This window comes from Cervus elaphus, chromosome 4, assembly GCF_910594005.1.
Source record: "Cervus elaphus chromosome 4, mCerEla1.1, whole genome shotgun sequence".
Taxonomy (NCBI): Eukaryota; Metazoa; Chordata; class Mammalia; order Artiodactyla; family Cervidae; genus Cervus; species Cervus elaphus.
In genome coordinates, this window is record NC_057818.1 from 45,998,995 (window position 1) to 46,063,721 (window position 64,727).

Consider the following 64,727-nt stretch of genomic DNA (forward strand, 5'->3'; position numbering starts at 1 on the left):
TATTACAACCAAAGCATGGCCTTCCCCCATCACCCCGCCAGGCAGCAGCTTTGCTATTAAAGACGGGAACATCTCCCCCTTTCCTGTCCTTTTGTGAGGGGCAGGAGATTGGAGAACGCACCCTTCCTGGATGTGAGAGACCGAGTCCCAGCCCTCATCCTGTTCTCCTTCTGCCCTGCCCAAGGTTGCTGTGATCTTGGAGACCCCAGGGGAGCTCCCTGCCACTGGAAGTGGGGGCGGGGGTGAGTGGGAACTGTCTCTTTAAGAACAGGCACGAGGTGAGAGAACCCCTGAGCTTTAGGGAGTCAGACTAGTTCTCTACCTGCCCAGGTTTGCTTAGGGCGTGGTGGCTGTGGATAAAGGCAGGACTCAGGCTAAGCAGCCCACTCTCCCGGAACCCGATCCTCTGCGCAGCCTGGGAAGCATACAGGTGAGGGGCTGGGGCCCTCTCCCTCTGACTCCTTCTTGGCTCTGCCCCTCTCTCTACTGCTTTCTGTTCAAGACCCCTAGGACCTCCCTACATCAAGGTCCTTCTCTGGGGGAGCAGATTAGAGAACGCCTCCCGTCCCCATCAATCTCTGTACAGGGGGCTGGGTGAGCCAGCTGGGGTGAGGGTAAGGCCCACAGATGGGACAGGGTGTCCGGAAGACTGGTGGGTCTGGGTAGATCTGGAACTGGATTGGGGGATCAGAGGAGATGGGTGGATGATGGTGGACTCAGGGTGTCCTCATGTTGGGAATATGCGGGTCCTGAAGACCTCTAGGGAAAGGGTCTGGAGGCTTCCTGAGGAAGCTCTAAAACTGGGGGTTGGGGAGGAGATTTCAGCGACATGAGGGAGTCATTTTGCTCATGCCTGAAGGGCCTGGCCACCATCATGGAGAAATAGAGGGACAGACAGTAGGGGGTGGGTGGCGGAAACGGTCTTCCCACCACCACTGGGATCTCTGGGATTGGGAGAGAGCAGAGAGGGGTGGGCTCAGCCTCCATTGCAGGCTACCTTCCTCTCTGAGTCTTCACCCTGACCACAGTCGGTTCTGGAGCAGCTGGGGAGACCTCTTTCCACAACAGCCTGAACAGGGCAAGGGAGGGCACATGCCCAGACGCCAGCCCCCAGCGGCCAGCAGTGTGGGACAGTCAGGTGGCAACGTGCAGGGGCTGGGGTGTGGCTGAGACCACCCGTCAGTGCCCCCTGTGCTGGGCATGCTGGGAGATGCCTGGGGATGGGGCCTACGGAGCCCCCGACTGGCCAGGGGGGTTGGAGGCTCCCATGGAAAGAAGTTTAAGCCCTGAGACTATGAGTCCTGCAAGACAGAATATAGCATTAAACTCAGTTCACAGGGTTTCTAGGGTTGTGACAGCAACGTGGGCTAATCATAGTGCCAATTTCATCAAGCTGCGAAGATTATAGGCATGAATAAGGGCAAAGAGCTGAGAAGTGTGCCCGGCGTGGGGTAAACACTCAATCAGACCAGCTCTTATCACCAGCATTAATGTTACCATGGGGGGACAAAGCCTCATGTGTTCACTTTAGACAACAAGTGTCCTTCCACAGACCTGAGCTGGGACCCCCTAAGCTGTCCTGCCCACACACCCAATCCAGCTCTGCCCCTGCCCCCTATTTGGGGGGGGGGGGTCCTAAACCCCTTAATAATGTTTCCCAAAGTGATAGGCCCTTTCTTTGCAAGAAATGGATTTTCAGATTGACATTGTGGGTCTGGTATACAGAATGAAAGAGGAAACTAAGAGGGCTTCCCAGGTGGCTCAGTGGTAAAGAACCCGTCTGCCAATGCCGGACACATGGATTCAATCCCTGGGCAGGGAAGATCCCCTGGAGAAGGAAATGGCAACTCTCTCCAATGTTCTTGCCTGGGAAATCCCATGGACAGAGAGGAGCCTGGTGGGCTATGGTCATGGGGTTGCAGAGTCGGACACAACCGAGCGACTGAGCACAAACACGAAGACGCTAAGAAGGTTCCCAGGATCTGGGGTGGGCACAGAGAGATTAAGGCATCTGTAGAACATTCTGGAAACAGAAAAAGAAACTCAGGGTAGGGGTTCTATGGAGGCTAAAGGAAGTAGTGGGGCCCGGGGTGGGGCTTCCCAGGTGGCTTAGCGGTAAAGAATCTGCCTGCCAAGCAAGAGATGCAGTTTCAATCCCTGGGTTGCAAAGATAACCTGGAGAAGGAAATGGCAACTCACTCCAGTATTCTTGCCTGGAAAATTCCATGGACTTAGGCGCCTGGAGTGGCAGGGTCGGACACGACTGAACACGCAGAGAGAGAGATAAACAGGGCACTATCTCCAGGTGTGCACAGGAGCAGAGCAGGGGATGGCAATGGGCTTCCTGCCAGGCTCAGGGGAGGCGGGGGGTATGCTTTGCCATCTGTGAAATGGGGTCTCCAGGATTCTTGGGAGGTTCCATGAGTGAAGACCCAGCAAGGTCATTTGGCGGAGCCCAGCAGCGGGTGGATCTAAGTGTTAGCTCTTGCTATCAAGATTGGGACAAGCTATGCTGTGCTATGGCAGTGGGGCAGGGGTGGGGGAGGGGACGGGGGACGCACAGGGGACTGAACGTGATGAGGAAGGGGGCAGTGGAGTGTTCTTCGTCCTGGGCAGACCTACCTGGGGAAAGAGGAAGCATGTGCTGCCCCAGGAGCTTGGTGGGAACACAGGCAGGGACAGGGGTTGGGGCTGGGACTGGGGTAGAGACAGGACCCAAGGACCAGGGTGGGATGGGCATGGGTGGGGCAGAAGCAGGATGGTGGGGTGCTGGCAGTGTGGGACAGAAGATAAGGCTGGGGCTGCAGCCAGGCGATTCTTTTCCAGGCCTGCCCCCCGCCCCTCCCTGAGTTCTCTCCACCCCAACATCCTGCCCTGAGCAGCTCAGGCCCCAGCCCAGGCTCCAGCCCTGGCCCAGCAAAGTCTGGGCAGGGCAGGCAGGCTCCAAACTGTCTATGGGAGACACTCCTGGGGACCGGGCCTCCCACCATCTGGCTCCCAATGCTCCATTCCCCGCAACACCCCGAGGCCCTCAGAGAGTCAGCCAGGTCTGGTTTAAATCCCGCCTTCTGGCAAGGTGACCTCTCGAGCACCCACTTTCACCTCTGGAGCCTCAATGTCCCCATCTGTAAGATGGGGATACGGTGGGCAGCACCTTCTTCATTTGGTTTCCAGGGTGATTCGCTTAAAGCCTCCAGTCCACATCCAGTGAGTTATTATTGCTCCTCCCTCTTCCGGTCTGAGTTCTCACCCAGCCCCCACTGCACTTTCCCACTCCTTATCTCTCAGCCCAGTGAATTTCAAGGCCAGGCTTCCTGCCCTGGGGTGAGCTGTGTACCCTGGGTGGGGAGCAGAGTAGCAGGAGATTGGGAACCAGAGGCCTCCGGGGGGCCCTGCTGAAGCTGATCGCTCTCCCCAGACCCCACCAGGCCAGCGATCGACATGCAAGAGGTGGTCCTGAGCCTGCTCAGCCTTCTGGCAGGTGAGTGTCCATTCCTGGACTGCCTCTCCTCACATCCCCTCAGCTGGGTGGTGACCATGTGTGCGTGTTACTCTCATGCTTTCTGCCTCCCCCGTGGGGTGGGGAGCTTCAGGACAGTATCTCCTAGAGGGTAGGGTGTGTCACACTGGTGATTTCAAGGGACACATAAAGGAGGACCTCTTACAGCCAAGGCTTATACAGCTCATCATCGTCTTGATGTCTCCGTGATGACATCTTGGAGAAGGCTCGGCCCTGGGCTACCATATCTTTAACACTCCTAAACACTTTATCACGAGTGGGAAGAGCTTCGTGGTTATGTGGCAATTACCAAAAACCCCTTGGGCCACAGTTTCCCCATCTGGACAATAGCAGCACCTACTCAGAGAGTCACTATGAGGATTAAACTAAAGTTACAATATGCAGAGCACTAAGGGTAGTGCCTGGGACAGAATAAGCACCATGTGTCTATGCTTTAAATATAATTTTAAAAATATGAATATCCCTTTAACAAAGGGTGAATAGAGCTTAGGCCCAAAGCTAAACAGCTGACTGCTTCTAGCCAGAATTCAGTCCTAGTCTTTTGCTTTCATTGTCTTTGTTTTTATCCATTATATCAAGCGAGACTGGTATTCCATTCAGGATAGTGATGTAAAGTTCTTTTTTAAATAAAGTGTATTAAGTTTATTAAGTTTAAGGTGTATGGAGTTTATTAAGCTCCAGTACTCTCGGCCACCTGATGCAAAGAAAATATCCTGAGGCTGGGAAAGATTGAGGGCAGGAGGAGATGGGGTGACAGAGGATGAGATGGTGGGATGGCATCACTGACTCAACGGACACGACTTTGAGCAAATTCAGGGAGATGGTGAAGGACAGGGAAGCCTAGCGTGCTACAGTCCATGGGGTCGCAGAGTCGGACATGACGCAGCAACTGAACAACAAATTAAGTTCATAATTAGTAAGTCACTTTCAGGGAAATGGGGGTTGGGATGTGGATGTGGCAGACCCGGGAGATGAGGGCTGAGAACACCTGGGAGTGGAAGCCATCTGTCATCCCCACGAGACTCTTGCTCGTTTCTACAGTGGTTGTGGGTTAGTCAGGTGTCTGCAACATCAGGCCAAAGGCTGACTAGGTGATCAAAAGCCACCCAGATGAAAACCTACTTCAGGGGTGGGGCTGAGTGGGGGAAACCCTCACTTTCAAGGTGGAATGTGCAGAGATAGCTAGTTTGGGGTTGAAACCCTGTGCCCTCAAGAGTGGGGAACTGTCCATCAGGGGACCCTTTGCTGAGGCCAAGGGTTCCATGGCCTTGCTCCCAGCTTTGCCAAGGCCAGCACCTCCATCTCTCTCCTTCCCCGCTTCTCCCCACCAGCCCTGCCTGCCTTGGACGCCAACGACCCAGAAGGTGAGCCAGACTGACTCCTCCACCAGTCCACCTCCAAAGTCTCCCCGACGAGCCCTGCATCCCAGCTCTTGTCCTGGATTCATGTTCTTTATTTTTTTCCTTGCAGATAAAAACAGTCCTTTCTACTATGGTGAGAGCCCCTGCCCCTCCCTTTGCATCCCCCACCCACCCCTCATACCTATTTTGTGCCAAGGGTCCCACACAGGTCGGGTGAGGGTCTGATGGGGGTGACCTCGGGGGTGAGACTAACGGGATACTGTTCAATGCCCCTGTTGAACAGTAAAAACAATGGATTAAGGGAATAAGATGTGCCAGTCTGGTCCTTGGGACTCCCCACATTTTCTTCCACATAGCTCCACACTCCCTCCCTCCGCTCCTCAGGTCTCTATTCAAATGTGCCCTTTTGGAGGAGTCTTCCCTGGCCACTCTCCCTCAAAGACCTCCCCTCTGACTTTCTGTCTCCTGGACCTGCTTATTTGTCTTCAGACCTCTTCTCTCTACCTGATACCACATTAAATCTCTGTTGCTTGCTGTGTGCAAACTGGAAAGTTAGCCCAGGGGGCTGGGGGAGCCGTCCGTTCTCTCCACTGCTACAGCCCACGTGAGAGGTGCCCAAGGGATATTGTCAAGTAGCTGAGGGCTCGGATGGGGAAGACATGGGCTGGCACCAAGGGCCCCCTCTGGGTTTCTCCTAGACTGGTATGGCCTCCGGGTCGGCGGGCTCATCTTCGCAGGGATTCTGTGTGCCATGGGCATCATTGTCCTCATGAGTGAGTGCAGGGGCTGGCGGGGTGGCGGGCGGGACAGGGCAGGGCTGGTGGTGTCCTCCCCTGACATTCCCCTCCCCCTAACAGGTGGGAAATGCAAATGCAAGTTCCGACAGAAGCCCAGGTAAGATGGGTTCCCGGCAGCGTGCCTGCCTCACGCTGGAGATGCCTTTCTGGGGTAAAGAGCTAAATCTCACAGGAAAAAGCCAGGCCTCCAGGCCCTGCCCCGGAAAATTCCTGCTCCTAAGATTTTTCCAGGTTCATTCTTCAGAGCCATGAATCTTCAAAGGGCCTCAAATCCTGAAATGCTTTTGGTCCCTGGGACGGTATAACCCTGTGAAAAAATAGCTAGGGAGCTACCACAGGACAAGCTGAGACTCCTCTAGCCGTGAGGGAGAGGAGAAACAGGAGGGATCAGAGATCTCACCGCTTTTCTTTCCCTAGCCACCGTTCAGGAGATGCCCCACCTCTCATCACTCCAGGTAAGACAGGGACAGAGTAGGCTGAGAGGGACATGGTGGGGTGGGGGGAGATGGGGTGTATGTGTGTATGACGGCACCCTGGGGAGAAATAACTTGATCCACTCTCAAAAGCTGACCCTGTCACCTCTCCCAGGCTCTGCCCAAAACTGTTGAGAATGGATCAGCAGAAAGAGCTCCAAGGACTACTCTTCCCCCAAGTTCTGGCTCTGCAAGGGAGCCTGAACTCCAGGATGGAATTCTCCACTCCCTCCTCAGACCGCCTGGCCAGGGCTCCATCTCACCTCTCCCTGGAGGGGTCTTGGTTCAGTTTTTACTCTAAAATGATTTTGCCTCATACCCAAGCAGCCTTGAGACTCCCTATATTTGCACTGGGGTTTGTGGTGGGAAGGGCAGAAGGTTGACGTGCATGGGGGCTGGCACGGAAGCTGGCAGCTGAATCTCTTCACTGGGATGAGACCACAGGCTTGCCTCCACATGACCTGATGGATGGCAAGGGGCCCGACCTCTGCCTCTGTGGCCATGGGAACCACACATGCAATTTAAAGTGCTCTACTTGGAGGATATTTTTGAGAGTGAAAGGGAGCTCCAGCCAGATGAAATACTGGACCCTGGGACCATCCCAGGAAAGCTAGGATGTGGAATGATCCCAGTACCCCGGAGTACCCAGACAGCTTATGGTTATAATAGTGAGGCCCTATGACCCTCCCAGAGAAGGAAATAGCAACCCACTCCAGTATTCTTGCCTAGAGAATCCTGTGGACAGTGGAGCCTGGTGGGCTGCTGTCCATAGGGTCGCACAGAGTGGGACATGACTGAAGTGACTTAGCAAGCATGCATGCATGACCCTCCCACTCACCTCAGATCCCATTTCATTATAAAAGATGCTTCCTCACACCCAAATGTTCCTATGAGAACTTTAAATTATCCCCCACAATATCCCTAATAAAATATAATGGCTACATGGTGTGAGAACCTCCAACCAGGCTGGAACTCCCTTACACAGTCTCCAATACCCAATAAGACTTTCAAAAAGTCCCCAAGAGCCACAAAAATGCCTAAAACCCTTCAAAACACCTCCAAATATCTCCTGGGACACACAGACCAACAATAAACCCATGATCTAACCCCCTAACAATGCTTTTATATCCCCTGAACACCCCACAAGGCCCCCCCCATATGAGCCCACACTCCTTAGAGACCTCGTGAAAGCTCACCAAGAGCAGCCAGAATGCACCCTGGGACACCTCCCCTCTCCTTAATATAGCTCCTGGGATACTCCTCTTCCTCCCCTACCCCAACCCCATGCCACAGGAGACACCTTCTCCCAATAACCCCTCAACCACCGGTGGGGCGGGTGCACAGCGCGTTTATTGAGCCCGTGCACTTTCCTTCCGCGATCGTGTCACCGACCCGGGAGAGGCACCCCTGGCTCCGGGCTAAATCTCGCTCTTTCCCACCTATTCCCCGCGCACGCGCAAGAGGAACAACACTCTGAGCTTCCGCCTCGGCAGCAGGCGTGCGCACAAGCAGTAGAGGAAGTTAGCAGGCCCGGCGTGGAAAACTGCCCAGCGACTGATGACGTCATGAAGGCGGGCACTAAAAGCGATTGGCCGGATTGAGTTTAGAAGGAAAAGGAAAGCTATCGCCTTCTCAGTACTTTTACAGGGAACAGAAGGGGCGGGAGTGGGTTGAGGGGGACTTTTCTAGACCTCATGGAGCTCTTCACGTTACCCTCCCACCATGATTTGTCTACCGGCTCCATGCAGCGGTCTCCCAGCCTGAGCCCCCAAGTCATCTTTGATGGGTGTCATCTCCTGGGTGTCATCTCCCAGGCAAGATGTTGCTTAAGACTGAAAGGGCAGCTCTTGCCTCGAACTTGGCTTGTGGTCAGCATCTCACAGGACCAACTGTCACTTCTGAGTCGGGTCAGGAGGCCAGTAAAGGGGACATCCTGAAGCCCAGGAATCCCCATGCCAGCCCCCTGTCGGCCATGTCCAGCATCCCTTCCAGCTTCAGGCACTGAGGTCTAACTCATGATGCTGGTAGATCTGTGTGGGGCCCTTGAAGCAAGCAGCGAAGAGGAAGCGTCTGCCGGCCATGGTGATGTGGGCAAAGGCCCGAGGGGCCACTATCGCCGGGGGCCCCAACTCCTGCAGTGGTTCCAGGAGCCCCTTGTCAGGCTCAAGGCGGAAAACCTGGCTGAAGGCGAAGTCACTGCCCAGGATGGCCAGCTGGTCCTTGGCAATGAGCAGTGGCTGGAAGACGTGGGCACCTCGAGAGGGAAGTTTCTGCAGCAGGCGAAACATGGAGCCATCCCAGCGCATGACCTGTGGGGGTGGGGGGGCCGCTCATTAGGGCTGGGGTCCCCAGGGCCAGGCCTGCCTATCAGTGATCCCCTAGGCCCCAGAGGACTTGGAATAGCTCAGGAACAGAGGCCTGTAAGTCCACAAACTCCCACAGCTTTCTCATCTTTCTAAATGTCACCAACCAGCTGCTCAGCCCACAGACTTGGAGTCACTCTGGACCCTTCTCTCTCCTTCAGCCCCACATAGAATCAGTCAGCCCTGGAGTCAGTTAGTTTCACCTATGATGGTATGCACTTTCCCATCTCCTCTGGCCGAACTCCTGCCCAACCACAGTCACCTGCCTCCTGGACCATCACATAACCTCCTCCCTGGTCTTCTTGGTCTCTTTGTTCCTGCCCCTGTGCCTATAGTCTGCTCCCCACACAGACATCCTGTGCACCTCTGAGTCATATCAGTGCCTTTCAGGCTCAAAGCCCTGCCTGTGGCTATATCTCGCTCCAGAGAGTGCTGGAGGGAGTGGGCCATCAGCCCTGGGGGTTCAGGGTGTGGTGGCTGTGGTTAAATGTAAGTCCTGGGGACTTCCCTGATGGCACAGCGGATAAGAATCCACCTGCCAAGGCAAGGGACATGGGTTCGACCCCTGGTCCGGGAAGATTCCACACACTGTGGAGCAATTAAGCCTGCAAGCCACAACTACTGAGCCCACAAGCCACAAATATTGAGTATGTGTGCCCCACTACTGAAGTCCATGCGCCTAGAGCCTGTGCTCTGCAACAAAAGAAGCCACTGCAATAAGAAGCCTGTGCACTGCAATGAAAACCAGCCCCTGTTCGCCACAACTAGAGAAAGCCTGAGCAAAAAGCAACAAAGACCCAGAACAGCCATAAATAAAAACTTAAAAAAAAACGTAAGTACTGGACTGTGTCAGTTTGGGAGTAGAATCAGAATCTTGGGGCCGGTGTCAGTGTTGGGAGATGGAGAGTGGTTTAGGGTCAAAGGTCCATCTAGTCAAAGCTATGGTTTTTCCAGTAGTCATATATGGATGTGAAAGTAGGATCATAAAGAAGGCTGAGCACCAAATAATTGATGCTTTTGAACTGTGGCACTAGAGAAGACTCTTGAGGGTCCCTTGCACAGCAAAGAGATCAAACCTGTTGATCCTAAAGGAAATCAACCCTAAATACTCATTGGAAGGACTGATGTTGAAGCTGAAGCTCCAAAACCCTGGCCACCTGATGCGAAGAGCTGACTCATTGGAAAAGACCCTGATGCTGGTAAAGATTGAGGGCAGGAGGAGAAGGGGACGACAGAGGATGAGATGGTTGGATGGCATCACTGAATCAATGGACATGAGTTTGAGCAAACTCCAGGAGATAGTGAATGACAGGGAAGCCCGGCGTGCTGCGGTCCATGGGTTTGCAAAGAGTCGGACACGACTGAGTAACCAAACAGCAACAGTCTCGAGGGATCACAGTCTTGGAGTTTGCGTTGGGATAGGGTCAGAGCTCAAAGATCAGCATATTAGGAAGATCAGCTGTCAGGCAGGTCAGCCTTCAGAGGCCAGCATGTGAGGTTGGGTCAGTGCTTGAGAGGCCAGCCTGGAGTGGGAGTGAGCTGCTGCCAGTCAGGTGGGACCTGTGCCCACCCCTCAGGACTGCGCCCAGCCTCACCATGGAGTCCCCGATGTAGCGTGTCAGGCACAGGAACACGTCCCCGCCAGCCTGGAAGTGGCGCGTGGCATAGACGTCCTCGGCCTCTGGGATGTCTGTCCGCCGCTCAAAGCGGCCCCCGAACCAGTGGAAGAGCACGGGCCGCTGCGAGGCAGAGGCCAGCAGCAGATGGGGCCGGCCGTCCAGTTCGAGGGCCTCGACGTCCGTGTCCCGGTGCCAGGCGTGCAGGCTCTGGCGCGGGTAGAAGCCAGGCCCGTCCCGGCACAGCAGTGTGGTGCTGCCTGCCTTGGAGGCATCGGCCACCACAAAGCAGGGCTGCCTGTCCAGCCACAGGAGCTCGGCATCATTGGGCCGCAGCAGCCGCCGTGGGGCCAGGGCCTGCAGCGGGGCCAGGCGCAGGTCGGGGCCGGGCCGGGCCCACAGCTGCGAGCCTCCCCACAGGCGGGCAGCCAGCACGAAGAGGCGGGGGCCCAGCACCAGCGGCTTGCAGGACACCACCGAGGGTGCTGTGGGGAGCAGGGGGGCAGGGGGCCCTGTTAGACCAGCTGGGCAGGCTACCCGGCAGGCGGAAGGATGGGAGGGGGCTTACCAGACAGCTCCTCCTCCTGACGGAAGCGCTGCAGGCTGTAGTCCCAGGCCAGGATCAGGCAGCGGCCGGCAAAGGGCTGTGCCAGGACGATGTAGGGCTCCTCCTGGTAGGAGAAAGCTTCTACACCTAGCGCTGACTCTCCCACCGTCTGGAACCAGGACAGCTCTGGAGGTGGGGGGAGGGAGAGAGTCAGACAGGCCAAGGGGACCCCCAAGGGTCTGCATCACCTAGCCTCAGCTTGCGCATCTTTGCAGTGAGGACCGCCATGGTGCTGACTTCATGGGGATGCACGGTGGAATCTTTTTATCTATGGACGTATTAACTCACAACCACACGGTGATACTCTTATTTTCTAAGCTGCGTGGCATCATCAAATAATTAGAAACAGCACCTCCATCATTCATTTAACTTCACAAGATCCCTGTGGGGTATAGTTTGTTATTATATCCACTTTGCAGAGGAGGAAACTGAGGCCCAGGCAGCCAGCTGTCCAGCCAAATCCATCCTTCCTGTTTTCCATCACACAGGGTTGCATCTGGCCACAAAGCCACCCAATCAGAGGCCGTTAGCCCAGCACTGCCCCCACGCCACCTCCTGACACGTGGCCATGAACCAGAGCAGAGTGATGGTTCTAGTCGCCTTGCTTCTAGGAGGACGGCTTGTCCTAGACTAGGTCCCTTCCCCCACTCCTGTGAACTGGCAGGTGAATGGGATCACGACTCGGTTTCAACCATGGAAAGCAGGATAACACCCAGGGGCTGCCCCACTGGCCTGAACTGCTCACCTCAGACCCTTCTGTTTTCTTTGTTTCATGGTATTTAGAACCTCTCTGTTACAGCAACTTAGCGTTGACGATAATGATGCACCCAGATTGCCCAGTGTGGTGGCGGTGGCCTCCAGCTGACAATACTTCATTCTACATGCCAGGACCTACTTCTAGGGGCCCGGGTTGAATCAACGAACCAAACAGCTAAGGATGCCCATCCAAAGGGGATCTTTTAAAAAATGGCCATCAAACCATGTCACTCTCTGCTCAAAACCCTCCCTCTATGGCTTCCCACAGTCCTCTGGATAAAGTCCACCTTCTTCTCTGTGACTTTCGAAGTTCTGCAGAGTGAGGCCCTTGCAGGTGAGACACCTCATCTGTGTCCTTCCCTTCCTCACTCCTCCAGGCCAGACCTTCCTCCTTCCATCCTCAGTCAGGACAAGCTCTGTGATGCCTTGGGGGATTCACGGCACATGCTGACCTCGTCCTCTGTCCTCCACTTCGCTACAGCCACAGCTGGTGCTACCTCTTTGGAGAAGCCTTCTCCGATGCCCCAGGAAAGGTAGGACCACCCCCTAAACTCCCTCATCATCCTCTGTGTTTATCATAACGGGTACCATACATTTCCTGTGCAATGTTTTATTTGATGTCTGACTCCCCACCTCCAGGACTGTGACCCCGTGAGGCAAAGGCCCCGGGTTATCTTGGTCACCACAGTGTGCCCATGGCCTCCCACAGGGCTGGGCACCAAGTGGACCTCAGTCGGTGTTTGTTGAATAACTGAACCAAGAGTGACTAAGTTAAATTTCCTTGTTCTATGAATTCTGAAGACCAAAAACTTGTCTTACATTTTGAGGAAGATGACGTTAGTGATGATCTTCAGGTCTGAACTCAAAGTTTCACTCCTTCCAGACCCTCCAGCTACGCCTGGCCCCAACTCTGGCTCGGGGCTCCCATATCTCCATGGGATCTCCCCCCCACCAATCCTGGCCCTGACCCTTCTGTGCTACCCCCATCTCAGCTCTGGTCATTCTAGGCCAGCGCTCTCTGCCTGCCTCTGGCCGTGGGCTCTGTGAGGACAAGACCCAGGGCTGGCTTCATCACTCCTGTGCTCTCTGCTTTGCCCAGTACCCATAAAGGTACCAGAATATATTTGCAGAAAAGCAAAGTGATCGGAGGAAATATTTTTTACATGGTCAGTTTCATATTAATAACAACAACGAGAATGAACATTTATGAGGGCCTCCCCTCCCAGACCTCACGCCAAGGGCATCACTGAAGTCTCCTGCAGGAGTCCTGTGTCACCGTGTATTACCCCTATTCACAGGTAAGAAAACTGAGGCTCGGGGAGACGCCTCCTCAGCAGACTCTCAGCCAGGAACTGGCAGGGCAGGGAGGGAGGTGAGCCCCTCAGCCCTGGCCGCCCCTGCTGTCCCTCCCACCCCGCCGGGAAAGCCCCCACCTATGGCTCTGCACTTGAACGTCTTGGGGTCCACGTGGCGGAGCTGCATGTGGGCCAGGGCGGCGGGGCCGGCGCAGGCCCCGGTCCCCACGCTGGCGTTCACGGTGGGGATCCACTGCAGCAGCCAGAGCACGCGGCAGTCACACTGGAACGGGTTCCCGCGGAGGTCCCTGGGGCAAGAGGCCGGGGAGGGGCTGCGACCCGGCTTCCAACCCGCTGGGGGCCATACTCCCCGCCCCTCCCCGGGCAAGGGCTCAGGATAGGGCCCCACCATGGTGTGGAAACTATGTAAAAACCATCGCAGTCATACTCACTTGTGCCAACCAGGAGTGGGCACAGACGCCCCCTTCCCGCACCCACACGTTCCCCAATCCCCCCAACCCTCCCAGTCCCCTTGGGCCTCACACATGAGTCAGGGTCTCCAGGCCCCGGAACAGGAACCTGGGGAGGGTCTCGAGATGGTTATTGGCCAGACTCCTGGTGGAGGGACAGAAGGAGAAGCCATCAGCAGCTCCTAGGATGATGCCAGGGTGAAGGGTGTGGGGTGCCTCCCAAGGTGGGCTGGGGCAGTGGAAGCACGTACAGATGTGTGAGTGAGCGAAGTCCTCTGAGGGCGTTCTTAGAGATGGAACCAATTTCATTGTCCTCAATAAAGCTGTGGAGGGAAGATGGGGTCAGGGGAAGGTCCCCCAGTTCCCTGCTGTAGCCCCACAGTGGTTGGGGAACTCACCCCATGGTAGCCACAGGTCACGGCAACATGTGGAATTCTCTCCCAACAGCTTGCATAATCCCAGGGAAAAACCTCCCAGGAGCCTCTCTCTTCACCAAGGTCCCAGCCTGCAATCCCAGGAGCCAAGAACCTGACCCTATGGTCCTTGCCAGCCTTACCAGGAACCATCACCACCACAGCCACCATGACCAACACCGGTACTAACACCAATATGACCACTCATACCTGCACCATCATCTGTTATGTCTAATGCCTCTACCACCGTCATCACCCCCAGTACCAAAAACTGCCACCATCACCAACACCAACATCATCCACTATTCCCATCATCAATACCAACATCAATAGCTAATCATCCGGCCTCACAGCAGCAACACTGATAAGCATCACCAAGAATACATCCTTCATAGTCAACACCAAAACCACTGCCACCATCACCACCAACCCTGCCACCATTATCACGAGCACCAGCATTGCCAGTCCCAACATCACCATTACCCTCAGCGCTCACATCATCACCTGCCACCAGCACCACTACTGCCCCAATTTCTGCACGTACATCTACCTTTACCATCACCGCCAGACCCAGTACCAACACTGCCATAACACCAACATCCTACTCCAAACCCCTGCCACCACCAGCACCAATATCATAATCACCAATGTCCACAGCACTGATAATTATTACTGACCCCAACCCTTCAGACTTCATCATCAGTGTCCGTCTGATGGTCCAAGAGCACCATCACCATTGGGTCCACCATTTTTATCAAACTCATCCCTACTCCATCATCCTCAATAATGCCACCACTTCCCTGTGAGCACCATCCCCGTTATCATCACCGCCAACATTACTGCTGGTGTTGTCGGGCCATCAACACCACCACCACCACCATCTGTACCACCATCACCAACTAACTCAGAGTCTCTGTCTCTTAATTTGAAACATTTCCTTATCTCTGGCCTCTTTGTACCCTGCCCGGTCTCCTGAAAGTCAGGTAGGACCAGAAACAATCATGGGTTACCCAGGACTTTGTGCATCTTGAAACAGAGCGTGCCATGGAGGCAGGCTGAGATCACACAGCTGAGCAGGAGCCCCAGCCCCATTCAAAAGGCCGGCCGTCTTGCCCCTCCGAAGCGATCCCTTGTCCAGACACTTCCTCCCCAGGGCAACAAGCTCCTCCCTTCCCCCCACTCTAGGAGCCACGGAGGGGCGCCTCCTTCCTCTCCCAGGCCCCCATCCTTGCCCCTTTCTCCTGGCCTCACTCACAGGTACTGCAGGTGGGATAGGCCCGCAAACGCATCATCCTCAATCACGGAGAAGGAGTTGGATGTGAAGAGGCTGGCAAGGAGGTAAGAGAGAAATTTTTCCAGAGTCATTCCTCCCTACCTGACATGTTAACCTTGGCTCCCCCCAACCCCAGCCCATGTGGGCATGATCACACACACAGGCATGCAGTGTGAGGATGTGGATCACACAGATATTTTCACGACATGCACAAACACGTAAGTGTGCACACTCACCCCCCCCCCACATGCACGTGCATGGACAGCCCCCGGCCCAGGAGCTCTTCACTCAGCAGGACCCCACTCACAGCAGGTGCAGTGACGGCACCCTCAGGAAGCTGCCGGCCTTCAGCTGGGTGATTCGGGTCCTAACGAATGAGCTGGGGACGTGGGCAATGGTGGGTGAGGAGAAAACCGCTCCAGTGCGCCACTCCCATCCCAGAGCCGGCTCCTGTCCGAGGGGGGCAGGAGGGAACCTGACCCTGGGTGTGTGTATTTCCCCTGCATTCCAGGGGAGACGGGCAATTGCCCTCCTCGCTTGGCAAGGATCCTGGCGGCACTCTGCGCACCCCATGGTTCTCCCTCCCCCCAGCCCCCCCCCCAGCAAGATGCCCCTGCCCTCTGGAATTCCCATCCCCACTCCTGCTCCCTTTCAAATCCCAGTAGCCCCCTCCCAGGACTCCCGACATCCTTTGCTGCCCCCTCCCAAGATCCTGATGGGCCCTCCAGCTCCCCGGGGTCCCATCCCCAGCCTCAGGCCCCCAGAGGGCTGACACTCACAGCGACAGCAGGGTCGGGGAGAGGATCTCGGGCAGGTCCACGGAGCCCTCACACAGAGCACTGTCTTTGGAGCAGGAGCAACTCAGAGGACACTTTCCCTTTGGGGGTCTCCAGGCCTCCCCCACCCCCAGCCCAGCCAGCAGCAGCAGTAGCAAAATTCCCACCCCTCCCATGCCCCCTGACCCCTGCCGAGGCAGCGGCTTCTCTCTGCCCTCCCAGCTCGGCCCAGGTCTTGGCCACTACATCTCCCATGCCAGGCGACCCTCCATGCCGCCAGCTGGCACGCTCTGCCCCGGCTTCTCTCTCCTCTTTCTCAGTCTCTCTTCAGCCTATCTTTCTCCCTGTATGTCTTCGGTGTCTAAATTTCTGTTAATGCCTTTTTCCCTGTCTTTGTGTCTCTCCTTTTCTGTATTTCTGACTCTGTTAGTCCGTTTCCCACTCTCTACCTCTGTCTCTCTATCTGAGTTGTCTTTCTCTTTCTCTTTTTCTCTGTCTCTGTCTGTCTGTTGGCCTCTCCTTCTGTGTGTGTGTGTGTGTGTGTGTGTCTGTCTGGTGTCTTTATTTCTGCTCCTCTGCGCGCCCCCACTTCCAGCTCCCTGGAAGTTTCTTCCCCTCCTCCCACGCCCCTTCTCCCAGGAGGTTAGGGAAAGGGACTCTGGGCACCGGGCTCGAGGCAAAGCAGGAAAAGGAGGCGGGGGTCAGAGGCCATAGGAAGAGCAGCCCCTGGGGAAGGGGCCGGAGGGCCCCATGGGAGGGGAGGGGCCACTGGGGGCTGAGCTGCCCTGGCTCCTCCCAGCCAGCCCCCTCCCCAGACACCCCACTCCACTCCACTCACGGAGGGTGAGAAGGATGTCACCAGGGTGGGGACCGGATGGCTCTGTCGGCAGGAGGGGGAGTGGAAGGAGAGACCCCTAGGGGCTGGAGCCGTCCAGGCCACTCCCAACCAGCCCCCTCCCCTGGCTCCAGGAGGGTGTGGTGGGCGCTGGCCCTGAGGCTTCAAGGGACCAGCTCAGGTCCAGCTGCCCCCTCTGGTGGCGATGCTCGGCAGGACAGCCACCCTGCTCCAAACCCACAACCTCTTTTGCCCCTCCCGGAGTTAACCCCTTGAGTGCCCACCACCCCCTAGGGGTAGGGAGTCAAACCGAGGAAAAAAAGGATGAGGATACCACCCCTTTCTTTAATATTGACTCTGTACCACGCCCTGTCCTACCAGTTCATCTGTTAGCTCATGCTGCCTCACTACAACCCTCTGAGGCTGAGACGATCATACGGCTATTTTACAGATGGAAATACTGAGGAGAGGGGTCCAGTCATTTGCGATCTAGGTTATCTAAGTGGGGCAAAGCCAGGGAGCAAGCCCAGGCAGCTGGCTCTGTGGCCTCTCTTCCTTTGGAGGTCAGAACTTATGGATACTGGCTGTTTTCATTTTGGACTTTTTAGCAGTCTGGATAGATTCTATCCATTAAATAAAAAAAGGAAATAAATGGCCGCTGTTGCTCAACAAGCAATGTGAAATCGCAGTAATAATGCTCATTGAGAGCTTGCTGTGCATCAGTCTTGACACAAATTTACTCGGCTCTTCCCCCGCCCCGCCCCCCCGCCCCCGCCAACAGCCTGTGAGGTGGGTAGTATTACTAACCCCCCTTTTACAGATGGAAAAACTAAGGCATGAGGAGAACACAGCCTCTGTTGGCACTGCTGCACACACCCAGAACACTTGGAGGACAAGGGGCTTAGCAGCATCTGCTCTGGCGGGGCCACTCAGATCTGGGCCCCTAGTCCTTAGTTTGCCCATCTGTCAAATGGGGCAGTAGTGGCACCTACTTCTCAGATGTGTGAGAATTCAGGGAGAGGACAGAGAGGGTTTATAGCAAAGTGGGCACCCAACAGGTTGGGGTGAATTTTGGACCAAGCACTTATCCAGCACCCGAGGAGCTCTGTGATTTGAGCAAGGCCCTTCAAGTCTCTGGTACTTCAGATGTAAAGCAAGGATGAGAAACTTCTGTACAGGGTCTATGAAAAGCTAAATAAAGAACTTAGGGCCAGGGACACAGAGTAAAGACAGACAGGCTTAAATCCATACTCACTGAGTTTCAGCGCAGCTGGGTTCTTACTCCTGTTTACGATAAGAAGCATCACAAGGATGATGATGGTGAGAGCTTTTTTTTTCTTTTATGGATCACTTACTGTGTGCCAGACTTAACTGTGTTCTAAATGTTTTCCATGGGTCATTTCAGATAATCATCTGGACCTCCCTCCGGATATATAAGAGTCGTATACACTTATTATTTTTATTTTACAGAAGGAGAAACTGAGCCACAGAGAAGTTAAGTCATTGGTCCATCACCAGCTAGAAGGCAGCAGGGCCTCTCCTCTCTGGAGCAGCTGGTTCTGAGAGGAGAGGAAACTGGGCGCTGGCTAGAGCTGGCCAGGTGTCCCCTCCCCACCCCCGTCCCCCTGACTCCTCTACCACCCCTCCCCAAGGCTACGTAAACATCAGGGTTATCATTAACCGGGGCTGCTGGTGACCCTGGGGTACAGGGCCATCAGGGGCAGAGGCCCAGACAGATGGGGGTGAGAGAGCTTTTTGAAGTTGCCAGGGTCCTGTGAGGCCACATACACATGTGCACAGGCATGCGTGTGTGTGTTTGTGTGTGTGTGAGGGCCACTTGTGCCTGAGTGTGAGTACATCTACCTGCTGCTGATCTCTGTCCCGCAGAGTGAGGTACCTGAGCCCAGGTCTCTTTCATGCAGGGGCAATTTCTACCCTTAACCACCAGAGGGACCTTGGGAGAAGGATCTCCACTTTGCTAACCCTTGGTTTGCAGATCTCTAAAATGGGGTTAATAATAAGACAAGGTCGGGTTCAGAGACCTCTGAGCCTGGCCCAGAGTGATACGTGTGGCCTTAGTGACGTCTCCTTTCTGTAGGATGGGAAACCGAGGCATGGAATAGTCTCTTGGACTGCTCAAGCTCTCTCACTCCACAGGGAATGGCAGAGTCCAGAGCTGCTCCCTGATTTCTCGGTCACCAGAGCCTGTGAGCCCAGCCCACCCATGAGGATGCCAGGTGCGATGTCCTCCACGGGATTCTGGGGGTGCCACAGGAGCTCAGGGACAGGGTGGTTTGGGGCTAAACAGATCAACGCAGGTTTGGTGGTGTCTCTGAGTGCGTGAGCACAGTGCGTCAGCCAGTTCACGTGTCACTGTGTGGCCAGTGGTGTGCCTGTTTGCCCATGCATGAGGATGTGAACACAAACATCTGTGTGTGTGTGTGTGTCTGTTTTTATGGTTATGAAACCACAGCATGGCTGCTTGTATGGCTGTGTCCTTGACAGTGTTTCTGCTTCTCTGTGAGCCCACATAAATATGTGTGTGTGTGTGTGTACAAATGGACGCAGTTTGTGTGCCTTCACATGCCTGAGATTGTGTAGGAGTGCTGACCTTAAGCCCAGGCTGGGCCCAGTTCCTAGGGAGCAGCGCAGAGAATCATTGACACCCACCCTCTCACCCTAGCTCAGAAGCTGTAGCACACCTTTGAATGTATTCAAGTGTAGTGTGTGCGCATTGGTGTATTTCTGTACAGACAGTGTGTATCTTTGTGACCATTTCTAAGTGTGCTTAAAGCTGTGTGGCCAGCTGGGTCTTTGATTGTGTCTCTGTATGGGCACCACCTTAGTGAATATGTATGTGTTGTGTGTGTATCCAGATGTGTCTGTCCTGATATTTTGTGACTGGTGTAAGAAGTGCTGGTGTGTGTGTGTGTCTTTGGGCTTCTCCCTGGGTGTGTAATTCTGAGTATGTATTTATGTACATGTATTTGTCTTGTTTTGTGCCTGTTTATCTGGGTCTTTGGGTTTCTCTGTGTGTGTGTGTGTGTGTGTGTGTGTGTGTATCCTTGCGAGACCTCACAGTCAGCAGCAGACAAGTTACTCACACACTGAAATGCCCCCCAGACAGCCCTGTGGTGCTGATGAGGGCCCTGCAGGGCACTGGGGTCAAGGGTCAGTGGACTCCTAAGCTCTTAGGACAGGTGACCTTAAGCCCAGGCTGGGCCCAGTTCCTAGGGAGCAGCACAGAAAATCAGTGACACCCATCGTCTCATCCTAGTTCAGAAGCTCTCTGAGCTGTTTGTGAGGCTGGTGTGTGTGTGTGTGTGTACCGTGTGTGTGTGTGTGTGTGTGTGTGTGTGTGTGCCTGCCTGTAATCCAGCCTGCCTGCCAGCACCTCCTCTCCCCAGTTTTCCCCACCGCTGACTGCCTACTGTTCCTCCCTCCGAGCTGAGAGAGTTAACCTAGCGGGCCAGGGCGGTCTGGGCTGGGGGCCGCCCCCTGGCCCCCCTCCAGCCCGGCTCCAGTTACAGCCTCGGGTTGGGGAGGGTAGGGGTGGGGTGGGGCTGGGAGGGGAGACCGCTGAGGGCAGCGCGGCCAGCTCTGGGCCAGGGGGTCCAAAGTGCTCGGCCCCGGGGCACAGCCGGACGTTTGGGGGCCTTCTTTCAGCAGGGGACAGTCTGACTGGGGTGAGCGTCCCCCGCCCCTCCCCTCCAGGGCCTCACCCCTGGCCTGGCTGGGCCGCCTATTTTGGGAGCAGGAGCCGCTTCCCAGGCAGGCCAGACCCAAGAGGAAGGGAGTGTGGTTGGGACGTTGGGGTTCCCTCAGGGGTGGAAGTGTGGGTGCAGCGCCGCCCTGCCCCTGCTGTGGCGCGTGCACACTGGCTGGGTGTGGGTTTCGCACACTCATGGGTGTAGGTCGGGTTGCGTCACTGATTGAGGGCACCGAAGGCCCAGACGGGGACAAATATGTGCCTGTGTCTCCACCCCACGCCTTGCTCCAACCAGAAGTTTGGGGAGCGGGCGTCGTCCCCATTGCAGCCCCACTGTGCGTCTGTGTGCATGTGCGCATGCGTGCATCGTCCCCGCCCCTGGCATCTGTCTTCTGTCTCAGCCCCACCGGCCTGGGCCTCATGTCACTCGCCTGGTGCTGTCCGCTGGTGAAAGATGTCACCCAGAGGCAGGCCAGGGGATGTTTTCCCTGTTCTCATTGCTTCCAGAAGAGGAGAAGGGGTGGCCTTTCCCACGGGGGCAGCTGGTGGCAGTGTGGCAGCCCGGCCTCACCCGGGCAGGGTTGTGCATGACCCCCGAGTGGGGGGAGGAAGGCTGTTGCCATGGTGGCCTGTGTGAGGCAAATTCCTCCAGGGTGAAGTGGGAGATATTTATACCCAGGGTCAGGCAGAGAGCGGGCCAGCGGCCGAGGGCAGGAGAACTGGGCTATTACAGACACAGCGAGGCCGTGGTGTGCGGGCAGGTGGCCCTTGGGCGTTTCCTGGCTGTCTCGTCCCTGGCAGTGTCTGTCTCTCCACCTGGGTGGGGTGAGGCATCTGCTCTCCCCTGCCAGGGTAGGTGCGGGGAACCTGGGGCCTGCAGTGGGGGAGGCCCTGGCCTGCGGGAGATCCTTGTGGACTGTATGTGCCTCACCCCTGTCCTTGCTGCTGGGTGACCCCCGTTGTGTGGGTTGTTTTGGTGACGCTGTGTCCTGGTGAAGCAGGGGGCGCCTCTGTTTCTCAGGGTGACCAAGCCGGATGATAGATGCTTTTGGAATTAAGTCCCTGGACTGTCTCTGACTTAACCGCTTGGGTTCAGGCCCCAGTAGTGGGAGAATGAGGGCACGCATTTCCTGACCTTTGGTATTCCCCAGGACAATGGCATCTCTCAGCTACATCTTGGTTCTTTGTGTGGGTCTCCTTGCCATGGTCAACGCAGGTGAGTCTGGGGGAGGCAGCCCACTACCACCTCAGCCCCAGGGGTGGCAAGGGTAGGGGAAAATGCTGCCAGAGAACCAAGCTGGAGCCTCCAGTCTGAACTGAGTCTCACTGGGGTCTCACGTGGGGTCCAGTCACAGGCTGATATCTGGGGGAGAGGAGAGGATGCCCCAGGTCGGGCAAAGGAGGAGGGTGGGATGGAGACTGGCTTCCCGTGAATGATGGAATCATAGACAACCTGGAATGAGATGGAGAGCTGAGGCAGTCAGGTGCCTCCTGCCCCACCCTGGACAGTGCAGAGGGGCAGCCAAGACCCAGAGAGGGTGGACAGCCTACTGAGTCCAACAGTCCCCAGACTCCAGCCCCGAGAATGTAAAATCCCCACAGGGTCTCATGATGCCACTCTCTGTCCAGGGTCCTAGGAAGCATCCAACCCTGATTTCTTCTTCTCTTTCCAGAAGCACCACAGGAACATGACCCATTCACTTATGGTGAGGGAGGGGCATCTTTCTCTGGGTGCTGGGCTTGGTTAGCCTGCCCTCTCCTCATTCCTCCCCTCTCCCCACCTCTCTCTGCTTCTGTCTCCATCATTCTCTAGACTCTCGGTGTTTATATCTTTGTCATTCTTAGTCTTTCTCTCTTGATTTGGCTCTCTGACTCTTTCTGTCTCGATCTCCCTTTGTCTCTGTCTCTCTGTGGGTCTCTGTCTCTCTATTTGGTCCCTCTCTGTCTCTCTGATTCTTTCTCCTTTTACCTCTTAGTATCCCACGGCCCATTCTCTGTTGCCACTTGCCTTTCTCCTCCCCCTGCCCCCCTCACCCGCTCCATCATCCTTCCTTACTCGATTGCTTCCTCCCTCCTCCTTGCCCTGTCCACCTCCTCCCTTTTCTCCCTGGTCCCCCTTCTCCCACATCGCTCCCTCCTCCTCTCACTGATGTCCTTTCTCTCCTCTTCCCCATCCTTCCTCTTGGCCCCTTCCTCCCCATTCTGCCCCTTTCCTATCCTTCCTCCTCCTCTCCCTGCATTCACCCTCCTCCCTGCATTCACCCGCCTCCCTGCTGCCCACAGACTACCAATCCCTGCGGATCGGAGGCCTTATAATCGCCGGGATTCTCTTCATCCTGGGCATACTTATCGTCTTGAGTGAGTCCCCCTACTCTGCCTTCAGTCGCTTCCGGTGTCTGCCCCAGCCCCGCCCAACCTCCCACTCCGCCTTCAACCCCGCCCCTATCTGTGTCACTGGCCCCGCCTTTGTTTCTACCCACCCCACTTTCCTCCCTCGGCCTTGCACCTGTTCTGCCCCTGCCCTCAGCCACGTCTGTTTCTGCCCTTCCCCCATTCCCGCCTCCGGCCCCGCCCCATTCTTATCCTGCCTGCCCTCGGGCCCGCCCCGCCTCTACCCCCGCCCGGCCCCGCCCCCATTTCTATCCCCGCCCCGGCCCCGCCCAGTTCTTATCCCCGCCCCGGACACGCCCCCACCTCTATCCCCGCCCCCGGCCCCGCCCCTACCCCTGTCCCTGCCCCACCCTTATCCTCAGCCACTCCAGCCCGGGCGAGCAAGATCTGTGGCTCGCTGTGAGGCTTAGAGCGGAATCTCAGCGCACTCCTCTCCACGGCCCCACCCACAGGCAGAAGATGCCGGTGCAAATTCAACCAGCAACAGAGGTAAGAAGCCTCTCTGGACCCTCATCTCCTCCCGCTCTAAAGGAGAGTTGGGGGTGGGGCCAGAAGTCCACTCAATCCACAGCCAGACCCTTCGGCAAATATGTATTAAGCACCTACTACGTGCCCAGCCCCAAGCCAGGCCTTGGCACCAAGCCACGAGTTAACTGCCCTCTCTGTATGCCTGAGCTTCCAGCCAAGTGGGGGCCGTGGCCATGGGTTCCAACAGACCCACAAATATAAAACCACAAAGCGTGATAAGTGCTGTGAAAGAGTCGCGGCGAAATGAGATCACCTCACTTGGCGGCCCAGTTTAGCTCAGAGTCCTGTTCCTAGCTCTTTGATTCATCGTTAAATAAAATTTTAAAGCCCAAGCAACGTATGAATATCTTCTTCCTATTAAGATTTGTAGATGTTATTATAAATAAAGGTAGTATTTTATTGTGTCCCACGTGCAAGATGCTGTTTCATTATGTGTTATTTACCCCTCACACCATCTCTATAAAGTAGGTGCTGTTATTAACCTCATTTTACAGATGAGGAAACCGAGACATAGGAAGGTGTTCACACGCCCCAGGTCATTCAACTGGAAGATGAGGGCTCTAGGTTTCTAACCTAGGCTGTCTCCAGGCAATCTGCCCTCAAGTCGCTTTGGCTATATACCTCCTCTTCCAAATTCTAGTTCCTTCCTCAGCACTCTGGGAGGTACTCGCTGTTATCGGCTTGGAGCGCCTCCTGCCAAACACTTAAACTGCTCCTGGGGTGCACTGGATTTTCTGGCGGCTCCAACCAGCTCCTTGCTCATCTGTGGGTCTCAGTGGATTGGTCTGTGAAATGGGGCCGGCGTTGGGGTCTTCCGAGTGTAGCTGTCTCTCTCCTTTTCCACCCCCAATTCCTGATGCATCTCCTTTCCCAGGACTGGGGAACCTGATGAAGAGGAGGGAACTTTCCGCAGTTCAATCCGCCGTGAGTTTGGGGAGACATCGGGTGTTTGGGAATGCGAGTTGGTTCCAAGAAGCCGTTTGCTGGCCCTCCCTGGGCGCGGGGCGCGGGGGGGTGGGGTCGGGGGTCGGGGCTTGAACTGCCCTGCCGTGCCCCCACCTTTCAGAGGAGCTGGGGTGCCCCTCTTGACTTCCGGATTCTGTCTTCCCTCTCAGGTCTGTCCACCCGCCGGCGGTAGAGACACCTGGCGCGATGGACACCAGCCAGGTCCCGCAGCTCTAACTAGGCTGGGGGAGGGAGGAGAGAGGAGGAGGGGGCAAAGGGCTGGGGTAGCGGGTCTGGAGGGCTCTCCTGCCCCTCACCCTTTTCACCCCCACAGGATTCCCCTGGCACTTGACGCTTCCCACCCACCTTCCGCACTCCCACCGCCACCCGGACTGCCCTCTTCCCTAGCCCTGCCCCCACAGACTCTGCCGCTCAGATTTCCAATAAAACGTGCTTTTCTCTCTTGACAGTGCTGTGCGAATCTGTCAGTCCCTTCGCGGTGGAAAGCCTGGGCGCCCCCTTGGCCCCGGCAGAGGGCGCCCCCACCCTTGGGGAAGGGGCGGGGACGTCGGCAGTGGGCGGGGGCGGGGGCGGGGGTGGCCTGGACGGGGGCGGGTTCTCCGGGTCCCCATTGGCTACGGCCCCCCGAACACCAGGGCTCCCCACCATCTACCCCTGACAACAGTCGGTCCGGCTTCCAGCTGCTGCAGCCAGCGCTCCTTCACCGCCTCTACATCCAGCCACCCCTTGCTCCGGCCCGGCATGGCGACCCAGGTCCCCACAAAGGGTGAGCGTCGCCTGGGGAGAGGGCGCAGCGGGGCTCCGGGATCTTAGAGCTTGACAGAGGATCTGGGGGAGAGCCCAGTACTGAAAGGGGAGGGGAATGGGGAAGGGGATGTCCCCTCCTCACATGGGCGGAGGCCCCTGCATTGCACCCCTCGGTACCCCATCGGGCACCCTCTCCCGGTGATCTCGGTTCCTGTGCGGGACCCGTGGTTGGAGAGCGGCAGTCCCGGGAGAAACGATGCGCGGACCGGTAGCTATAGCAACCGTGCAGCTGGTCCAGCACAGCGGTGGTAGTGGACTCGGAGAAATGGGCTTCGAGGGTGGGAGCCGCTGGGTTTGCAGCCACAGAGGTTCGCCCAGATTTCCTGGTCCCTGCGGAACGTAAGGGGACGGGGTCCATGTCCCTCTTCCCACCCCCCCTCTCTAGTGCTGGCACCTGTGGTGGGTGTTTCCTGAAATCTCTGACAGGCAGGTTCAGAGGGAAGCGAGGAGAAAGAGGGAAAGACAGGAGCTGTAGGAAGTGAGAGATGGAGAGATGGAGAGAGCAAGAGAGAGGGAGACAGTAAGAAATATAAGAAGAGACTGACTGAGACAGAGCCTGAAAGAGATAGGGACCGAGAGACAGAGGGAGGCGTAAAGACACGAGGGGGAGAGAGAAAGAAGGACCCACAGCATGAGACGGAAATGGGAAAAAGAAGGGGGGGTGGCACAGGGTGGGGCCTGCACCACTGCAGTGAGCCCCCATGGGCTGGGATGGGTGGCAGGACCCTCCTTCCCAGCCCTCTTCAAGGGTGTTGTCCAAAAGGTGCATTTGGGTGTGCACACAGATGCCTTCCCACCTCCCTCCAGCCACACAGAGATGGACATTTCACAACATTAGCCCGATTAGGCACCCCCTGAAATACTCGCTCCCCCCAACAGTCCCCCTTTCTTGAGCTTACTTCTGCAGAGGAACAAGGGGGCAGAATGCTTTCATGGTGGGGGAGAGGTGGGCAAGGAGGGGGTTTCCAGCCCTGAGAGCAGGGTCAGGCAAGAGGCCGTCATTGCTGAGGAGCCTCTGGCACCGAAGGGAACCCCAATTCCACTCTCTCTCCTTCCCTACCCCCTTTCCCGGCAGGCGGGGGCTGCTGCACTGAACCATATCTGCAGAATTTGAAGCAGGGCGGGGAGGGGGGGGCAGTGGGGGGGCGGCTGCAGAGGCTGGAAGCCACCCTAGGGAGAGGGGGCAGGGTTGAGCCAGCAGCCCTGGCGGGAGCCCAGCACTTCTTTTTGCAGAGATGGTGGTTAGCAGGATCGATGGCAGCAGACAGGCAGAAGTGGGAGGAAGATGCCCTGCCTCCTCTCCCCCTCAAACACCCTTTCCCCAGTCACGGCAGGAGAGGGGACCGCAGGTCTGGGGAAACCCGGGGTGGAGAAACTGCATGTTGCCTGTCGTAAACCGCTTAATGAAATTAATTAACAGATCGTTAGGGAGGCGGACGGCTCCCTTGCACCCCTAGCCTCCACCTTCCCCCTGTCAGAGAGCAGGAGGGTGTGTTGGGGGCAAATAGAAAGGAGATGGAAAGGCACAACTGGGGCTGGGTCCCTATCCTTAAGAAGGACCCTCAGCTTGGCCACAAGCCAGTTGTTCAGGGGCGACAATAGGAGGTAACAAGGGAGCAGAGGGAATCAGGGTTGGCCCCAGAGTTAGAAACCCAACCCTCAAGTCCCACACAGGACCCCATCCAGCCTGGGGTACCTGGATCCATCACCTCTCCTCACCTCTCAAGATGCTCCAGTTGCCATAGTAACCACCTCCTTCCTGATTCTCCCTGGCAACTGGCCAGGAGTGGTGCACATTCCTTCTCCTGCCTACTGGCTCCACCCTTAGCTCAGCCTCGCCTTGAGGACCCAGATTGCTGGGACAGCAGGAACTAGAGAAGAACTTCTGCATGGAGCAAGGAGCACCCCAGGAGGGTGGAACCAGAGAGGAACCAGAGAGGATTCTGGGGCAGGCGCTCACCTTCTGGGGCAGGGCTTCTCAGAAAGTTTGGGGAAGCAGGACGTGTGGAAAAAAAGGAGACAAAAGCAGGATAATTCAGCATTCCATCTCTGATGCTGCCTAACAGGGGTTCATTCATTCATTCATCCATTCATTCTAGAAAAGTTTTTTGAACAGCTTTATAAATGCCAGGATTAACAGCAGAGATGAGTCAAATAAATTTGCTCTCCATCTGGTAGGGGAGCTAAGACAGAGCAGAGATGACTCTAAAATAATATTTTCCCATCCTGATGCTTATGAGTACCACCTTCATGATTTTTACTCTGTCCAAATGTTCCCCACACTGACATTTAACATTTTTTCCTTCAAAGGATTAACTTTTAAAAAACGTTGTTAGCTTTATTTTATATCACCTCCACAAATGGAAAATCAGGACTTTTTTTGTCTTACATTGAAAGCAAGTATTAAAATTATCTTAAACAACTGATTTCACTTTTCTGGGCCTCAGTGTTCCTCTTTAGTGGAAAGAGAATGAAGATAGTGCCTATATCAGAGAACTGCTGTGAAGATTAAGTGTAGTAATATCTGTAAAGTGCTTAGAAGAGAGCCTGGCATGGAATCAGTGCTATCAAATGCTACTTAGATAAATAAATAAAGGAGAAAATCAAATAATGTCATAACAGTCTACTTAGATATTTTTATTACCTGCTGAAGACCCTGAGCCCAAGGCCTGTTTTCTCTTGAGAGATTAACAAGGGTTGGAAGGTGTAGAGATATATCAGCTCCTTTTTAAGACTGTCTCATTGAAAACTGGACAGGGAACTGAAGCGGGTGAACTTACGGTGAATCAGTGCTATTCAGGGTCTTGCATCAGTCAGTTTAAGCTACAGTATGCAGTACCAAGGGTTTCCCCGGTGGTTCAGCAATAAAGAATCTGCCTGCAGATGCAGGAGACACAGGTTTGATCCCTGGGTCGGGAAGATCCCCTGGAGAGGGAAATGGCAACCCACTCCAGTATTCTTGCCTGAAGAAATCCCATGGACAGAGGAGCCTGGCGGGCATGGAGTCATAAAAGTGTCAGACCTGACTGAGCTACTAAACAACAGCAAACGGAGTACCAAAATCTCAGTGACTTCTGACAACCAAAGTAAATCTCTCACTTAGACCATGTGTCCAACCATGGGTTGACTAGGGGTCTCTACTTCCCAAAGAAAACTGGGGCAGCCACACTCTTGAGCATTCATGTCACCAAGCCAAAGGCAAAAGAGAGCTCTTGCATGGGCAGTTAATGCTGCAGAACAAATTCACAGTTTATTGGCCAGAATTAGTCACATGTTCTCCTTCCCAACCTCAAGGTAGCCATCCTTCCTGAGCCTGGTTGGGGGAAGGACACTAATGACAACATCTGGCGTCACCCTTGCATTCCCAGTACACCCTCCTCTCCTAGTGGGGCATGTTTTGCAGAATTTCACTCTAAACAAGGCAAGGTGTACTAAAAGCTGTCAGTGTATTAGGGAAGCAGCAGGATGGGTTTCGTGAATGGGAAAGGTGTTCTGAGTTCTCCTGGAGGAGAATACTATTTGAGACAGGGAGGTGGGAGATAGGGAAAAGTAAATACACACACACACACACACACACACACACAAAGACACACACATACATACACATATTAGTGAAAGTGAAAGTGTGAGTTGCTCAGTCTTGTCCAACTCTTTGCGCGCGACCCCATGGACTGCAGTCTGTCAGGCTCTTCTGTCCATGGAATTCTCCAGACAAGAATACTGGAGTGGACTGCCATTCCCTTCTCCAGTGGATCTTCCTGACCCAGGGATCGAACCCAGGTCTCCCGCATTGCAGGTGGACTCCTTACCATCTGAGCCACCAAGGAAGCCGCCATTGACGTTATCCACAAGTTAACATTTAGAAATTAGGGTGAGTCTTCCAGTGGATCAGTATGTTTTTATGTGGTACAGTTACATACATATACATGCATACATGCACACATTGGGAAAGTTACCACAAAATCAACTTTGAATCTTTAATTTGATGGTGTCCAAGAAATAAGTAATATAGGAATAATACAATATAAATTTTTGGACAGTCCCTCTCTGCTGGATTTGGTGGCAGGAACAAGTGGAAGACAGCAGCGGTCACAGTGCCCACTTTTTGGAGCTCTCAGAAGACCGAGAAGTTGTAGGGAGTGTTGAGGGGAAGCTGATACACTGAGCGGTTCTCCAGTGGGATTCATACTCCCAGTATCATATGCAAAAGAGAGTGTATATGTGTTTCTCAAGAAATGAGTCCATGCTTGCCTTAGACTTCCACAGGGGTCTAAGATCAGGACTGCCATGTACAGTTAGGTAGGTTGGGCATTGTATAAGGGAAGGTATAGACAAATGGAGTGAGTTGGGGCTGGAATCCAGCTTATGCTCCAGTCTTTAAGTATTGTGTCCTGCCATGAGGCTACATTGTCCAGAGCAAAGGGTCTCAATGATCTGATTTCTACACAGAAACCACTGGGTCAGTGGCCCCATTAGGATCCTCAAATAATTAAAAAGCCCAGTGTTGAAATGTTTTCCCCTCTCTCTCTCTCTCTCTGCCTTCTTCCCACAGTTCCTCAGGATCCTGACCCATTTTACTATGGTGAGTGGCAGATTCTGTGACGAGGGTACCCAGGGGCTGGATGGAGGGGTGGATGTAGATCCCCACAGGTCACTGCTGAAGTGGCTTCAGCTCTGGCTTACATGTTATGTGCTGGGTCACTGGCCACATGACCATGTGGATATAATTGACATCAGCTTGGCCTATGGAGGGTTGAATCAGACTTGGGGAGGGGGTACCCTCTAGGGACCCTCCTCAGGCTTCACCAGCACTCTGGGCTAGTTTGCTGGGGTCATCAGAGAAGCCAACCACTCTGACACCAGGCTGGCTGAATTTGAATCCTGGCTGATCCACTCACTAGCTGTGTGGTCTTAAGCAAGCAACTCTGTCTCTCTGGGCCCTTCTGTAAATAAACAACACTACGTTTTCACCCATAAAGACTCTGGGAAAGATTTACTCGGATATCATTAAATCTTTCCATAGCACTGAAGCTCAAAAAGTGACTCCAGGTCTAGCATACCTGACTCCAGTTCCCTCTCTATATACCCTCCTGCTCTCTCCCTTTGTTCACTGATACTCTTCTCCATGTTCTAAGCTGTCTCCTGCCTCAGGGCCTTTGCACTTACTGTTCCCTCTGCTGGAATACGCTTCCTCTAGCTCTCCACACAGCTAGCTAAGGCTCCCTTTTCTTCTTCAAGCCTCAGATCAAATAATGACTGTCAGGAACCGTATGTCAGGAGAGGCCTTCTTGAGTCCCCAACAAGAGAAGCCACACATAGATCTAGGCATGGTCCCATGACTGAGTTTTTTGGTTTTATTTTGTTTATCACAATATGAAAGACAACTCCCTGAGGGCAGAGGCCTGGACCACTGCTGGTCCAGAGTGAATATTTCTATAAATATGTACTATGGTACATTAGATAAGAATAATTCTTATGAAGGAAAATAAAAGAAAGACTGAAGTTAAGAAATGTTGAGGAGAGGATGGGAAATTCTAAATAGGACAGCCAGAGAAGGGATCACTAACATTTGAATAAAGTCCAGGAGTTGGTAAGGGAGGGGTATTTGAGAGAGGAGCTTTCAGGAAGAGGGCCCAGCAAGTGCAAAGGCCCTGAGGTAGGACCATGCCTGATAGGCTCCAGGAACTGCAGGGAGACACGTGTGCTTGGACAGGGAATTGAGGAGGAGAATGAAGTGGAATGAGGTCTGAGAAGGGATCAGGACAAGATGGTACAGGGCCTCATGGGCTGTGGGGGGGACTTGGGCTTTTCTTTGCCATGAGGTGGAGGTTAGAGGGGGTGGAGTGGTGTGCCTTGAGCTCAGGAGGACACTGATTGGACTCTAGTGTTAACAAGATCCCTGTGGCTGAGGCACTGAGTTGGGGGATGAGGGAGGGAGAGACCACAGAAAAGGCTGTTTGCTGAAAAAAGTAAATATATGCAGTAGAACAAGGGTCCCCAATGCTTGGGCCAAGGACTGGTACCAGTCAGTGACCTGTTAGGAACCGGGTCACACAGCAGGAGGTGAGTGGTGAGTGAGCAAGAGAGTGAAGCTTCATCTCTATTTACAGCTGCTCCTCATCGCTGGCATAACTGCCTGAGCTCCACCTCCTTAGATTCTAATAGATTCAGGAAACCTATTGTGAACTGTGCACGCGAGGGATCTAAGTTGCCCTCCCCTTATGAGAATAATCCCGAAAGCATCCCTTAACCCCTGTCTGTGGAGAAATAGTCTTCCACAAACTCAGTCCCTGGTGCCCAAAATGCTGGGGACCACTGCAGGAGAAGAAGGTCCTATCTATATCTATGGCCAAAGAATCCAGAGAAGGGTAGTGGGGAGAGGTCTAAGGGGAGCACTTGGTGTCCGAGGGCCATGTCTTTGATCCTCATATGAACCCACGGGAGGAACCTGCAGCCTTGAACTGAGGCCAAGGCTCCGGGGTTGGGAGCTGAGGAGCTGCCCCCACTCTGATGACCTCCAATGTCTTCCCCAGACTATGACACTGTGCAGACGGTGGGCATGACTCTGGCTACCATATTGTTCCTGCTGGGCATCCTCATTATCCTCAGTAAGTGTGACCCTTTCCTGGGCTCCAAAGCCCCTCCAAGAGGGCTGCTTGGGGTCCCCAGGCACCTACAATTCCCCTACTGGCTTTTGTCCAGACCCTTATGTCCTGTCTCCTTGTTCTGTTCTCTGTCTCTCCTAACAGGCAAGAAGGTGAAGTGCAGGAAGGCGGACTCCAGGTCTGAGAGGTCTGGCAGCAGAAGGGAGAGAAGGGGAGGGGTGGGAACAGCCTGGGAGCCCCCAGGGGTGCTGCCATAACCAAAGGGACCCCAGAGCCAGTCAGGTGTTTCCCAGAAAGCCTGCTCAGTTGAGTCTCTTGATGCCTTTCTCTCTCATCTTTGCTTCCACAGCCCAACATGCAAATCCTGTAAGTCGGAGCTTCCCTCCTCAGGTGAGGATGTGAGAGAGTGTGGTTCTGGGAGGGTGAGTGGGAGTGGGGAGGGGAGTCCAAGGGGATTGTTGTGCTGGATGTCCCTAAGAATGGGGCCGCCAACAATGCGGCCAAGATTCCACACATCAAACCTGTTAAAGCGTAAAGTTAGTGGGATGTGACATGGACTCCTATAGAGTCCTTGAAGCTGCCCAGAAACAAGTATCTAATCTTATAAAAGCAAGGATGAACTCATTCCCCAGAGGAGACAGCCACAGCCTGTGAAGAGAGGGGTCCCACGTGGGAAAAGAACGTTGGCAATCAGAATGAAGGCAAAGTTGAGCACTAGAGAAGGTAGGAAGATAGAATGATTTCTTGACTTTCCTGTTCAGTTAGGACGATCAAGGATGAAATGACTGAGAAAAAGGAGGGGAAGAAGGAAGGAAGCAAGGGGAAAAAGGGATGGAGGGAGGGAAGAAGGCAGGCAGGCAGGCAGGAAGGAAGGAAGGGCTTAAGAATAATTGTATCAAAAAAAACAAAGAAGAGACATATAGAATGCAGATTTTAAAAATTGATATTGGAAAAGAAAAGAGAGAATATGGGAGGGAGTAGGGTGGAGGGTGGTGGAGGATGAGGGTGGGGGGTGGAGGGTGCAGGGTGGAAGGGGGGTGGAGGATGGGGAGGTGGAGAGTGGAGGGGGTGGTGGGTGGAGGAGGGGGAAAGTGAGTGCAGGTGCATAAAGGCTATAAGGGAAGGTGGAGAGAGATGTAGGATGTAGGAGCAGGGATAAGCATGTAAATGAAAGATTGTGACTCCTTGGGGGTGTTCATTTTAATTATGTAAAAATATCTCGACCTGTTTTTGGTGGAACTGTGTCCTTTCCAGGGACTTTTAAAAAACCAGAGATGGGAATCTCTTTGGCTCTTGTTTTTAGAGCTAAAAAAAAAAAAAATGGGCCTTGGGGTAATCAACATTTGGAGGATTTGATGTTGAATTTCATGTGTTTCGTTTCATGTTTGTTTCATGAGATTTGAGAACTTTAAGGGATCATTTTGTGAATGATAGAGGGGTTGGCCCAGGCACCTGACCACAGTCTAAGAGTATATATGAGATTTTGACCCATGACAGTTGAATAATGGTCCCAAGTGGGTGGGAGACAGGAGAATTCCTGTTGTATACACAAGTTCCAGAGATGGGGTGTTGGGGTGTAGGAAGAGGTTGGGGGCTTGGCAGAGGGATGGAGACTCTTCTTCTGGCAGGGGGACACCCCAGAAGAGCCCAGGGTGGGCCAGGGGTCCCCAGCTTCATCACAGGTGTCCTGTGGGATAGGACAAATGCCACCAAAGTGTCTCTATATGGACTAGACATTGGGGTGCAGGGAGGCAAGACAACATCCGAGGGCTAGCTCAGGGGTGACAATCTGGAGGCCTGACCTCAATGCTGGGGATGAAGGGCCCACTGCCACCCCTCTTGTCACCGACTGAAGCTCCCCGGCTCTGTCTCTCTCTCTCTCTCTCCCACCCCCCTGGCCTCCCAGCCCCCGGAGGTGGCGGCGTGTAGAACCAGTCGTGGTCACCTCCACTGCAGTCCCTGCCTGAGAGCGGGAGCCTGAGGATCGGGTGGAGGCGGTGGGGACCCCAGCCTGGCCCCCTGGCAGCACTCCCCTGAATGAGCCGCCCCACCCACTCCAAGGCTGGAGCCGCTGCACCTCCCTAGGCCTTGGCAATGACGACCCCCCAAAGAGCCCGTCTGCATCCCAGATCCGGAGACTCAGGCCTCCATCTCCTGGGGTCCTGGAGTCCATGCTCAGCCCCCCATCGTCCCGGGGTGCTGCTCCCCGGGACCACCCTGTCTCCTCTTAGGAGATCCGGTCCCCTGCACCCTCGGTGTCTATGTCTTGAGCTTAATAAATCTGCGTTTGGTTTCTCCCCCTCTTCTGTCTGTGTGTCCTCATCTGTGGGGAGGAAACGGGGGAGGGGGCAAAATCGAACCTGGGGAGCTATCACCCCATCCCCAGACTTGCCCACTTCCTCTCCTTCCCCTCTGCCAGCCCCCTAGTGGCCTCCTCCTCTCTCGGAACCCCTCAAACTTCCCCTCCCTTCCCTCCACGCCACCACCCCCCTAATCCAGCTGCCCATCCCTGAGACCCCAGAGTAGACCCCTCCCCCCCGCTGCCCTCGCCTCCCCAAACCCCACCCCGCCTAGACCTGCCCGCCCCGCGGTTCCCACCCCCAGCCTCCCCTAGGCGGGGTGGGTGGAGGCCTCCGCCCTGCCTCTCACCCCAGGCCCCAGCATCGCCCTCAACGTCTCCCCCTCCTGCTCCCACCCCGGGCTCTGAAGCCAGGAAACCCAAGAGGAAATGACTGAGCCCGTCTCGGTCCCCGCCCGCCAGCGCGCTCCCCTGGCCACACCCTCCGCCTGGACGCAGCCGCCGCCGCTGTCCTCTCCTCACGAGGCTGCAGGCTCGGGACCCCCGGCTCTGACGTGAGTGTCTCCTCCGACCCTCCTCTATCCGCTCCCCTCTGCCCAGGCGCCGGGCTCAGGTGGGTAGAGACCATCCTCTCGGCGCCTCTCCGCCCCCCATTCATGCTCACTCTCCGTCCGGCTCTCTTCACCGCCGCGTGGGCACCACTCGGCTCCTCCTGCCTCAGTCTCCCCAGTTCGCCTCCCTCCCTCTCACCCGCCCAGATCTGCCCAGCATCCCGCTCTATTGTCCCTGCTGGGAGGCCCTCACAGCAACTCACTTTTTCCTCTGAGATCAGAAGCACATTACTCACTCTTCCTCTTTCCCCCTCCTTGCTGGCTCCTCGCTCTGAGGACAGCCCCAGAGGGAGGGCCGAGGCCCTCCTATCTCCTCTCCTGCACCCCAGCGCCTTCTCCTTGCCCGGCAGGGTCAGTCCCAGCCGGCCACGGGAGTGCTTCTCCGCTTCCTGGGGCAGAGGGGACTGCCCCGGGCAGTGGCTGCCTCTTGGAGCCTGGTGTAGACTGATGCTTTTTGTTATTTTGGGGGACCCGCAGAAGGAAAGAGGAATTGACGGCTGGGAACCTTCACTTCTGAGACCCTCCCCTTGGCCCCCTTCCCCACAGCCAACCATCAGCCCCTAGCGGGGGTCTCTGAAGCCAGAGGGGCCTGCTCAGGGTAAGGAAGGGGGCTGCAGGGTCCCAGGGGTTGCCCTGGGCCTGTGTCACTGACATCGTGGCTGACCCCAGCTCTGACTTGCTCTATAGATGTCGCCCTCTGGTCGCCTGTGTCTCTTCATCACCGTTGGCCTGATTCTCCCCACCAGAGGTAAGGCCTAACCATTTCTTTCCACCCTGCTGCAGAGCCCCCAGCCTCACTTCGAGTGCATGTGTTGCTGGGTGGCTGCCTGGTGAATCTGGGTTCTCTCTCCTGTGTCCTCAGTCTTCTACTGAGCTGGCACCAGGAAGTGGGGGCCCCAGTAAGGGGGCCAAGGTTACACCCTGTTTAGATACCTCAGACCTGGGTGGCTGCTTCCAGTGAGTCTGGCCAGGGCCTGTCCTGCTGAGCATCCTCCGTTTGACTTCCAAGAAGAACTCACAGAGTTTGATTTGGCGGGGAGATGGGTGTAGATTTTCTACTTGGCAACGAGGAACCCTCGACTCACAGCACAGGAGCTTCCTGGATCCTCGGGTGATATGTGATTAGGGAAAGGGGGTGAGCTGAGGCCAGTCCAGGAGTTGAAGACGTCTCACCCTTGCCTGCGAAGTGTTTTCTGAAAACAGTATCTATGCGGGATCTTTGCAGGTGCTTTCTACATGGCAGGTGCTTGTTTCAGCTTCTGCTGTAATTGATGATGCTATTATGCCCATTTTACAGATGAGGAAACTGAGGGTCAGTGAAGGAAAGTGCCCTGTGCCAGAGGCTAGTGTGTGGAGGGGCTGGGCTCTAACCCCGGAACCCAGAGCAAACTCTGCACTGAAGTTGCCCCATTTCTCTGGGATAAAATGGTTTTTGTGTGTTCATTCAGTCGTTCAACAAGCGTTCACTGAGCAGATCTTATTCTAGGCACTGGGGAAACAGCAAGGCATAAAACAGGAGCTCACATTCTAATTGGAAAGACAGACACCAAATGCAATCAGTAACTTATATTGGGTTGGCCCATAACATAGTATGGAAAAAACCAAACGAACTTTTGGGCCAACCCAATATTATATGCTAGAAGGTGAAAAATGCTATGGGAAAAAAAAAATAGAGGAGAGAAATGAGGCTTGCTTAAATAGAGTGATCAGGGAAGACCTCACCAAAAAGTGACATCCACCAGAAAGTGACATTCGGGCAGATACAAGGAGAGGAGGGGATGAGCCAAGCAGGTATGTGAGGAATATGAGTTCTATCTGGAGAGTGTGAGTGACAGCAGGCAGGCCGGGCCTGGGTTGGGATGAACAAGGGGTGGGGTGGAAAGAGGAGAGGTCAGAGAGGTGACAGATCGGGTTGGTGGGGGCGGTGGGGACACTTATGGGCCAGGTGAGGGCTTTGGCTCTTAGAGCAAGGTGGAGCCAGAGGAGGCACTCAGCCCGCAGCCTGATCTGACTCAGGTTCACAGGCTCCCTCTGGCTGTGGGGAGCAGGGAGACCAGGGAGGAGGCTGTGTGATGGTCCTGGAGGGAGAGGGTGGAGGCGGGGCCAGGCTGGGGGCAGTGGCGATTGATAGATATGATATCTGATATCCAGCACTGACTGCATGTTAAGCAGTAGGCAAGACTCTTCCCACCTCCATCTCATTTCACCCTCTCTATAGTCCTGAGAAGTAGATTCAAGAATTATCTCCACTTTGCAGAGGAGGCAACCAGGGGCTCAGGGGGAGGGGTTTCACTTGCTCCAGGACACACAGCAAGGAAGTTATTGGGAACAGAATTTGAGATCAGGCCCCTGGCTGACTCTAGCGCCTGGGCTGCCTCTCTCATCCCACAAGGATGGACAGGGAGAGGCAGCTGGAGGTAGGGTGTGCGGTGTTAGCATTTCTTAAAACACTTCCACCAGCAGACCACCAAGGTTGCAGAAGGAAGGGGAGGGTGGGAGTGTTGGTGAGAGAAGGGGGACCAAAGGCTCCCCCCGACTTCTCATTCTTGATTTTCCAGGACAGATATCAAAGGAGGCCATAACTCCAGCAGATCCAGCAACTGAAATCATTGATGTCCTTACTCCAGCCCTAGGTGAGGAACAAGGAATGGGTCTGTCAACATTCTATCACAGCAACAAAAATCTCAAGCTTGAACCAAATGGGAGTTTTTGGTTTTGTGTAACTGAAAAGTCCAGGGATACACCTTCAGGCATGACTCCATCTAGGCTCAGTTCATCCTGCTGCTCACAGCACCACAGTGAAAAATCTGTCCCCTCCTCCTTGAGCACTTACAGCACACATGAAGGGACAGTCATGGTTCTAAATACCTACCTGCATTCACTCACTCAGTCCTCACACAAACCCTCTGAGAAAGAAATGAGCACTTTCCTCATTTTACAGGAGGCTCAGAGTCACTGGCCCAAGGGGTCACCAAAAGTCAGTGACACGCCTGGGATGAGGGCCCAGGAACCTGGCTCTGAAGTTTACCCATGACCCTGTGGGGCGCAGGAACGCAGACTTGCCCTGCCACCAGCAGCACATGAGACAGTCCCCCTTTCTCACCCCCACAGCAACATTTATCCATGGACAGCTTTGATTTTAGCCAGCCTGGTTCAGGGAGAAGGACCCTTGCTGTTTTCTGCAGGTCCCTGATTCACTCCTTTCTCACCCTCCCCGCCTTTCTCTTCTGCCCCGAGTAGAAGCAACACCGAAGCAGACAGAGACTCAGACCCAGCAAACGACAGAAACGGAGGTGCTTCTAACAACAGGTCAGGGGACAGACAAGCGTACCACGCAAGGTAGACCTGGGACTAGAACAGCAACATACTTGAGTTGTGTTTAATTCTCTATCTAGGGCAGCATTTCCCTGAGTATGTTTCTCAGAGCATCCATTTGGGGAATTAATACATTTTTCCAATTTTTTTTTTTTTTTGGTTTGCAGTTAAAGATATTTGGGAAACTCTTGAGTTAAACACGTTTCTATCTGCTGAGACTTCTCGGAGCCATAATAAATCTTATTTGCAGCAGGCATCTCAAGAGGGACTATCTGGTTTGCAGAATTTGAAGTTTGATAGACTCAGAGACCCTCTGTTTTTTTTTTTTTAAGTAACTTGATTAAATTAATTACTTAATTTTATTTTGGTTGCACTGGGTCTTCGTTGCAGTACTTGGGCTTCTCTTTTTGTTATGGAACATGGGCGCTAGAGTGCTTGGGCCCCATAATTGTGGCCCTCGGGCTTAGTTATTCTGAGGCATGTGGGATCTTCCTGGACCAGGGATCAAACCTGTGTTCTCTACATTGGAAGGTGGATTCTTAACCACTGAACAACCAGGGAAGTCCCTCCGAGGCCCTCTTTATTCAGGTCCCTTCATAGGGCTGGTGCGGGAAATGTGCCTGTGGGTTTATCCTTGGTGTAGATCTTTTTAATGTTAGAGCAGGAGCTTTTTAGTTACAAAATTCAGAAAACCCAACTGAGAAAAAAAAATTATTAGCAATATATGCTTTGTTAAGTACAGAGGCACTAATGTCAGGCACAGCTGGGTCAAAGAGCTCAAGCACTGTCATCACGACTTTCTTCCTCTCAGCTCTGCTGTCTTCTTTCTGAAGAGGTCTTTACCCCCTTAGTGGCAAAGGTGGTCCACTAGTTCTAAGTTGCAATTACAAACTCAGCAACTAGAGTGCCTCTCTAGCTGGAAGGCCTAGAGCTGACTCTCATTGGCCCAGGTGGGGTCACGTGCCCATGACTGACCAATGGGAACCTGGGAAATGAACAGCTCCGATTGGTCAGGGCTGAGTCTTGTGCCCCGGTCAACTCTGTCTGAACCACTTAGACCAAGAGTAAGGGGAAAGATGACTCATCACAGGACGAGTGAGTCGCTGTTACCAGAGGTAACATTTGGGGAAGGGAGATGAGCGGAAATAAAGGTAATAGGTGGTTTCTGATGCCTGTGTGATGGTCCGTATTTGAGAAGCAGCCCCCACTGGAAAGTCCTATAGCTTAGGCCACTCACAGGCTGGAATGCATGCATGGTTGCTCAGGTTGGGCACTGCACAAGAGCACTACGTGGAAAGTCCTCCCCCTGTAGATAGTTTTTGTTATTATCGTTGTTACAACTTCCCAGTGATGACAGTAAAGCATCTCTTGCTGACAGAGTCTGTCTATTAAAACAATTTTACAACAGATGGAAATACGGTGTCTTGGGGGAAGGGAGTTTTTTTTTTATTTTGTACAACCATGGGGATGGGATTATAGCAGCTGTTTCCACATTTTCCAATTGAGAAAACATCTTCGTATTTCTGGATTCTCTTACTCTGAGTCCTTGCTGACCTAGGTTACTCTATGTGTTCTTCTATATCCCTGGTTATACATGATGAAAATTCAGCTGGGCCGAGGGGATCAAGGAGCCAAGAGGTAAAAGGCACTGCTGAACCTCAAGCTTGCCCAACCCTCACAGAGCCTCTCTCCCTCCTGCGTCTTTGTTCTCTTGTGCTGGAGCTTGTCTTTCACCTGGCAAGGAAGTGGCTCCATCGCCTGCAGGCTCAGAACTTCTGAGTTTCACCCAGCATCTGCTGAAAATTTTAGCTTGGAATTTGAAAGGTCCCAGCGAAGGATGGGGCTTCCCAGGTGGCTCAGGGGTAAAGAACCCACCTGCCAATGCAGGAGACATAAGAGATGCAAGTTTGATCCCTGGGTCGGAAGATCCCCTGGAGAAGGGCATGGCAACCCACTCCAGTATTCTTGCCTGGAGAATCCCAGGGACAGGGGAGCCTGGCAGCTTATATAGTCCATAGGGTAGCACAGAGTTGGACACGACTGAAGCCACTGAGCGCTACAGGGAAGGATGAGACTGGGTCACGTGCTCCCCCTTGTGGCTGGGTTACCATAGGAGACCAAGATGGTCTGGGGAAGCAGCAACAATTCTCCCTAGAGAAAGGGGGACTCTTCACAGAAGAAGGGGGGAGCTGGAGCCAAGTAGACAATACAACAATGTGCTGAGGGTTTGCTCCATGCACTGTGCTAAGCTTTTACATGATCACTCATTTAGTGCTGATCACTACCCTACATGGTAAGAGCTGTTGGTACCCCATTTTACAGGGAAGGAAACTGAAGCCCAGAGAGGTTACTTGGCAAGCCATAGGCCACACAGTGCAAAATGGCAGAACCAAAATTTAAGCCCAGGCTCCCTCACACTGGGGGAGGGGACGATGAGCCCTACATACTGCTGAGGCTGTCCTTTTACATTTCCTGTGATCCTTCCATCTTTGCCCATGACTTTGCTGCTCCCTTTTCTTGGAAAAAGCTTTCCTGAACATCTCGTAACCTTTGGCTGTTGGTTTTAGGAATGTTTAGGAAGCAAGACGCTGAGGCTGGCCTGGGGAGCCAGTCACAAGGCAGTTTCTCTGCTTGCTGGCTTCACATCTGGGGATCCGTCAGGGGTGACCACCTTAACTGGAGATGCTCTCAGTGCCAGAGGGGCAGGACTTTCCTTGGGGATATTCATGTTTTTACAAAGAGGAACCCTCTGATGTATTTGGTCTGGGAGCAGAGGTGATATTCAACATGTTTTCTAACCAGTATCTCCAAGTTCTGTGACTGGGTCAAGATCCTGGAGGCCCTTGTCTGTGTCTGACAGACGTTACCCTTTATTCCTGATCATGGGGCCATCCAGAAGGTCCTCAGAGAGGGACCAGGGGTTCCTCGGGGGTTAGCAAGCTAGCCTGGGCTGTTGGTCTTAATCAGGGTGAGCACCTGCCATTCCTGGCTGCCTCTGTGGGTTGGGGGGGAAACCTGTGCCAGCTCACTGAATGTAGGTCTGGGAGAGGGGCTACTCCCAGACAAAGATGATCAATGGTGTCTCTTGTTTCTCTCCCTGGTTCACTCCTGCCCTCCACCATTCTCTGGCCACTCTCTCTGCTGATCCCACTCAAGGCTCTACGCCCTCCAAGACGAAATCCCCTGCCAATCCTACTCACGGCTCCACGCCCTCCAAGACACAATCCCCAAGCAGAGACGAGAGGAGGGACTCCATCCTCAGACAGCCTGGTCAGTAACTCCCTTCTCAGACTGGACACAGGCTATTTCTTATTCACTGTGTGTTCTCAGCACCTCAATGCTGCCCAGCACAGAACGCTCAGTAACCAGGTGTTGGGTGAATACCTGACTTCAGGGCTGGTATTCTTGTGAGTGAGTAAAGGGTGGGCACACAGTAAATGTCTGAATAGATGAATGAATGCATGAGTGTTGCATAGAGATGACTCCAAAACACAGTGGCTTAAAATGACAAAGATTTATTTAGTGCTCAGGTCTGCAATTTGGAAGTCTAGTCTGGGCTCGGCTGGGTGCTTCTCTGGTCTCAGCTGGATTTACCTGTGCATTGGAGATCAGTTTGGGGTCAGCAGAGAGCTCTGTGTATAGGGGCACCTTGATTTTTCCCCTCCTGGCCTTATCTTCCACTTACTGTGCAGCCAGCCGCAGTGAACAGATGGAAATGACACAGCCATGGATCACATAGAGAGTTCATTCATTCATTCATTCACACAATATTCACTGAGCACTTATTGTGGGCCAGGCCCTCCTCTAGGTGCCAGGAGTACAGAAGTGAGTGAGACAGATGAAAATCTCTCCCTTCATGGAGCAGATGTTCTCATGGGAGAGAGACAATAAATAAGGATCCTAATAACTATAAATAATAAGTTAATAATAACCATGTATTAAGTTGCTGTCAAGAAAAATGAAGGGGGGAAAAAAAAGAAAGATGCAACAGAGTTAGGGTGAGAGAGTGGTCAGAGAGTATTTTCTGTAAAAGGCCACGGAGACCTCACTGAGAAGAAGCTAAGGGGAACCGCGTGGATGCCCGGGGAAGGGAGCTTCTGGCAGTAGGAGCAGCCAGTGCAAAGGCCCTGGGGTGAGCAGGGTTTCACACAGTTCACCCATGGGGAATGGGGGTGGGAGTAAAGCACAGTGAGTAAGGGGGTAAGCGAGGAGAAGAGTTTAGAGGTAATGGGAACCCGATTGTGCTCCTTGTGAGGACTTCAGGTTTTGCCCTAAGTGCACCAAGGCTGAGATCCAGGTGTCTCCTCTCTGACTCTCTCACACACCGATTCGCTCCATAAACTTTTGCTCCCTTCTGTCCCCTCCAGGTTCAAAGGAGGATGACCCCTTCTTCTATGGTAAGTTACTCTTTGGAGGCTGTGGGGGAAGGAGGCTGAAGGCCCCTCTCATCACACCCCTCCATTTCTCTCTGCAGACGAGGACACTCTCCGGAAACGGGGGCTGATGGTGGCAGCAGTGTTGTTCATCACAGGCATCGTCATCCTCACCAGTGAGAATGGAGGCTGGGTGGGAGAGGCATCAGGACTGGGAGGGAGGAGACCTTGGCTTACACTCTGACCGGACGGGACTTGAAGGCCCCTAACAAGGTCATTTTAAAGGAGACATATCCATGTAAACCAGGCTTCACAGGTGGTTCGGTGGTAAAGAATCCACCTACCAATGCAGGAGCCGCAGGTTCAATCCCTGGATCGGAAAGAGCCCCTGGAGAAGGAAGTGGCAACCCACTCCAGTATTCTTGCCTGGGAAATCCAATGGACAGAAGAGCCTGGCGGGCAACAGTCTGTGGGGTTGCAAAGAGTCAGACGTGACTGAGTGACTGAGAATGCACATCCATGTAAAGCACCCCAGAATTCAGTGGTTTAAGATGATACCCATTTACTGAGCTGTCATTTCTTCACTTTGGAAACATAGTCTGGGCTCAGCTGGGTGGTTCTTCTGGTTGCCGCTGGGTTTATTCATGCCTCTGAGGGCATTTGCGGGTCAGCAGGGATCTGTTTGAATGGGAACCTCAGGTCTTCACCTGGTGGTCTTCTCTAGCAGACTAGCCTGGGCTTGTTCACATGGCAGGGGAATGCAGTGGTGCAACTCCCCAGGAGTAGCAACACCTGGGAGCTGTGATGCTGCAGCCTGAGGCGGTGAGGGGAAGGAGCAGCTGCACCAGGGCCTGGTGAGAGGTGGAGCTGGAGGAGGGGGCCCCAAACAGGAGCTGTGGCTCCAGAGAGAGGTTTCCAACCACTGCTTCCTGGTAAGCTCCCCAGAAGGAGCAGGGCAGGGGTTGAGAGGATCAGACACCTCAACCTCTCTCTCCTTTGTGCCCTTGTCTCTCCCACCAGGCTGTGCTCAGCCTCCCAGGGCCCAGTGTCAGGCAGAAAAGGGGCACAAAGGGAGGATCTCAAGCAGAGAAACTAATTTTTTAATAATGCTACAGATTAAATATAACACAAGGGCCACCAGTTTGCAAGCTCTCAGTTAAACTGTATAACCCACGCCAAGTTTTATGACCTCTCTTGTCCAGCTGCCTCATCAGGAAAAGGGGCACAGCCATATTTTTTTGCCTTAAGGTGGGAGGCAGAACATGGATAGAATTAAAAAGAGATCACTGACACGTGCCTGATCGGTGTTGAATAAGGGGGTCAAGCACTGTTGCCTCAATTTTTCAACTCATGTTTATAGATCCTGACTTTGTGCCAGGCACTGTTCTCTCCCCTGTGGGAAAAGGGAGGCTCAGAGAATTGCAGTTTGCCCAAGGTCACACAGCACATACAAATCAGGGAAGGGCTGGACCTATGTCTGTGTGAAGGCAGAGCCTGAATGTTACCTCTAGGGCTATAAATTGTTCCAGTGACATTTGTGAGCACCTACTCTGTGCCCAGGCTTCCCAGGTGGCACTAGTTGTAAAGAATTTGCCTGCCAATGTAGGAGACACACGAGACACAGGTTCAATCCCTGGGTTGGGAAGATCCCCCTGAGTAGGAAATGGCAGCCCACTCCAGTATTTTTGCCTGGAAAAATCCCATAGACAGAGGAGCTTGGCGGGTTACAGTTCATGGGGTGGCAAAGAGTCAGACATGACTGAACACACACACACACTCTCTGTGCCCTCCTGTGCTGTGATGCTTGGGACCCTGGTCCCCACCATTAGGGAACTCACAGCTGGTGGGAGATCACAATAAATAGGTCACTGCTTTCATGAGCAGTGTGAATACAGAAAAAGAGACTTGCCAAGAGGAAAATAAAGATGAGACTGAGAAAGATGAGAAGAGGCTCTTCCTTTTAAGAGGTCAAAGCAGAATGGATTCTGATGATGAGAAAGATGATTTTAAAAACCAGGCAGAGGGAGCAGCAAGTGGAAAGCCCTGGAGGCAGGAATGAGCTGAGCTTGTTAAAATAACCAAGGGAAGAGGCGGAGTGGCTGGGAAGGTGTGAGAGAAGAGGAGTAGGAGATGAGTCCAGAGGGACCAGGGTGGGGGGTGGGGTAGGTAAGGGTGGCAGCTGGGAGATGGAGAGGGGCTGTTTTCTGAAGTTCCCTTTGTTTTATTTCTTTAAAAAAAAAAATTATTTAGTTGGCTGCTTTGGTGTCTCAGATGGTAAAGAGTCTGCCTGCAATGCAGATCCCTGGGTCAGGAGGATCCCCTGGAGAAGGGAATGGCAACCCACTCCAGTATTCTTGCCTGGAGAATTCCATGGACAGAGGACACTAATGGGCTACAGTCCATGGGGTTGTAAAGAGTCAGACATGACTGAGCGACTAACACACACATTTTGGGTTTTAGTTGGCTGCAGCATGCAGGTTCTTAGTTGAGGCACATAGGATCTAGTTCCCTGACCGGGGATTGAACCTGAGCCCCCTGCATTGGGAGCACAGAGTCTTAATCACTGCACCTCCAGGGAAGTCCCCGTTCTTTGTTTTCTAAGATCCCCCTCATTTCCTTTGGCCCAACCCCCTGGCCTTCCGGCTCTCCTTTAATCCCTCCTGTCTACTCCTCCCTCACTCAGGGCCTTAGAACTGACTGTTCCCTATGCCTGGAACACCCTTCCTCCAGATGTCCACGTGGCTTCCCTCTCATCCCCTTCAGGTCTTTGCTCAAACATCACCTCCCCAGTGAGGCACATCTAGTCATCGCCATGAGGATGCCCCCAACTCCTGGGCCTCCCTGCCTCCATCCTTGTTTTCTTTTTCCTCATAGCACTCATCACTGACTCATCACCATCCATACACTTGACTTAGGTCTTTTCTTGTTGTCCATCTCCCCCACTGGCAAGTCAGTACTCCCAGAGCAGGGAATTTCCTCCATTTGTGCTCCTGGCCATGTTCCCAGTGCCTAGGTCACTGCCCGGCCCAGAGTAGGTGCACAGTAAATATTTGCTGAACATGTGAATGACCCCTGGGGACCCTTGCGCCAGCTCTTCCCCATCAGCTTCTTGTCACTTGCTCAGAGTTGCCTTGGAGCCTTCCGAGGGGTAGGGTGGATGGGCCTCATCCTCCAGCATCCAGATCACACGTAATAATCGGGATTGTCTGACTCACGACGGAACTGTTTCTTTCTCCCACAGGTGGCAAGTGCAGACAGTTGCCCAGATTGTGCTGGAATCGTGACAGATGAGTCCGTAGGAAGCAGGGGCTGACGACCTAATGGGCACCCCGAGACTGAGCCCCCACTGGCTCGCTGTGACCTTGCAGGACCTACAACAAAGCCCAGCCTGAGAGAGAAGAGGTGGATGGAGCCAGAGCCAGGACTGATGGCCTGAGCCCCTGCTCTCCCAGCCTTGCCTGCTGAGGACTGCCTGCCCCCCGCCCCCCATTTATCCCCTGTGTTCAGACAGGAAGTAAAGCCCTGCGTTCTCTGTCCCTTGGTCTCTAATCATTCTTGACCGGGGCGTGGAACAGTGGCGGGGGCTGGGGCAGGGCCCCCAGGAGTAAGATGGGGGGGTCACAGACTCCAGAGCCTAGGTGGGGGATACGGAGAACCAAGCCAGCAGGGGTGAGGTGGGAGGGATGAGAGGTGGGCCTCAGAAGAATTTGACCAATGAGAGGGTCAGTGCTGGATTCCGCCCACAGTAGATGGAGACCCCCGGTGTACAGAGCCAAAGCCAGCTTGGCTCCTGATGTTGGGAGGCTGTGCTGGTAACTGAGCAATGACAAATGGAGGCCCCAGACCCATGGCAACTGGCTTTTTCCCCACTCTGGGTACCTCCCGCACGTGAGTGTGGACACTCCACCCTGCACATCCAAGCTCCAGCCACATTCCTGGTTCCCTCTTGGTTTAGGATGTGTCCACAAGAAGGCCACTAGGGCTCAGAGTAGTTTGGGTGGGGGATTCCAGGGCCCTGGGGACCCAGAGCATGGTTGAGAAGGGGTATAGGCCCCAGTGGGCACTTCCTGAAGACCCTTGGGTTATGTCGCCTGTGGGGAGGGACTCAACCAGGTTAGTCAAAAGTAGACCCTTGGAATCACAGGGCTGGGAGTGGAGACCTCTGTCCAGGGTCAAGGGTCATTATGCCAAAGCAAAGAGACAAGGTCCGGTTCAAAGTGGTTGCATAACAGTGTTTCACAAACTTGTAGTCACAGCCTGTTCACGGGTTACAAAATCAGTTTAGTGGGCTGTGAGTAGCATTTTTAAAAAAAAAAAAAAAAGGAAGGAAAAGGGGTAATAAAATAGAAAAGAAAGTATCAGAAGAGAAAATAATATGACTTGGGGCTTCCCTGGTGGTTCTGTGGTAAAGAGTCTGCCTACCAGTGTAGGAGACAAGAGTTCAATCCCTGATCCAGGAAGATCCCACGTGCTACGGAGCGACTAAGGGCCACAACTATTGAGCCTGTGCTCTGGAGCCCGGGAGCTGCAGCTACTGAGCCCCACTGGGCAGCTACTGAAGCCTGTGCAGACTGCAGCCTGTGCTTTGCAACAAGAGAAGCCGCTGCAATGTGGAGCCTTTGTACTGCAACAAATAGCCCCCGCTCCCCACAACTAGAGAAAAGCCCCTGCACAGCAACAAAGACCAAGCACAGCCAAAAATAAATAAAAAAAAGAAACCAATGTGACTATGTATATATATTCTCTTCTCAATTTTTGCCACATTTTCATCACACCTGTATTATTATTCATTTATTTAATAGAACTCTCATTTTAACTTAAAAAATATTTTAAAAAGCACAATAATATATGGAAAATCTGTACTGCTTCATATAAATCACAGGTAGCCCTAAAGATGCATTCAATTAAACACATATATTGCATATGATATATTTTGTATATATGTCTATATGTGACATATGTGTATACGTATGTGTAACATATGTATATTATATGTGTGATATGTACATTATGTGTACATGATATATGGTAGTAGTACTGTTGGTCATTTAGTCATGTCCGACTCTTTGCAACCCCATGGACTGCAGCACGCCAGGCTTCCCTGTCCTTGACTATCTCCCAGAGTTTGCTTAAACTTATGTCCATTGAGTCGATGATGCCATCGACCATCTAATCCTCTGTCACCCCCTTCTCTTCCTGCCCTCAATCTTCCCAGCATCAGGATCTTTTCCAATGAGTCAGCTCTTCGCATCAGGTGGCCGAAGTATTGGAGTGGAGACCTGGTACTGCTTGATATGAATAGAAAATAGCCATAAAGGTAAATCCAATGAAGACAAACAAGAAAAAAGATATATTGTGTTTGAGCTGGATACTGAGTTGCTGACTGAGGGCTGTGAGTTGGAGGCCAGAGTCTGATCCACTGGAGGACACCATCAGGTGTCAGGGATGTGATCGTTACCTTACTGCCCAAAGAAACTGCAGAACTTGGGAGGCCCAAGACCACCCTCACTTCTGATGCCAACTACAAGGCTGGGTGTGCCCAAGACCATCTTCAGGTTCAATAACTCACTAGAAGGACTCACAGAACTCACTGAAAGCCATTATACTCACAGTTATGGTTTATTGGGCTTCCCTGGTAGCTCAGGCAGTAAAGAATCTGCCTGCAGTAAAGGAAGACCTGGTTTTGATCCCTGGATTGGGAAGATGCCCTGGAGAAGGGAGTGGCTACCGACTCCAGTGTTCTTGCCTGGAGAATTCCATAGACAGAGGAGCCTGCTGGGCTACAGTCCCTGGGGTCGCAAAGAGTTGGACACAGCAAAGTGACTAACACACACATACCCACACACCAGAAGAGCTCCAGCCGTGAACCTCCCAGGTGTTCTCTCCCAGTGGAGCAGTGGACAGTGCTAAGTTCTGGCAGCAGCGTGTGACAATGCTGCCGATCGGGGAAGCTCCCACAAGATCTGGTGTCAGAGTTTTTATTGGAGCTCAGTCACAGAGATGAGACTGACCACCTGGGTGGTCACCTTACTTTCTGGTCCCTCTGGCTGATACCTGTGACCCAATCAATCCCGTTGTTAGGAACTGTCTAAGCTGGCCCAAGGCCCCCAGGTGAAGAAAGACACTCTTTTCAGGCAGGACATTCCAGAGGCTTAGAGAGAACCTTCCAGGAGTTGAGCACAAAAGGTAATTGTCTCTACTAAACAGAGTCTTCTTTTATATTATTAAAAGATGTTCAAGGGCTTCCCTGGTGGCTCAGTGGCTAAGAATCCACCTGCTAATGCAGGAGATGCGGGTTCGATCACTGATTTGGGAAAATCCCTGATCCGTGGGCCACAGCTATTGAGCCTGTGCTCTAGAGACCAGGAGCAGCAACGACTGAGCCCATGTACCCTGAAGGCCCTAGAGCCTGTGCTCTGAAACCAAGAGAAGCCACTGCAATGAGAAGCCCGCATACCACAACTAGAGAGTAGCCCCTGCTTGCCGCAACTAGAGAAAAGCCTGTACAGCAACAAAGACCCAGCACAGCCAAAAATAAATAATAAATAAAATTATTTTTAAAAGACATTCAGAAAGCAATTTACTCTTGTGATGCAATTCAATGTGAGTTAATATTGTTTGGGGCCTAAAACCATTTCCTGTGCCACCACTGGAGCATAGCCTGGACTCGAGGAATCACCAGCTCAGGGGCACACCTGACTGCCTCTCAGGAAGAAGTAGGGCAGAGCTGACCCACTTCATTCATAACTAGGGGAATTATGTTAGGTGTTAGGTGTCCATTCCCCCTCGTGCCATCTTCCTATGGGGTAGAGATGAAAACACTGATGCTGTGTTTTGAAGATGCCCATGACATGGAGTTTTGAATGCAGATTCAGCTCTGCCAATTAGAGGCTCTTATATGAAATTTGGAGGTTTCCCAGATGGCTCAGTGGAAAAGAATCAGCCTGCCAATGCAGGAGACACAGGTTTGATCCCTGGGTCAAGAAGATCCCCCAGAGGAGGACATGGCAACCCACTCCAGTATTCTTGCCTGGAAAATCCAATGGACAGAATAGCTTTGTGGGCTCCATGGGGTCACCAAGAGTCAGACATGACAGAAACGACTTAGCACTCATGCATGCGTATGAAATTTGGAAGGCCAAAGAGCTCATCTTTTCGCTCAGTTGGCTATTTTCTGCTGGCAAGGAGAGTTGCCAAGGTGATGAGTTTGGGACCACATCATTCCAGTGTCTAGTCACTAGCTTTGTGGGCATTAAGAGGCAGTTATATGTGCGTGTGCACACACACATGCACACACACAGAGGATATCTAAATGGCCAATAAACACATGAAAAGATGTTCAATATCACTAGTCATGAGCAAAAAAGTAAATGAAAATAAGAATGAGACAGCACCACATGCAGAATGGCTAAAATTTGAAAGACAAACAGTATCAAGTGCTACAGAAGATGTGGAGCAAGTAGAATTTTCATACATTGCTGTAAATTGGAGTATAAATCAGTACAGTCACTTCAGAAAACTATCAGTTCTTTACTACTTATTTATTTGGCCATGCCAGTTCTTAGTTGCAGCATGTGGGATCTAGTTCCCTGACCAGGGATGGAACCTGGAGTCTCTGTTTTGTGAGTCTGGGTCCCTGAACCACCAGGGAAGTCCCTATCAGTTCTTTAAGAAGATGAATGTATGTTGAACATATGATCTAGCAATTCAATTCTTAAATATCTGTCCAAGAGAAAGGAAACCATGTGTCCAGAAATGAGTTGTGCTACACAAGTGTTTATAGCAGCAGCATTTATAATGGCGAAGAACTGGAAATGGTCTAAACGTCCATCAGCATAGGTGAGTGGATACAAACTGTGGCAAACTTAGGGATGGAACTAAGTGATGGAACTCTATTCAGCAATGAAAAGAATTACTGGTACGCATGACAACATGAATGAATCTCAGAAGCATTATCATGAGTGAAAGGAGCCAGACATAGAGGAACATACACTGTATAATTCTGTTTATGTGAAGTTCTAGAGTAAGCAAACTGAATTGATGGTAACAGAAGTCAGAATAATAGTGGCCTCCACTACTGTCCTGTTGCCTTTACTGTGAAAGCAGGCGGTTGATGGAGAAGGGATATGAGGGGACTTTCTTGAAGGATTAAAGTGTTCTATACACTGACAGCAATGCAGATAAACTAAATGTACCAATTGATCAGAATTGGCTGAACTGTACACTTCAGATTAGTGTATGGTGGCTCAGACAAAAAGAATCTGCCTGCAGTACAGGAGATTTGGTTTCAATCCCTGGGTTGAGAAGATCCCCTGGAGAAGGGAATGCCAACCCTAGTATTCTTGACCGGAGAATTCCACGAATGGAGGAGCCTGGTGGGCTACCATCCATAGAGTCTTGAAGAGTCATACACAACTGAGTTACTATCACACTTTATTGAATACAAAACACAACAAAATTGACAACAAAAGGGCTATATCCTGGGCTGTGATGACTTCTGGGTCCTAGATCAGAGATCAGAGATGGAGCTGTAAGATTCTGAAGATGGCATGTACAATGGATCCTCTCTACTGGGGTGAAGGGAGAAGCTCTCCAGGTGGATCAGTTCAGAGAATATATATATATATGTGTGTGTGTGTGTGTATATATATATATATATATAATTAGAAGGCTTTTAGGAGCTATGTGTGTGTATATATATACACACACACACACACACACACATTTGATTTTACTCCCAGTTCCTGGCACAGCTCCTAAAAGCCTTCTAATTTCCTAAGTGATAGGAAATTACATTAAGAGTATCCTTTATTCTAATATTTGGTCTTTGATCTCAGTTCCTGACATGGAGCTCCTCAAGCCTTTGGAATTTCCTAAGTGATAGTAGTGTCTATTGTTCTAATGAAGCTATGCCCGGTGGGCTCTTGGGTGGGGTCTGGTCACCAGAAATATCAAGCCACGGTTAGAAGCTTAGAACTTTCAGTCCCACTCCCAATCTTGTGGGCAGGAGAGAGAGGCTTAGAAATTGAGTTAATGGTTGATTATGCCTACATGATGTAGATGCCTCTATAAATATCCCAAAAGTACGGTGTTCAGAGAACTTTCAACCCATTAAAACATAGAAGGAGGGTGATTCACCCAAATTCCAAGGGGACAGAGGCTTCTGTGTGCTCAGAACCCTTCCAGATCTTCCCTTATTAACTTCTTCATCTATATCCTTTCTCTCATCATTTATTATATAATAAACCAGTCAATGTAAATGTTTCCCTGAGTTCTATAAGCTGTTCTGAAAACAATTGAATCCAAGATTTGGGGAAGTCATGGGAACCTCCAGTTAGTAACCAAGTTGGACACAAGTTGTGGGTAACCTGGGGACCTGCTAGGGACTGGCATCTGAAGTGGGGCTCAGTCTCGTGGGGCTGAGCCCTTAACCTGTGGTGTCAGCATTAATTCTGGTTAATGTCAAAATTGAAATGAATTGTAGGACATCTAGCTGGTGACACAGAATTGCTTGGTGAGGGGGGAAAAAAACCCACGTTTGGTATCAGAAGTGTGGCAGTAGCATGAGGATAAAGGAAAATGCAAGGAGGAGGAATGGGTTTCTCACTACAGTTATGTTCTGAGAATCATTTGCAAAGTCTTAGCCTAAAACCCACTTCACTAGCCTTTTCTTTCCTTTTCCCACCAGCCTTTTCAAAGAACTCGTCAGCTCCTAATTCCTTGTATCAAGCCAGCCCATTTTTTCCTTAAATTTGACAGTAATAAACAATCTCAAAATCTCAGTGACTTTCAACAATGAAGATTTTTTTTTTCTCACTTACATTGCATGTCCATCGTGGGTCAGCCAATAGCTATAATGTGACCTAAACTGATGGAGAAGCTATTATAGAAATATTCCTACTTATCATTGACAGAAAGAAAAGAGGACAAGATGAAATACATCCTGGCTCTTGTAGCTTCTGCCAGGAAGAGATATTCATCATTTTTGCTCAGATTTCATTGGCCAAAACAAATCACAAGACTATAGATGAGGTCAAGAGAGCAGGAAACTACAACCTTCTTATAGGGAGGGAACTGGGTATTGTTGAACAGTAACATAGCTTGCTGCACAGGAAGTTTATTATCTTGCACAGCAAGAATTCTGAAAGCAGAAACTGTGTTCAGTTGCAAGAGACATAAGCCAGAAACATCAGTGATGTAAACAAGGTAATTTATTTCTGTCTCACATAACAGAACTCTGAAGCATGTAGTCCAAGGCTGGGGAAGGGGTTCCTTGATGCCTTGAGGGACCAGGCTCCTATTGACTTACTGCTTTGTCATCCTTAGAATGTGACTCTAATCCTCAAGATCACAAAATGACTGCAGGAGCCTCAGCCATCACACCACATTCCAGGGAAAAAAGCAAGAGGAAAAGAAATAGTTGGGGTTAACCACTTGGACAGGTTAACCTATATTTCCCAGAATCCTCCCCTTCCCCACGTGCTTCCGGTTAGGGTGGACCATGAGAGATGTTCTAGTGGGAGAATTGCTGGGTGGAGATTAGAGCAACAGCTGTTTTGTGGCTCACACTGGTTGCCACTGATCTGCCCACTCACCACTAGATGAATCAGCTCCTTTAAAAGAGTCTTTTCAGGATCCATACCCAAAGACTTCCATTAATACTTACTTCTGATTGGCCACTTCTATCTGCAAAAAGAAACTGGGAAATGTAGTCTTTTAGCTGAGTCTACAACACCCTGAATACCATCAAGGAAAATGATAGCCTGGAGGAATTTGTGGCGATGCTGAGAAGGAGGTTGAGCTTCTCATTCTCAACAAGTTGAGGGATGGGAGCTCAAGCAATTTTAATTCAAATACAAAAAGAGAGGGGGACTTTGCTGGCCATCCAGTGATTAAGACTTCACCTTCCAGTTTGGGAGGTGCAAGTTTGATCCCCTGTCAGGGAGCTAGGATCCTGCATGCCTCACAGCCCAAAAAAACCAACCCACAAACAAAAACCAGAACATAAACAACAGAAGCAACATTGTAACAAATTCAATAAAGACTTTAAAAATGGTCCACATCAAACAAAACAAAGCAAAAAGAGAGAGAGGGTCATTCTTAAGATTGGCACCTGTTGAAACCTCTGGGAGACAGCAGCACTGGGTCTCAGACTCGGAAAAGACACCCAGAAACCTGTCCACTAGCGCCCCAGGGCTCCCCCAAAGACTGTTATCTGCTGCCTGCACCCCTTTGGCCTGACGCCTCTTTCTGTTGTGTAGTATCTGAGCTGAAGCCTCACTCTCTACTCTGACATCAGGGACGAGGTTTCTTGCCAAGAGCTAATGCAGTCGTTCTTGTCCCACAGCCAGGCTCCTGAGAACAATACTGATGAGCTTCGGGTTCTGGGAGAATTAAGGCCAAGTCACAGTAACTGGAAGAGATCTACTTTGCTCATGTGAGACTACAGGGTGCTTTTCTTGGGCGGGAGCGTCCTCCAAATGCTTGCTTCAGGCAGGGTGCTGCCTCTGAGGAGGCTGGTGAGTGAGTGAACTCTGGCTCCTGCTGGTGGGAGATTAAGCAGGATTTCAAAAACTCTCTGAGTGGCTTTGTGACGTGTCTGCTTGGCAAGGTTAGCCTACATATCCCAGAGTCCTCCCCTTCCCATGTGCTTCTGGTGAGGGTGGGCCACGAGAGACGTCCTGGGAGGGCTGCTGGGTGGAGATGGGGGCAACAGCTGTTCTGTAGCTCACACTGGTTGTCACTGACCTGCCCATTCATCTCTTTGATGTCAGGCAGCAAAAGGGCCTGTGAGTGCTCCTGTTCCTCCCAGACCCAACTCCTGGGCCTGGTGTGTGTTTAGCCCTGTGATCAGGGGCCCTGACTCCGCCGCACATGCGCACCACCCAGGTCAGAGGTGACAAGAATGATGTGATTCACCTCCTACCCTGTTGGTGGGAATGTAAATTGGTGTAACCACTATGGGGAACAATATCAAGGTTCCTCAAAAAACTAAAAATAGAGCTGCCATATGATCTAGCAATCCCACTCCCGGGTGAATATCTGGATAAAACTGTTATTCAAAAAGATACACGCACCCCTATGTTCGTAGCAACACTATTTCCAATAGCCAGGACATGGAAGCAACCTACATGCCCATCGGCAAAAGAACGGATAAAGAGGATGTGTGTGTGTGTATATATATGTATGTGCATGTACATATATGTAAATGGAATGCTACTCAGCCAGAAACAGAGAATGAAATAGTGTCATTTGCAGCAACATGGATGGACTAGAGATTATCACATGAACTGAAGTGAGTCAGAAAGACAAAGACCATAAGATATCACTTCTATGTGAAATCTAAAATAGGACACAATGAATTTACCTACAAAACAGAAACAGACTCACAGACGTAGAGAACAGGCTCATGGTGGCCGAAGGGGAGGGAGGTGGGATGAGGAAAGACTGAGAGTTTGGAATTAACAGGTGCAAGCTGTTAAACACAGACTGGATAAACAATAAAGTCCTACTGTGTAGCACAGGGAACTATATTCAGTTACCTGTGATAAACTGTAATGGAAAAGAATATGAAAAAGAATATATATGTGTGTGTAAATATTTATATTTTTTACTGAGTCACTTTGTTGTATAGTAGAAATTAACACAACTTTGTAAATCAACTATACTTTGATAAAATAAATTAAAAAAATAAAGAATGATGGGGGTTCAGTCCACCCTTGTGGATTTCAGATTGTTCTCGCTCTCCTTGACTTTATATCTATCTGCCCATCCTACACCAAGAATTTCAAGTTCCAGCACCAAATACAGCAGCCTTGCAGAGACAGCTTACTCAGTTCCCACAAGGGGGAAAGGTGAAATCCCTATAACAAATTGTGTGTGTGTGTGTGTGTGTGTGTGTGTGTGTGTGTGTGTCTGCGCACACGCACACATGTGTATGTATCAGTGGTTTTGCTTTGCTGATATAGAATTGGATCTACAAGTGGTTCCAGAAGAACAGACTCTTAAGGATGAGTTTTGGGTTTTTCTGAAATTGGATCTCTGATCTAATCAGATTTGAAGTTGTTAATGCCCCCTGATTCCAGCGGTAAATGGGCCACTGAAGTCCGTGGCATGAAGTGGCAGAGCAGTTACTCAGATCAATACCTGTAGCTTCCTGTATCAGTTTCTACAGGAGACAAGGTTCTGGGTGACTCCACATTTGCTTCCATAGAACGTTTCAGTAAAATGAGGGAGCGTGCTGGATTGGTTGATTGCTTCTAACTGTGCTGGAAAACATGGGGGAAAAGAAATGATGAGCTCAGAGCTTTAAATTCCTAGTCAAGACCTGTATAAGGGACTTGGAAGCTTCCACAGTTTGCACCAAAAGAAACTTATTTCTCGTTGTCACAGGACCAAGAGTTCTGAAGACCAAGTTTAAAGTCTGATACTGTGGGTGACCGAATTATAACACAAATTGAACTTCCAACCTCATGGGTTTTTTTTTTGCTAAAGTTAGGGCATTGCTTGGGAAAGACTGAAAAGTGAAAGTGTTAGTCACTCAGTTTTGTCTGATTCTTTGCGACCCCATGGACTGTAGCCTGCAGGCTCCTCTGTCCATGGAATTCTCCAGGCAAGAATACTGGAGTGCACTGCCATTCCCTTCTCCAGGGGATCTTCCCGACCCAGGGATCAAACCCGGGTCTCCCACACTGCAGGCAGATTCTTTACCACTGAGCCACCTGGGAAGCGCTAGGATCCTGAAAATTGGGATTAGGATGTATGAGAAGATTCTAATAAGGCTGGGTACCTCCAACCCCTTGATGCTGCCATCTTCTTTGCCCAAAGCAGCAGCCTACACCCCACTGTACTGGTCTCCCCAAGGCAATTTCACGGTAAGACCCTGATGATCCTACTCAGAACCTTTCTTCTTTTCTTGCTCCCAACACCTATAACTAGACTCAAGTCTCAACAGAACCCAAAGGATGAGATCAAAATATGACCCGTGAGGAGGCATGATAAAATACCAAAACAATCTCCAATTTCTGTTTGCCAATCTATATCAAGAGAAAACTGGAACATACGTATAGAAATGGGTCTTAAGAGAGGTGCGTCAAGATGGAAGGATTATAAGGTGGCTCAGGCCAAATGTATCGACATTGGTCCACAAAGCAGAGACTCTGCATTCAGAGGTTGAGGTTGAGGGGTTGGGAATTGCTCTGACAGTTGGCTTGGTTGTTTGACTCGAGTATGTTCCCAAAGACGGCCTATCCTAGGTGGAAATGTCAGAAGTTCCTTGGTACCCCGCAGAGCATGAGTTGGCAAACTTCTGTCAAAGGCCAGATAGTACATGTTTTAGGTTTCACAGGCTAGTGTCAGTTGTTACTATTCAAATTCTCCTGTCATAGCCGGAAAGCAGCCAAAGATGACCTGTAAATGGATAAGCATGGCTGTGTTCCAATATTATTTATGAACACTGCAATTTGTAGTTCATATCATTTCTTGAAATGGCACAAAATATTTTTTGTTTGATTTTAATTTCAATTAAAAATGCAATAACCCCTTTCAGCCTGCAGGCCATACAAAGACTGTGGGCTAGAGTTGGCCCCTGGACGGCAGTTTGCTGACCCCTGCTGTGGGGGATGCTATCCCAAGGCTTAGGACCTGGAGGGCACTATGCTAATAAAAGAAGCCAGACACAAAGAGACAAACACTGCATGATATGACTTCTAAGTGGAATCTGAAAGAGTCAAGCAGAGAGTGTGGTGGTAGTTGCCAGGAATTGAAGAGTGAGAGAAATGGGGAGATGTTAGTCAAAGGGCATAAAATTTTAGTTATAAAAGAGGGATAAATTCTGGAAATCTAGTATACAGTGTGGTGATTATAGTTAATGATGCTGTGTTTATTAGAGTAATACTGAAATTTGCTAACAGAATATATCTTTAGTGTTATCCACAGAGGAAAAAAAAGGTGACTATGCGAGGTCATGCTGGGCAAGACTGAAGGCAGGAGGAGAAGGGGACAACAGAGGATGAGATAGTTGGATGGCATCACCGACTTGATGGACATGAATCTGAGCAAGCTCCGGGAGTTGGTGATAGACAGGGAAGCCTGGCGTGGTGCAGTCCATGGGGTCGCAAAGAGTCAGAAATGACTGAGTAACTAAACTGAACTGACTGATGTAAGATGATGGAAATGCTAATTAGCTTGATTTTGTTAATTATTTCACATTTTGTATACATATCTATCAAAACATTATATGGTACACTTTAATTGTAGACTGTTTTTATTTGTTATTTATACCTCAATAAGGGCTTCCCTGGTCGCTCAGATGGTAAAGCGTCTGCCTGCAACACCGGAGACCTGGCTTTGATCCCTGGGTCAGAAAGATTCCCTGGAGAAGGAAATGGCAACCCATTCCAGTACTCTTGCCTGGAAAATGCCATGGACAGAGGAGCCTGGTAGGCTACAGTCCCTGGGGTCGCAAAGAGTCGGACACAACTGAGCGGCTTCACTTTCACTTTCATATCTCAATAAAAGGGCTTCCCACATGGCGGTAGTGATAAAGAATCTGCCTGCCAATGCCAGAGATGCAAGAGACTTAAGGTGAGTGTGATCCCTGGATCACAAATACCCCTTGGAGTAAGAAGTGGTAACCACTCCAGTATTCTTGCCTGGAAAATTCCATGGACAGAGGAGCCTAGTGGTCTATATAGGTCCACAGAATTAGATATAGTCTGACATGATTGAAGTGACTTAGCACGAAGGCACTCACCTCAATAAAACTGGGAGGAAAACCACACAGGCTTAGGTAGATTGAAAGGTTAAGTGGCTTTGTCATTTAAGACTTGTGTACCCACACACACCTGAAGGGTCAAGGGGATGCACCTTTCACCATAGCTGTCAGAAATAAATTCATGATGGAGAGTCTGAGCATCCTTGAGGAGCTCTGGGATGGTGCTTCTTTGTAGGTCAGAAATTCTAGTGGAAATGGCTATGATTAAGTGGGATCTCTCAAAGCAATAGACATGCTAGAACCCAGAGGTTGCATGGATCCTGGTGGCACTTATATGCCAAAGATAAGATGGGCATGGTTACCATAGTGAATAGGGAAGCCAAAACAGTAAAGAGCACAGTGTGACTGGAAGAGATCTTCAGCATTCACTAGTTTATCACAGCAGTACCTGTAGAAATGAAATAAGTGGGGAGCCTACTAAATAAAGTCTTGCTTGATCTGACTAAGTGGAGGAGTTCTGGGTCTGGTGAACAGAAGCCTAATCTGAATGGTCAAAACAGAGAGTCACAAACCCTCAATCACCCCCCACACTTGAGCCCTTGATCAAAGGAGAGGCCACTCCTTGAAGAAGGGCCCTGTTACACTGCCAAATATGTATGCTGTTAACCTTCCTTCCAGACTTCTCCAAAGAGACCTGTGTCTATTCACCAGGAGCTTATGCGATAGTGTTCATCATTCAGTCACGTCCAACTCCTTGCGACCCCATGGACTGTAGCCCACCAGGTTCCTCTGTCAATGGGATACTCCAGGCAAGAATACTGGAGTGGGTAGCCTTTCCCTTCTCCAGGGGTCTTCCCAACCCAAGGATTGAACTCAGGTCTCCTGCATTGCAGGCAGATTCTTTACCATCTGAGCTACCAGTGGAGCCATGTGCAAAAGGAAATAATCAAACTTTCTAAGGATTACTGGACACAGTAATTACTGACTCTAATTCCTAGGATCCCAAAGCATTGCTGTGGTCAGATGATTAGTGGAGTCTGGGGGCACAGACTTCTCACAGAAGGCCTGACTTGTCCCTGAATCCACCTTCTAGATATTTCTTCAATGCCAAAATTCATCATTGAAATAGACATCTGGAGCAACTAGAAGAATCCCAACATTGATTCCCTGACCCATGGATGAGGGATTTTATCATAGGAAAAGCCAGGTAGGAGCCCCTGGAACTCTGTAGCTATAAAAACACTAAACCAAAGGCAATACCACATTGTTGGAGGGGTTGCAGAGAATGGCACCACCATTAAAGACCTTAAGGATGCAAGGGTAGTGATTCCTGTGACATCCCCATTCAATTTGCCTATTTGGCCAGTGAAGAAGGTAAATGGGTCATTAAAGGATGGCAGTGAAGTATCAGAGACTTAACCAATTGCAGCTTCTGTTGCAGAGGGAGTTTTGTTGCTAGAGCCATCCAGGAACTAAAGAGCCTCTTGATGAGGGTGAAGGAGAGTGAAAGAGCCAGCTTAAGGCTAAATATTAAGAAAACTAAGATCATGGCATCCAGCCCCATTGCTGCATGGCAAATAAAAGGGGAAAAGGTGGAAGTAGTGACAGATTTCCTCTTCTTGGACTCCAAAATCACTGTGGACCATGACTGCAGCCATGAAATCAGAAGATGATTGCTTCTTGGCAGGAAAGTGATGACAAACCTAGTCAGTGTGTTGAAAAGTAGAGACATTACTCTGCTGACAAAGGTCCGTATAGTCAAGGCTATGATCTTCCCAGTGATCATGTATGGTTGTGAGAGGTGGACCATAAAGAAGGCAGAATGCCAAAGATTTAATGCCTTCGAACTACGGGGCTGAAGAAGACTCCTGACAGGCCGTTGGGCAGCAAGAAGATCAAACCAGTCAATCTTAAGGGAGATCAACCTGAATATTCGCTGGGAGGGCTGATGCTAAAGCTGGAGCTCCAGTATTTTGGTCATCTGATACGAATAGACGACTCATTGGAAAAGTCTCTGATGCTGGGAAAGATCGAAGGCAGAAGAAGAGGGCATCAGAGGATAAGATGGCTGGACGGTATCACCAATGCAATGGACATGAACTTGGGCAAACTCTGGGAGATGGTGAGGGAGAGGGAGGCCTGGCGTGCTGCAGTCCATGGGGTCTCAAAGAGTAGGACATGACTGGGCAACTCAATAACAACAACAACAACCAGTTGCAGCTGCTGTTCTAAAGGGAGTTTTGTTGCTGGAACCATCAGCACATCTCCTGGGATCTAGTATGCAGTTATCGATCTGGAAAATGCTTTTTAACTCACACCTGTCAGTAAAGGAAGTAAAAGAAGCAGCAGCTTGTTTTCAGTTGGCAAAGGCAGCAATCCACCTTCACTGTCCCCCCTCAAGGATGCTCCAGTTCCATGTCACAATATGCTCTGGACTGACTTTCTCTTCCTTTTCCACAAGACTTCATGTTGATCTATTACATCAATGATATTATGATGATTGGATCTGATGAACAAGAAGTAGCAACCCCTTTAGACACTTTTGAAAGGCATTCACATGCTAGAGGTGGGAAACCAATCCCACCAACAAAAATTCAGGGGTCTGTCACTTGAGTGAAAGTTCTTAGGATCCAGCGATTTGAGGCATGTTGGAGCAGAAGGAACAGTTGCTGCTCCTGGCCCCTCCTCACACTCAGAAAGAGGCAAAGACCCCAGGAGCCCCTTCGGATTTCAGAGTCAACAGATACTTCACTTGTTGCGTGATTCATTTACTGCACGACCTGAAAAGTTGCCAGTTTTGAGTGGGATCCCGAACAAGAGAGGGCATCCCTGCTGGCTCAGTGGTAAATAATCTGTTCCAGTGCAGGAGCCACAGGAGATGCAGGTTTGATCCCTGAGTCAGGAAGGTCCCCTATAGAAGGAAATGGCAACCCACTCCAGTATTCTTGCCTGGAAAATCCCATGGACAGAGGGGGCTTGCAGGCTACAGTCCATAAGTTTGCAGAGTTGGACACGACTGAGCGACTGATCATGCATGCACTCAGAACAGGAGAAAGCTCAGCCACAGATTCAGGCTGATATGATGGTGTTTGATGTGTCGGTGGAAAATACAGATGCTGATGGAGACTTTGGCAGCCTCCACTTGCAGAATCACAGTGTAGACCTTGAAGATTTGGAGGGAAGTCACGTCATTCACTGAAAATAATCACTCTCCTAAAAAAAATAATTATTTATTTTTGGTTGCACTGGGTCTTCATTGCTGCACACAGGCTTTCTCTAGTTTCGACAAGCAGGGGTGCTCTTCCTCAAGTGTGGCTTCTCTTGTTGTGGGAGCAGTGGCTCTAGGTACATGGGCTTCAGTAGTTGCACCAAGAGAGCTTAGCTGCTCGGAGGCATGGGGGATCTTCCCGGACCAGGAATGGAACCCATGTCCCCTGGAGAAGGAAATGGCTACCTGCTCTATTATTCTTGCCTGGAGAAATCCATGGACAGAGGAACCAGATGGGCTACAGCCCGTGGGGTCGCATAGAGTCTGACACAACTGAGAAACTAACACTGTCACATTCCCCTGCATCGGCAGGTGGATTGCTAGCCACGGTACCACCAGGGAAGTCCTAATCACTCTACTTTCGAGAAAGAGTTTTAGGCTTTCTACTGGGCTTTAGTAGAGGCTGAATGCTTGATCACAGGTGCCAAGATACCCTGTAATCTGAGCTATTCGTCATTATCTGTGTGTTGTCTGATCCAACAAGCCATAACGCCGGGTGTGCAGAGCAACACCCCGTGGAAGTGGTTTATCCAAGGCTGGGCTCTAGCAGGTCCTGAAGGCACGAGTAATTTGCATGAGGAAGTTGCTCAGATGCCCTGATTCATTGTCTTCTGTTTCTCGAAAGACATTGATGGCTCATGGGGCGTCCCCTGTGATCAGCTGACTGAGGGAGAAAAAACTCAGACCTGGTTTACATACAGTGCTGCTGGGCATGCAGGGACCACCCCAAAGTGGGCAGCTATATAGCCCCATTCTGGGACACCCCTGAAGGACAGGGTTAAAGGGAAATTTTCCCAGGGGACAGAAATTCGAGCATCTGGTGGTCCATTTGACTGGAAGGAGAGATGTCCAGAAGTATGGATCTACATCAGTTCATGGGAAGGCAATTTGGCAGCAATGGAGGTTGTACACAGGCTCAGCAACAAGAACTTCCACTTACCAAGGCTGGTCTGGCTGCTGCCACTGACACGTGCTCCATCTGCCAGCTGCAGAGACCAACAGTGAACCCTTATATGGCACCATTCATTCCCTGGTGGCTCAGAGGGTAAACAATCTATCTGCCTGCAGTACAGGAGACCTAGGTTCAATACCTGAGTTGGGAAGATCCCCTGGAGAAGGAAATGGCAACCCACTCCAGTATGCTTGCCTGGAGAATTCCATGGACAGAGGAGCCTGGCAGGCTACAGTCCATTGGGTTGCAAAAAGTCAGACACCCCTGAGCAACTAACACTTTCACTTTACTTTTATTCCTCAAGAGGATAAACCGGGTGGAGGTGGTTGATTTCATTGAACTGCTTCCTTCAAGGAAAGAGCAACATTTTGTTCTTTTTTTGTAACAGCTTTATTGTGATATAATTCACATGTCAGACAATTCACATCTTTAAAGTGTACAAATCAATAATTTTTAGCATCACACTACTATATATAAAATAGATAATCAACAAGGACCTATTGGATAACACACGGAAATGTACTCAGTATTTTGCAATGACCTATCAGGGAGAATAATCTGAAAATATGTATCTATATATATACGTATAAATATATCTGAATCATTGTGCTATACACCTGAAACTAACACATCAATCAAATATAATTCAATAAAATTAAAGCAACAAAAATAATAAATTTTAGTATATTCACAGATACGTACAACCACCACCATCATCAATTTTAGACATTTTCTTCACCCCAAAAAGAAACCTCGGGAGGATTCTTGGAAGATGGTGGCGTACAAAACAGCAGCAATCTTTCTGTCTCCCATCTGGACAACGTTGTACTGGCAGGCTCTGTCTGACACAGCTATTTTGGAACTCTGGCGTCTATTGAAGGCTCATCCAGGGGAAAGCTTGGGTGGTAAACTGTAGTTAATTTTAGCTAAAAGCGTGACTCTCTTATTACTCTATTTGGAGAATTAAATATGGTTTAAAGAGATGCGTAAGTGCAAGTTGACACAGACTGTGGCAGCTTTGTAATGGTTTGACTCACTTAGATTAGAACTACACTTCCCAGAGTTCCTTTTTCAGCCACAGGAGAGATTCTTACGGGAGATTTAAGGATGGGATAAGAAGAGGGGAAGTAGCAGCCATTTAGCAGCTCCTAATGCTATCTCTTTTCTGCTGGCTCACTTCGTTAGTCCTGCCACTGCTCCGCCTTCCTCTGAATCCTCCTTCCTCCTGGGCCAGGTATGTTTTTTTTTTTTTGTTTTAAAAATATTTATTTACTTATTTGGCTGCATTGGGTCTTAGCTGTGGCTCATGGCTTCTCTCTAGTTGTGGCGAGGACTCTAGAGTGAGAGGGCTTCCACAGTTGCAGCTTAGTCACCACACAGCATGTGGGATCTTAGTTCCCCGAACAGGGTCTCTTGCATTGGAAGGTGAATTCTTAATCACAGGACCACCAAGGAAATCCCTCCAGGTGTGTGTTTAGCCCCATGGTGAAGGGCCTGGGGCTATAGTCCATGGGGTCACAAAGAGGTAGACAGGACGGAGCATACAGGCACGAAGGGCCCTGACTCCAGCAGGACCCCCCACAGCACCAAGGTCATCAGAGGTGACAAGAACGGACAAGGGGTTCAGCCCATCCTCATGGAGTCCAGCCTGGGCTCTGTGTTCCAGCTTATTCTTACTCTCATTGACTTGACGTCTATCTTTCCTTCCTGATTACCTGCCCTGCGGACCTCAGGTTTGAGCATCATGCAAAGACAACACCCTGATGGAGACTGTTTCATCTCCCCGGATTACATAAGATCAAATCCAGATACAAGTTCCTTCAGAGATATTCACCTATCACCTGCTTCTCTGGTGAGTCCAAATTCTGATTATTTCACAATCAGAAGCTGAAACATGGGCCTCACCCACGGGAAGTAGGAGAACTGTCAGAGGAGAGCTTCTAGTAGTATCTGACTGAAGCCTCAATCCAAAAACTAAATAGGAGGATAGAATTTCACAGGGAAGAGAGGAGGAACACCAAATTAAAAGTCTGAAAAGAGGGGACTGTAGGAGGAAGATTGAGAAAAGAATGAGCAAGAAAGAGAATCTTTCAGTCCTGACACCTTCCTTCCCAAGAGCAAAGCTTGGATGGCTCACTTCCTTTATGTGGTTCAAGGAGGCAAGAAAGGTGGATAAATTCATGCCCTTGAGTCCTCCATGTGTGCTAAGTTGCTTCAGTCATGTCCGACTCTGTGACCCCATGGACTGTAGCCTGCCAGGCCCCCTCTGTCCATGGGATTCTCCAGACAAGAACACTGCAGTGAGTTGCCATTTCCTACTCCAGGGGATCTTCCTGACCTAGGGATTGAATCCTCATGTCTTAAGCCTCCTGCATTAGTGATTTAGTCACTAAGTCGTACCTGACTCTTGTGACCCCAGACTATAGTCCATGGGATTCTTCAGGTAAGGATACTGGAGTGGGTTACCATTTCCTTCTCCAGGGGATCTTCCCAACCTAGGAATCGAATCTGGGTCTCCTGCATTGCAAGCAGATTCTTTACCAACTGAGCTGTGAGGGAAGCCCCTGCATTCATAATAGGGTTCTTTAACACTAGCGCCGCCTGGGAAGCCCTGAGTCCTCCAAGCAGATATC

General features: G+C 51.4%; 5 protein-coding genes and 1 long non-coding RNA gene across 26 annotated transcripts in view; 5 read left to right on the forward strand and 1 right to left on the reverse strand.

Moving 5' to 3' along the window:
- Nucleotides 1-331: 331 nt before the first annotated feature.
- Nucleotides 332-6,474, forward strand: FXYD3 (FXYD domain containing ion transport regulator 3). Of its 2 annotated transcripts, none has more exons than XM_043894346.1 (8): nucleotides 332-430; nucleotides 3,419-3,481; nucleotides 4,852-4,884; nucleotides 4,991-5,014; nucleotides 5,580-5,654; nucleotides 5,739-5,775; nucleotides 6,096-6,133; nucleotides 6,267-6,474. In XM_043894346.1, the coding sequence occupies exons 2-8, from the start codon at nucleotides 3,442-3,444 to the stop codon at nucleotides 6,284-6,286; spliced, it is 267 nt and encodes an 88-aa protein (XP_043750281.1). In that variant the 5' UTR covers nucleotides 332-430; nucleotides 3,419-3,441; the 3' UTR covers nucleotides 6,287-6,474. The 2 variants fall into 2 exon arrangements, with proteins under 2 accessions (XP_043750281.1, XP_043750274.1); XM_043894339.1 differs by having other exon boundaries at nucleotides 334-430; nucleotides 3,289-3,481.
- A 1,009-nt stretch (nucleotides 6,475-7,483) lies between these two features.
- Nucleotides 7,484-18,097, reverse strand: LGI4 (leucine rich repeat LGI family member 4). Of its 2 annotated transcripts, XM_043893064.1 has the most exons (10): nucleotides 17,811-18,097; nucleotides 15,724-15,787; nucleotides 15,252-15,323; nucleotides 14,927-14,998; nucleotides 13,510-13,581; nucleotides 13,332-13,403; nucleotides 12,927-13,096; nucleotides 10,699-10,863; nucleotides 10,110-10,615; nucleotides 7,484-8,460 (listed from the first exon to the last, which is right to left on the reverse strand). In XM_043893064.1, the coding sequence occupies exons 1-10, from the start codon at nucleotides 17,857-17,859 to the stop codon at nucleotides 8,146-8,148; spliced, it is 1,557 nt and encodes a 518-aa protein (XP_043748999.1). In that variant the 5' UTR covers nucleotides 17,860-18,097; the 3' UTR covers nucleotides 7,484-8,145. The 2 variants fall into 2 exon arrangements, with proteins under 2 accessions (XP_043748999.1, XP_043748990.1); XM_043893055.1 differs by lacking the exon at nucleotides 17,811-18,097 and having other exon boundaries at nucleotides 15,724-16,545.
- Nucleotides 18,098-18,293: 196 nt separating this feature from the next.
- FXYD1 (FXYD domain containing ion transport regulator 1) lies at nucleotides 18,294-24,595 on the forward strand. Of its 6 annotated transcripts, none has more exons than XM_043894323.1 (8): nucleotides 18,294-18,448; nucleotides 18,713-18,792; nucleotides 21,416-21,480; nucleotides 21,938-21,970; nucleotides 22,548-22,622; nucleotides 23,108-23,144; nucleotides 24,058-24,107; nucleotides 24,299-24,595. In XM_043894323.1, exons 3-8 carry the CDS (start codon nucleotides 21,420-21,422, stop codon nucleotides 24,319-24,321), a joined length of 279 nt encoding a protein of 92 aa, XP_043750258.1. In that variant the 5' UTR covers nucleotides 18,294-18,448; nucleotides 18,713-18,792; nucleotides 21,416-21,419; the 3' UTR covers nucleotides 24,322-24,595. The 6 variants fall into 6 exon arrangements, with proteins under 6 accessions (XP_043750258.1, XP_043750225.1, XP_043750244.1 ...); XM_043894309.1 differs by lacking the exons at nucleotides 18,294-18,448; nucleotides 18,713-18,792 and adding an exon at nucleotides 20,088-20,241 and having other exon boundaries at nucleotides 24,299-24,350; nucleotides 24,463-24,595; XM_043894290.1 differs by lacking the exon at nucleotides 18,294-18,448 and having other exon boundaries at nucleotides 18,657-18,792.
- Nucleotides 24,596-24,637: 42 nt separating this feature from the next.
- FXYD7 (FXYD domain containing ion transport regulator 7) lies at nucleotides 24,638-33,858 on the forward strand. 8 transcript variants are annotated; one of them, XR_006339415.1, is made up of 7 exons: nucleotides 24,638-24,915; nucleotides 29,509-29,538; nucleotides 31,490-31,564; nucleotides 31,706-31,739; nucleotides 31,911-31,951; nucleotides 32,172-32,284; nucleotides 33,468-33,604. XR_006339415.1 is itself a non-coding variant. In XM_043894232.1 (7 exons), exons 1-6 carry the CDS (start codon nucleotides 24,891-24,893, stop codon nucleotides 32,277-32,279), a joined length of 291 nt encoding a protein of 96 aa, XP_043750167.1. In that variant the 5' UTR covers nucleotides 24,643-24,890; the 3' UTR covers nucleotides 32,280-32,284; nucleotides 33,468-33,604. The 8 variants fall into 8 exon arrangements, 6 of the variants coding, with proteins under 6 accessions (XP_043750167.1, XP_043750162.1, XP_043750204.1 ...); XR_006339414.1 differs by having other exon boundaries at nucleotides 24,643-24,915; nucleotides 31,706-31,748; XM_043894232.1 differs by having other exon boundaries at nucleotides 24,643-24,915; nucleotides 32,194-32,284.
- A 348-nt stretch (nucleotides 33,859-34,206) lies between these two features.
- Nucleotides 34,207-45,695, forward strand: FXYD5 (FXYD domain containing ion transport regulator 5). Of its 6 annotated transcripts, none has more exons than XM_043893992.1 (8): nucleotides 34,207-34,414; nucleotides 35,159-35,219; nucleotides 37,030-37,104; nucleotides 37,712-37,780; nucleotides 40,943-41,056; nucleotides 42,154-42,183; nucleotides 42,261-42,335; nucleotides 45,401-45,695. In XM_043893992.1, exons 2-8 carry the CDS (start codon nucleotides 35,159-35,161, stop codon nucleotides 45,448-45,450), a joined length of 474 nt encoding a protein of 157 aa, XP_043749927.1. In that variant the 5' UTR covers nucleotides 34,207-34,414; the 3' UTR covers nucleotides 45,451-45,695. The 6 variants fall into 6 exon arrangements, with proteins under 6 accessions (XP_043749927.1, XP_043749928.1, XP_043749912.1 ...); XM_043893977.1 differs by having other exon boundaries at nucleotides 34,209-34,473; nucleotides 37,712-37,810; XM_043893962.1 differs by having other exon boundaries at nucleotides 34,212-34,414; nucleotides 37,712-37,810.
- A 17,508-nt stretch (nucleotides 45,696-63,203) lies between these two features.
- Nucleotides 63,204-64,727, forward strand: part of LOC122688435 — a 3,386-nt gene continuing 1,862 nt past the window's right edge. For both annotated transcript variants that reach the window (XR_006339454.1, XR_006339457.1), the window contains exons 1-2: nucleotides 63,204-63,328; nucleotides 63,828-63,946. This is a non-coding gene — a long non-coding RNA (uncharacterized LOC122688435). The remainder of the gene's footprint in view (nucleotides 63,329-63,827; nucleotides 63,947-64,727) is intronic.

Excerpts from the sequence above, each read along its gene's own strand:
- FXYD3 (XM_043894346.1), top strand. The coding sequence starts at position 3,442 with ATGCAAGAGGTGGTCCTGAGCCTGCTCAGCCTTCTGGCAG. Across the intron at positions 5,655-5,738 it reads GGGCATCATTGTCCTCATGA|GTGGGAAATGCAAATGCAAG; the intron begins GTGAGTGCAGGG and ends TCCCCCTAACAG. Across the intron at positions 5,776-6,095 it reads AAGTTCCGACAGAAGCCCAG|CCACCGTTCAGGAGATGCCC; the intron begins GTAAGATGGGTT and ends TTCTTTCCCTAG.
- LGI4 (XM_043893055.1), bottom strand. The coding sequence starts at position 15,896 with ATGGGAGGGGTGGGAATTTTGCTACTGCTGCTGCTGGCTGGGCTGGGG. Across the intron at positions 15,324-15,723 it reads TCCCCGACCCTGCTGTCGCT|CTCATTCGTTAGGACCCGAA; the intron begins GTGAGTGTCAGC and ends CCACGTCCCCAG. Across the intron at positions 13,404-13,509 it reads CTTCGCTCACTCACACATCT|GAGTCTGGCCAATAACCATC; the intron begins GTACGTGCTTCC and ends TCCCTCCACCAG.
- FXYD1 (XM_043894323.1), top strand. The coding sequence starts at position 21,420 with ATGGCATCTCTCAGCTACATCTTGGTTCTTTGTGTGGGTCTCCTTGCC. Across the intron at positions 21,481-21,937 it reads CCTTGCCATGGTCAACGCAG|AAGCACCACAGGAACATGAC; the intron begins GTGAGTCTGGGG and ends TTCTCTTTCCAG. Across the intron at positions 21,971-22,547 it reads ACATGACCCATTCACTTATG|ACTACCAATCCCTGCGGATC; the intron begins GTGAGGGAGGGG and ends TGCTGCCCACAG.
- FXYD7 (XM_043894227.1), top strand. The coding sequence starts at position 24,891 with ATGGCGACCCAGGTCCCCACAAAGG. Across the intron at positions 31,565-31,705 it reads GGGCATCCTCATTATCCTCA|GCAAGAAGGTGAAGTGCAGG; the intron begins GTAAGTGTGACC and ends CTCTCCTAACAG. Across the intron at positions 31,749-31,910 it reads GCGGACTCCAGGTCTGAGAG|CCCAACATGCAAATCCTGTA; the intron begins GTCTGGCAGCAG and ends TTGCTTCCACAG.
- FXYD5 (XM_043893977.1), top strand. The coding sequence starts at position 35,159 with ATGTCGCCCTCTGGTCGCCTGTGTCTCTTCATCACCGTTGGCCTGATT. Across the intron at positions 37,105-37,711 it reads TGTCCTTACTCCAGCCCTAG|AAGCAACACCGAAGCAGACA; the intron begins GTGAGGAACAAG and ends TGCCCCGAGTAG. Across the intron at positions 42,336-45,400 it reads AGGCATCGTCATCCTCACCA|GTGGCAAGTGCAGACAGTTG; the intron begins GTGAGAATGGAG and ends TTTCTCCCACAG.